The sequence below is a fragment of the Dermacentor variabilis genome, chromosome 6 (assembly GCF_050947875.1).
Source record: "Dermacentor variabilis isolate Ectoservices chromosome 6, ASM5094787v1, whole genome shotgun sequence".
Classification (NCBI taxonomy): Eukaryota; Metazoa; Arthropoda; class Arachnida; order Ixodida; family Ixodidae; genus Dermacentor; species Dermacentor variabilis.
This window is the reverse complement of record NC_134573.1, coordinates 147,472,840-147,544,928: the sequence shown is the minus strand read 5'-3', so window position 1 is coordinate 147,544,928 and position 72,089 is coordinate 147,472,840. Positions and strand designations below refer to the sequence as shown.

General features: G+C 47.9%; 1 protein-coding gene, 1 non-coding gene and 1 pseudogene across 2 annotated transcripts; all 3 read left to right on the top strand.

Annotated features, from left to right (window-relative positions):
* Positions 1-1,628: 1,628 nt before the first annotated feature.
* LOC142585428 (ubiquitin-conjugating enzyme E2 J2 pseudogene) lies at positions 1,629-4,079 on the top strand (annotated as a pseudogene).
* A 16,543-nt stretch (positions 4,080-20,622) lies between these two features.
* Positions 20,623-39,242, top strand: LOC142586318 (uncharacterized). Its single transcript, XM_075697564.1, has 6 exons — positions 20,623-21,025; positions 22,137-22,263; positions 24,621-24,838; positions 25,682-25,833; positions 27,219-27,456; positions 36,750-39,242. Exons 1-6 carry the CDS (start codon positions 20,623-20,625, stop codon positions 39,140-39,142), a joined length of 3,531 nt encoding a protein of 1,176 aa, XP_075553679.1. The 3' UTR covers positions 39,143-39,242.
* Positions 39,243-56,045: 16,803 nt separating this feature from the next.
* Positions 56,046-56,120, top strand: TRNAP-GGG (transfer RNA proline (anticodon GGG)). Its single transcript has one exon. It is a non-coding gene; the product is annotated as a tRNA-Pro (tRNA).
* The last annotated feature ends 15,969 nt before the right edge of the window (positions 56,121-72,089 follow it).

Below are 72,089 nucleotides of genomic sequence, written 5' to 3'. Positions count from 1 at the left end.
TCGGGCGAAACTGCGACTTTTTTATCCCCCTACTCTTTCCCCCCATGCAGGGTAGCCAACCGGAACTATCTCTGGTTAACCTCCCTGCCTTTCTATGCATCCCTTCTCTCTCTTTCTCTTTCTCAGCACTGTCGATCAGCTTTCGCCGTTTTCCCAAGGGCAGCTCGCACTGGCTTGCCAAAGAGACCGAAATATAGCCCCCATCCGAAACGCCACGCACGAGCAGTGGAAGACGATGCTGACCAGCTTTATGATCAGAGTTTGAGCATATAGTCTCTACATATAATCAAATGTCGATCTTCATCAACAACAGAGAAAATTGAGTGTGATGCGCTATGTGCCCTCGCCGACACATTACTTAACTATAATATACTACAAAAATACAAACCTTTATACAGAAACTTAATTAGACGGAATTGTCAGCATAGAACTGAAAGTGCAACTGTATATCTGAATAGATGGTCACTTAATTATGTTACGGACTCCTGTGAAAGATGCCAAACGAGACCACAGATCGCGTGAAAGAAGGCATATTAATTAGTAAGGCTTTATACATCAGCGTTACTTATGATTTTACGTGCTTTGTGCTTTTCGAACAAAATTATTGTCTTCAGTTCAAATGGAGATGTTCTTTTTTTAAAATATTTCATTCATATACGTTAGAAAGAAAGCAGTGAATCCCTCACATTTTGTTGTGTTTGGATATCATTCGTTAATCCTCAAAGCAGCTTTGTTTATACTACTTGATTAATTTAAATTAACCTAAATGCTCGTTTGACAGTACATATGTGTAAGAAGACCATATGGATTAATAACTAAATGAGACACAGCGCATATAAAAAGATGTACACGTATGAACTTATCGTATAAGCTGTTCGTCCGCAATAATACTGAAAAAAAAATTCACGCATATTAGTTTAATTGTGATGTCCTTGTCAACCCTACAGCCTCAAGTGTCTATATTCGGGACAAATATTCCACTCTGGGAATAGGCCACCTGAACTCGGAAAACGGAAGAAAAAAAAATGAAAAAAGGAAGGGAAAGAAGCAGTATTATGCGGCGTCTATGCCAGTCTGACTGCTCTCAATTTCTATTCTCTCTCTCTCTCTCTCTCTCTCTCTCTCTCTCTCTAAGTCTCACGAATATAAACGTAACTCAAATTTAATTTTCTCACGACTTCAGATTCTTGACCAATATAGCAGACAGTGGGTATATGCGCCACTGGTATTAAGCATCATCGTCATCATTGTATCTAACCTTACCATTCACACATTTACTACAAAGGAAGTGCCGACATTCAACAGAGTTGATAAACAATATAAAGGCGGAAAAAAAGGCATCGGATTTCTATGACACACATACATATACACTAAAGCTTTCAGAACATAATATAGCGTGCTTTTCTTTTGTCAGCTCACTCTTACATACGATCCTACAGAATGCACGATAAATATCCTGTACGATTGTTTCTTTTTTTTTTTCGGTGTTAAGTATGGAACATAGCAGCCTAAATCGAATTACTACTTACAAACGACGCGCAGACACCGGTCTGCTTTAATTTAACTGAAACACCAAACAGTCACGCGCGAGCGCGAGCCCGCTTGTCTCGACGGAAGATGAAAAAGAAAGACGACGGCGGAGCATCCTCCGAAGGGGCCGCGCTGTGAGCACGTAACGCAGAGCTCTGCGTAAATACGAAGCATCCCCGGCTGATCGTGCATGGTAAGAAACCTTCTTCGTAACTTCTCTCTTAGTTGCGATGGCAGGGCTTTCTCTCGTTTTGTGGCGCCTCGAATATGAGGCTTATTGAATTCCCGACACGACGCTTCGCAGGCAGACACGTATGCACGCCGTCGGCGCTAACGGCCGTCGCCAGAGGGCTCCCTCCTCGAATTAAGCGACGACGCGTTAACGTGGCTGCGTATTAAACGCTCGGTTTAAACGTTCTTTCCCTATCGTCACTACCAAGTCGTACGAATTAAGGGCTCGTTCACGGACGCTTCCCCATTAGAACTTGAGTTGTGCGTATAAATGCATCGGGGGGGTCGATACTAAAGTTTGACAAAGGCGACGCAAATCGCGAAGTTCTTAAACGAGCTACATCTTACTTACACTCTTTTTTCCAGACCGTTATGGCACGGTACACGATTAAGGAGGCGCTCTTCCGCGAAGTACGTGCTTAACTTCCAGCGCAGCTCCAGGAGGGAGGGAGGACGTCCACCTGAAATAAGTGGAATCTGTGAGTCTGTTTATTCACTTGCCGTTGTCCCGTCGCGTAACATTCGCACTTCTGCGCGATTTTTTTTTCTCTTACAAAGGATACAGTATGGTCGGGCATGCGGGGTGTTCCAGCCCACGTTCAGGAACGATGGCTGAGGAATCTGTTCGATTTTAGAAATTGCAATCAACGATGATTACCAAAACAATGAAAAAGGTGTTAATGAACTTCGCTATATCATTTTAAATGGCTATATTTCATTTAAATATATCCTATTACTATCCTATATTATATTAATATATTCTATATTATAGTAATATCTAAAGCTCTTAGGTTGCGAATATATCCTGTGCACTTTGTCATTGAGAGCAGAACTTTGTGATCAGATAAATATTAGTGCCAGGTTTGGTCCGCCTCTGCAAAACGTTAATACAAGTCACATCTTGAGACTAGTTGCGATAGCAGGCGACGCGAAGCGCCATTAATACATATTTGGCTGTATTGAGTCTTCCATATGCCGACGCCAACGGCTGAAGCGATCACGTCTGCAAGCCAGTAAGCGACGTGAAACTGACCAGTGACCACGAAACTATTGTCCATTATGTCCATTTTTCTAAGAAGCTGGCTCCAGACAGATTCTCACATATGGCACAGCCAGGCCCAATGTTTTGCATCCGCCCTGTCACGGCGCTGTCCGGTTTCACTTCGACTGGCCTGCTGGCCTGACGCAGGTCAGCCAGTCATGTCAATGGAAGGCCCTGTATTACACAGCCAAATGCTCAAAACTCATGGCTTTCAAGCGTCAAATGACGTCTAACCTTTCGCCCCGCCTCTTCCGTGTTTTAGACGCAGGCGCGAAACAAAGGCGTGCAGTGCAGACCCGAGCCCGACGGCACATCCACCATGAGTCGAGGCAGCCGTACGGCTACGCAGCGCCTGCGACTCGAGTACTCCAAGCTGCTCCGCGAGCCGGTGCCGTACGTGTCGGCCCACCCGCTGCCGGCCGACATCCTCGAATGGCACTTCGCCGTCAAGGGGCCCGAGAAGACGCCGCTAGAGGGCGGCGTCTACCACGGCAAGCTGCGCTTCCCCGTCGACTTCCCCTTCTCGCCGCCCTCCATCTACCTGATCACGCCCAACGGGCGCTTCCAATGCAACACCCGCCTGTGCCTCAGCATATCCGACTACCACCCGGAGTCCTGGAACCCGTCGTGGTCCATGTCCTCTATCCTGACCGGGCTGCTCAGCTTCATGGTGGACGAGACGCCCACGCTCGGAAGCCTGGACACCACGGTCGAGCAGAAGCAGAAGCTGGCCCGCGAGAGCCTGCGCTTCAACCTGGAGGACAACGTGTTCTGCGAGCTCTTCCCCGAAGTCGTCAAGGAAACGCGCGCCGTCCTGGCCGCCGATGCGGCCGTCAAGGGGGACTGCCCGCAGGTTCCCTGAGGGCGCCGCCGCGTCAACTGCATGGGCTCCCGCACCGCCACGCGCTCCTAACCTCCTCTTTCTAAGTCCACATAGCGTTACAGGCTACAAAGCTAGTCTCCTTGAACTGAGGTCTTCGTTAGACGTGGGCCGAAGCTTCAAGATGCTCCACGAAGAAAGGAGTGTTCGCGAACAATGATGTGCGAGTTCGTAACACGTTGACGCATGCAAGAAGAAAGCCGTCGGCCTTTCCCTTACTTCACACCGCACGTCGCTCAATGAGTTCGTCGCAGTGTGCGGATGCATCGTTTGTCAAACGAAGCGACTGCTGCGTAGGTCCTCGCGTCGCAAATCCCCGTGCGCGGTGCACTGAACACGACTTCGCTTCGAAACTTTTCAGGAGGTTAAGGAAATTGTGCAATAAAACCTACCAAGTGCGGGAAAGTATGCGCTCTTTATTTTCAGATGAACGAGTTCAGCGTGTTAGCGTCTTACATCGCCAAGTGAAAAACATCCAACCGGTAGGCAGGCTAAACATACCTTTATAGATTTAGCATATCAAAACATTTCACTCTGTATAGTCGCTCGGAGAGAGCTTCCCAATCCCGCGACATTCCCTTCATGCGCCTATCTTGGTCATTGAAATTTTTGTTTAACACCCAGTTTCTGGCATCTTGAGAATAAAACGTGCAGCTGCAGAGCGAGTTAAGAATCTTAAATTGTTCGGTGAGTTTTTTGAAGTATATACAGAATGTGGATTCCATGCGAGGACCTTTACAGGAACTAGAATAAGAACATCAACTCTTTAATGTCGAGTGTGCTCGGAAAGCAGCTATCCAGCCATTTGAAAAAAAAAAAAAATACCCGATGAAAAACGTAAGCGGCTGTGAACTACGTGAACCCACCACATGACGACGTTGACACCGAGAGTGAACACTTGTCGTCGACCTTCCAACTCGTTCTGTATATAAAAAAAAAAAGAAAAAAGAAAAAAACTCTTCACATATTAAAACTTGCAGTTTGAATATGTTGCCAGTGGATGTTAATGCCCGCTGGTACGTACTGGTTGGCTAAATAAAGTAAATCAAAGAATACGTTAAGTGTAATTCATCTTTCCATTAAGCGATCGGTGTGCTTTAGACATGCCTGTGAGCCGATATTATGATTTTCAGACTTTATGTAGGAAGTTAGTTTTTTTTTTTGTTACGCAGGACAGATGCGAGCGTACCTCGTCAACATACAAGCTTTGCAATATAAGCCCATTTGCTGGTACTTTCATTCGGCGTCTTATTAGTAGCTAGTGACACTCAATTACTCAATGTCCCAAGCTGGCACTAAACGGCCAGAAACTGACAAACCGCAAAATTTGGAGAAGAACTAAAGAAAGTTATTGCTTTAAGATTTGGTTTTGTTCGGTGCTTATGGATGGCTTTTGCATGCTGAAAACTATCCTTTTCTTCTTCTTACTCGGCGATACTTTGATGCATTTCCGTCATTTTCTTTTCTCACTCACCATATTCACCTTACTACTAGAGTTTCTCACTATAGTGCGAAACTCTATGCCTTACTATATCGCCACCTCGAACCATTGCCAACCACACCAAAAGAGGTGCAGAGGGCGCTGGTAGCGACCACCTTTTTCTATATTTCTATGTAGGCGTTTTCCTTTGCGTATGTTTGAAGGAATCAACATAATAAATTCACTGCTGCCGGATTAAGCTCTGGCAGACAATGAACGTTGGCACTATCCTGCCATGGCAGGCCTTCCCGACTTGCCTGCTTCTTGAACTCTCAACGCCATCGTTAAACAAAATATGAATACATCTTTTCAGATTTCATTTCATTCATACCACTTCGTTTCGTGTCCCTCTTTCAGTATGGTTGACCCCTCGAGATTGTTGCTCGCTGGCATACGCTGTAGCTCGCAGCATGCATTACGTAATTTCCGTTGAGGCCCTTTCTTTTCTCTTTCCTCTCTTTGCTTCTCTCTCTCTCTCTCTTGCACACACACTCAGGACCAGCGTACGCCTAATAAGCAATATTGTTTGTTCAGAAGCGCAACACTACAGAAAGGTGATCCTTAGCTATGGTTACAGAGCAAGGCTTCGCGTGGCACTGGAACAGAGACCGTTCTTTCTTTCGTCTCTTCTTTCGCCTCTTCTGAAACCCACGTGAAGCTTTTAGCTGTACGCATAGTTAAGGCATAGCCTAGGCACTATGGTTAAATGATTACTGACCAACTAGCCCGAACATTTACATTGCTAAAAAACGCGATGTCAGATTTGCGCAATTTTCCGTCGCACGTTGCGCGGTATATATACGTGAAATGCAGTAAAACGCCACTCAAAGTTGTGAGAGCGATGAAGAGAGAGACAGCGACAGCGATAAAATTATTTATTCACACGGCGCAGCCCCTGCACTCGAGGAGTCCCAGCATTACACTTTCTTGATAGCTAGAAGGAGTTGTGCTTTATGAAACGTTATTTCACCGAGAGAACGCATACTTCACGACCTTGACAGTATACGGGCAGCAGAGTGTGAACAGTTTGGAAATACGTGCCCACCGTGCTGCACCAAGTCGGCCGCAGAGGAAGCCAGAGGCCCAGAGCGGAAGTGTGCAAACCGCGAAGAGACGCCCCGGCGCGGCGCGGCGCGGAAACGGTCGTCATGCCAGTCGGCTGGCGTTAACTGTGTCGAGGACACCGCAGCTGCTGCCGCTTGTCTTCTTTCTCAGTGCGCACTGTCACCATTCGGGATCGACGAAGTATATTCACTGCTAAAGCACTGAGCGCGTGCCCTGCGTGGTTCTCATTCTGTCTCGTATTACGCGAAAGTATGCAGTTTTTTGGAAGTGGGCGTACCTACAGTCATCAGGGCCAGCTCAAGCTTGAGGGAAATGCGCTCGAGGACCTTCAAAGAACAACAGTAACAAGAGCCGAATTTCCAAAGCTTTATTACGAGGGCGGGCCATGGACGCTGTAACGTAAAACTGTTCTAATCTGTCTGTTCCATTTCTGCCACTAGTCCTCCGCGATTGGCGAAAAAGAAATTTTGGGTCATCCCTCCCCGTTCGCCTGCCTGTCACGCGACGTCACGAAAACCGCGAGAACTCCCCATATGATGTGAAGTGTACAGACTGATTATGCGTGATTATGCTGCACAAAAGGAAAAAGAGATATTTGCCATTACACGCCTCTTTCACCACAAGACCTACGCTATTGCTCAAAGCTTACCGGGTTTGCCTTCATTAATTACTTGGTCTGTCTGTCACGCGACGTTACAAAGCCACGAAAACTAACCACATCAAAGTGACGCGTACGCATTAAAAATGTAATAATATGCCGAACGAAACTGATTTTTTTTTTTGGAACGAGCCGGGGACTGTACCGTTCTGAAAGGAATAAAAGTTGGCGGCCCAGATATATGCTATCGCTCGGGCACTGGCTAGTCAGAGTTGGCGGTGAGAACGAATTTCTCTGCGCATAATAATAAATAAATGGGCGGCATTATAACGTTCTCGTGCCCTTCCAGCACGTATGCGACACCACTCTGCCAACTCTTTCTCGCTGAATGTCCGTTTTAACGGTATTTTTAACCTTCGGTTACACGCCGCCGCGATTTTCGACCAGCCACCGCAAGCTAAGCAAGGGAAAGCGGATTAATCGCATACGGAGACACCGCCCTCCTCACCCAGTTATCTATTTTCCCTGCGTAAACTAGGACCAGCGCCTCCTAAATATCAGGCCTATGCACTCTTCGTTATGACGTCATGGTCCTCGGACCAAAATTTCCACTGTCAAGCCAGGCGTGACGACAGCTGATGACGTCAAAATCACAGCGGCTTACTAGGGAGCATCCCCACTAGATTCTATGGCAGTCGGGCAAGGTAGCATGACGTCATGGATCAAAGTGCACAGGCCTTATGCTATCTAGGAGGCGTTGGCTTGGACCCACCAAAACCCTCTCCACTTGTGCGCACTACTCGTCTATTGTCACCAAATTGGATAAAAGAAACCTGTCGAGGTATGTGCAATGCTGTTTGCTTTCAAAGCAAAGAGAAGTGACCTTCTATAAACGAGGAGAGCGTGTGGTTGGGCTTTGCAAACAATGCTGCGAGTCACCGGCCGATGCTTGCGTCGGCGGTTACGTAAATTTGACGTCAGCAGATTGGAATAAAGTCAGAATTTAAAGTTTTTACGTTATACGTCCCCATCTCTCTCTCTCTCTCTCTTTCAAACACACACAAACACACACACACACACACACACACACACACACACACACACACACACACACACACACACACACACACACACACACACACACACACACACACACACACACACACACACACACACACACACACACACACACACACACACACACACACACACACGACAGGACTTGTTTTGTATCTATAGCTGCATCGCATAGCAGAGACGAAAAGAAATAATTTTAGTGAAACAGTTCTTACCATTATGCAAGGAAGAGTGTGTTGGAATTTGGATGATTCCGGCAACGAAGGCTGGCACCGCTGTTCTGTGTCGTGACCTATTGTAGCTGACTTATGCCGGGTGCTCTGCATGGTCAGCCTTGCAAGCGCGATCGCTCGAGCAGCCTGCCCTCATTCTCAAAAAAGAAAAAAAAAGTCTAAAAGGACGATGAACACATCGTTCTGATGCATCGATGGCGTGGTTGGTGTACTACACGCATGCGCAGCGGAAACAAAAGGAATGTAAGCTTACGCAGATAGCCGACGCGCAACATCGAATCAGGAAACACGTGGGCTCCCCCTCCTTGGTCGCGTCCTACTGTCGAAGCCAGCAACGCGTGAATCTTCCTTACAGGCCATGCGCATCGTACGAGAACGTGGTTTGCTGGGACGCTGGCGATCTTGTTTTGTCATGTTCTTCAACCGTTCGGTTCAGTGGCTGCAGCGGCGGTACACACGTTCGCGCCTGGCGGTGTTTTGACTCGCACGCTGGTTGCAGCCATACGATATATAGGCGTGCTTTCACGTAGTACCGCACGACGATACGTACAAGCACTGTTCTCTGAGAGGTGCGTGACTATACCGATGGCAATGCGAGGCGTGACTTATACTGTGCGGGGGTATCTTCGGACGTGCGTGAGACGACGGAAAACTTAGTTTCCGCGGTGTGGCTATAGCGGGTCGCGAAGCGGAAAAGAGTTCAAACTAGTGTTCTTGTTTATTCGTTTACAGTTGAGTCCCATGTGTGCTAACGCGTACGTGCCTGCGAAACAAGTTGATAAATATAGCAAAGCTGGAACATCATCTGAGATAGCTGAATTTCGTCACACTCTATAAACACTCTTAAACACCCTTGCATGGGTGAATAAAGGGTTATTGTTTTCTACGATGGCCAACGCCCAAGATCGAATCATTCGTGGGGACGAATAATTTTTTTTTGGACTTCGTGCCGCAAGTAAACATGATCATAGCTGCTTCAGATGAGACAATAACTGCCTGAAATAAAGTTCAATAGCTATCGCTGTTACATTCATGAGTCAGGTGTTTCAGTGTGCACCAGGTTGTCATAATTATGACAGTTTTCAACTACGGCTTCTCTCATCGCAAGTGTAGTTAGAGCTCGCTGTCGTGCGCTATAAATTTCTTTAATGCGTAAGCATTTCTATGCCCACCCAACGAGAAATTTGTCCGCCACGCAAGACAGTAAATGGATCATACCTCCTTAAGCAATGGCTCATGTATACCCCCGTAAGCAACCAAAAGAATGCACTGGCTCATACCCACATAAGGTGGAGGATACAAGCGCTCAGCAAAGTGAAGCTAACAGTGCATACATTCATTGGAACCACCCGTGCAACACACCATAACAGCATATGGTTTAATAAAGAACAAGCTCAAAACAGGCATCCGAACTAACAATAAAACATTGCATACCCCTCTCAGCAAATATAGTGGTGGTTCTGGAACAGCTTCGATAAATTAACCTTAATTCACTTTAGCTCCCACCAAAGATCGAGTGCTCGAGTGCCTAATTAACTATGGCTAATTAACTTCACCTTAGTTAACACTAATGGTCATGGGTTTGAGTGTCTTAATGAAGTATATTTTAATGAAATCTGCGTTATCATGTTCGCTATCGCAAATGATAAGCGAACGACCGATAAGGGTTAATAAGAGCTTTTACTGGACCAAGTTCCGTAACATTGATAATTACACAGGGCTCTTTGGAGATGAGCAAGTTGCACAATGCTTTCCGCAGATCTTTTTTTTTTACCTGCAATACAATGATTGCCTCGTTGATATGACATCGTGTATTTTGCGGCTGACTTGGGAAATTCGCACAGTAAAGCCTTATAGGTTGTAAAGCCTTATCAGGTTTAGCAGACGGCAGATTAGAACGGCCAGCTCATGTCCCCAGCTGAGAACATTAGCAGCATGTGTCAGTCGCGCCTTTTGGGTGTTTTTCCAAATACGTTCTAATCATGATGAATTCTCGATCACCCGACAAACTGATAATAGCTGGAAAAACTGCGAGAGAAGTACGCTTCGCCTAGATATCCTACAGTTTACCGCGCCAAACACAAGAGCAAGGTCAATGGTTTCTTGATAGTCGAGCGCAGGCTCAGATTCTCGACTTTCGTTTGAAGCGCATGCCACAGATTGACTCTGAGAACCGAGCAAAAGAAGCAGTACGTCTGCACCCACCAATGCACAAATTCACGAAAAGTCTCAATCATTACGTATACGTGTGAAAGCGACTCTCGAGAAGAGCACTAACACACGTCGAGCCACTGAACAAGACGACGAGTTGCAACGCATTGCCACGCGTCAGACATCGCTCCTAGTCCCCTCTGCAGTGAAACGTCGGTTCAGATTCTTGATTTTTCGTTCGGAGTGCACCACATATTATCCGCACGGAACGCCGTGCGTGGGTGGTTCAGTGGCTGCACTAACCCTGTTCCCACGGACGAAGCCAGGAGGTGTCGGGCGACCGCACAGACGGGAGCGCATGCAAGGTCGTGTCTTCCCGTGCTCGCCATCGGTGGCGGTTCCTCTCGGTTGGTTGCACTCCCCCTTCTGAAGGCATCGACAAGCCGTTAGGAGGCGCCCGCGACGTCCCCCTAGCTAATGCCTTACCGCCAGCAAGCGCCGTTCCCAGTCCTGCATGCGAACGAAATGAAGCACGGACCGAGCGACACTTGCAGAGTCTGTGGGAACTCGACACCGCGGAAGAACGCGAACTCGGAGGGACAGAAGGCTGACGGAAAATCCGTAGTGCCAAATATATATGCGAGAAAAACTTAATTGCGCGTGCTATGTTCACCGCTTTGTTAGAAGAGCAACCACAATTGTGGAGAAACAGTACGACACACACACACACACACACGAAAATATTTAAGCTTACTTTTCATGTTGAGTGTGAACTGAACAATTGTCCATACATTAAAGAAATGTAGGAAAAGGCCCACTTCTGCCGAAAATTCCGTTTAATGACAAGATGGCACCACTTTTGTCGTACCATGCAGCATCCACAAGAAGTTTAATAGTGGGTGTTTGTTCGCAGACGCATTCAGCGCGAGTAATGCTTGCTTGCAGCGGCACAAAGCTTAAGGTTACGTCCTGCCATGACTGGAACAAATACGTGAACGTTGCAGTAGAACGTGTTCCCACAACCCCAAAGGCGCTTACGCTTGTCATTGTATGCTCGGTCATTTCATTTAATGCTGGAAATAAACAAGGACACATGAAGCTCAGCTCCGCAGAGCGTCAAAACGGTATGAAGAAGTTCACGCAGCAGGCTGGGGCTACGTATGCCGAACATGCATAATAAAACACGGGGAAGGCGAGAGATGGAAATTCAAGACGTTGAGCGAAACAAGAACAAGGTGAAAGCAGGAGCCAACGTTTCGACAAGTGGACTTGTTTTGTTCAAGGCGAAGAAGAAGACAAGTCCACTTGTCGCAACGTTGGCTCCTGCTTTCACCTTGTTGTCTTGTTCAAGGCGGAGAAGAAGACAACTTTTACTTCGCCTTGAACAAGACAAGTCCACTTGTCGAAACGTTGGCTCCTGCTTTCACCTTGTTCGCGTTTCGCTCATCGAACATGCATAGTATATTTCATACATAAAGGTACCGCCAATAAACCTTTCTCGTGTCAGGGCATTGCGCATACAACAAATGAGATTGTTTTAAGAATTCTTTAAATAGTTAGAGTTCTCTGCTGTAATACCTACTTCGGGTGACTATTGCCGAGACCACGGTCTTGTAATACATGCATCATCTGCAGCTGGTACTAGGTGCACCTGCTACATGCGATGTTTGGTTCAGAGCGCACACTGTTAACATAATGGATGAAAAATTCGTCAGAAATATTGCTTTATTTGATAAAATATTTGCAGGGATAGTTTTATTTGCATACACTCGATGTTCGAAATTTCCTGTGATAACACGTACATTGCTCTGAGCGATGGCTAGAGGTTTGAAATATAGACAACTGCTCGCCTATGTAAGGTGTACAATTTTTTTCTGCATTAATTTTTCCCTTCCATCTTTGCACTTCCTTTCTTTCGGTGCAAGGTGTAGCAAAGTGGTATGCAAGTAAGCGCCGCTGATAACTTCCCCATTCTTGATGTTCCGGAGTGCACTCCACAGTTCATTCGAAGAGGCGTCAGCAACCATTGTTAAAAATGAGCACCGTTCCTTTCTACAGCGAAGTTGTCTATGGCTAAGATCCCGGGATTTCTTCGCGGCTTAAAGTCGACAGAAAACTATCATCGTCTATGGCTCATAATCCCAAATGCCTCGGCTCATACCCCCGTGAGGCAGAAGCTACAAACACTCAGCAAAGTGAAGCGAACAGTGGATACACTCCTTGGAATCACGCATACAACATACAGAACAAGGTACGTTTCAATAAAGAACAAGCTCAAAATAATAATCCGAACCACACAATTGATGATAAGGCGCCTATACTCAATGCGAAGCACGTAGCGCTCCCCGCATCCGTTTCCCGGCAAACATTACTGTTGCACAAGCCACCACGGCGACGGCAGCTTGACTGTAGCATAGGAAGCAGAGAGTGACGTAATTACATTTTCGTACGTAAAAGAAGAACCCGCCTAGCAACTTATTTGTGTTGTGACAGTGCCATAGGAAGTCACGTATAGTGAGGACTCCTAAAGAGCAGCGTCCAAACCACGCGCGGCGGATTTCTTTTCTCTCCGGTCCACTCTTTGTAAGTGCACGAAGTAGCGGCGCAAGCCAAGTAGCAGGCAGTCAGGCTGAAAATTAGGTAAAGTAAATGCGAATGTGACCACGTGAGTAATTTCAACACATGTCGCAATGGGTAATCGTTCCAGTTGTCTTTTACCGCTTCGCTGTCCAAACGCCTTCACAGCGTGGATTGGAGACGGTTTTTTTTTTTTTTGCACCCCTATATCCTCCGTGCGTTGAAAGTCGGGAATACACCGCATCGTCCCGAGCCCGCCCGCTCTGCCTGTCACGGTGTGGTGAGCGCAGGAAGAAGGCTTCTCGTTTCCTTCTCTCTTCAAGGAGAAAGGGAAAACGAGCCTCCTCTCAGAGACAGTGGCATGTTACGTTCCCGCCTCAGAGGACGACGGTGTGCGATCTTCCAAGGTCTTCAAGTGAGCATGGTGGAAGGCTTGCACCAGAACTTCGCCGCTGCCGCCCCGACCGCCCGCTCGGCAGGTCTTCGCCGCTGATACTACCAGCTGCAGCGTCGCGCGGTGGGCGATGCGGAGGCACCGCCGCCATGGATCGTCTCTCAGTGAGGATACTGCTGCCGATGTTGATCGCCGATGTCCTTTGCGGTACTCTGGTAAGCTCTACCGCTTCGCCAGCTTCATGCAAGATCGTGATTTAACACTTCGAGATGCGTACGTATCATTGTTTCCAAAAAGAAAAAAAAGGAAAAATGAACTAGAATGCAGCACGATGAAAAGGGACGACGACCACCTACCAAAGTTATAAATAATGAAGATATATACGTATGCTGGATAATTTGGTGTTCTTTATTTTTGTCTAGTGCGCAATCTTGGACAACGCTTCGTTGCGGTTGCGGAAGCGTCCAGGTATATAAAAGAAATAAAGCAAACTTGGACGGCGTCCTTATCCTTTTCTATCATGGTTCTTCTAGACTAAAAAATATGTCATCAGTCCCTTGATAAAAAGAAAAGAAAAACAGTACCCCGTGGCTTGAATGAGAGTTATTCCGTGTGTGCGGAACGTATAGCGGGAACTGATCTCATCTGGCACTGAACGAACTCTTTACGCCCTATCCTAACTTGATAAGTTGGAATTAGGACAGCATTAGTAAACGGTGTACGAAGAACGGGGCTTATTTTTATGCGCAAGATGGCGGCGCATGGCTATACTAAATTTTGCAAAGAAACGTTAGCTAGCTGCCGAAGACTAAACGGCGTTCTGCGCAGAAGTCCGAACTTGTGCAGAGGAAGATGTGCATCCTTTACGTGTGCGCTTGCGATCACTTTGTCGTGTAAAAGTGCGCTTTTCGCAAGATCCTATGCACTCGAAAATGCAACATTATGGTTCGGCAATACAGTTCAGTTCTGCTCATACCTACCGCTTTTCAAAACGGTGATTTCTGTTTGACCAGTAAGCAAACATCTCTAGGAAGCGTCACCGTTGTTAAGGATTATTCTGGCGATTAAATCATCGTAGTTGCCTTAGTTTACGTGGGGTACGGTTTCCGTACTTCGCATTGATGGGACGATCAGGAGAGGCCAACGTTTTTTTCTTCTTCTTTTTTGTTATAACGAGGGTAACTTTCTCAAAGACCTTGTTGTCAAGTACGTAATCGTAAAAGACTCTGACTCAAGTTCTGAGTACCACGTGGTCTCCGTCTCCAGTCCATAGGTATAATACGTCGGCATACCAGCTTAATCAGTATCGACGGTTATACTTTTCGAATATGTCTAACTAGTATGGGTATATCTGAGGTGTTATGTTTCAGTACTACCTCGACAGAATTTTGCGCAGAGCTTGCGTTGTTACATTGTTAACAATGTGTATTTGACACACGAGCACATCTTTCAACGTTTCTGGTTTCCTATTGCCGTTTTTGCGACCCTCTGTAAGGCAGTGTACAGCGGCTATTACAGCTTCTGATTGTGTTCTTAACGTTTTTTAACAGGAAGCGAGTGACAGAAATAAAATATTTCATTTTAGGCACTTATTTTTGCGCTAATAAAGTTCTGGTAAGGGTCCCTGTGCTTCGGGAAGGCAGCAAATGATGGTTATAAGTTTGTGAGGCGGGCTAGTTCTCCCAACGATTAAGTGACAGGTGAGAATGAGGCGCTGCTGGCGGTATTAGTCATGTTTATGTATTAGCAGTTATAGTAGTCTGTACTGTAGGAATGTTCATGCTTTAGAAGCGTCCCACATCGGCCGGTATTCCCTTGTGATGGTAATACGCATATGCTAAGACAGGCTTTCCTAGTTATATTAGGTCACGAGTAGCAGACCTCTTGTATACCGCCACTGAGTGCAGATCAGATGAGGTACCCACGCAGGGTAACCGCGTAACGTAGTGTTTCGTGTTGAGCTTGTTAGTTGTTCACTGTTACAGGGGAGCAGCTTATAAAAATTCGACGAAGGTGGAGACACAAACAGCGCAGTATTTCTTTCTTTGGGGAAAATGTTTCATTTTTTTTCGGCTAACAGATTTTTTTATTCTGATAACCGGAACAAATCAAGAAAACCACAGCTACGAATTGCCTCTCATGTCGCAATCGCTCACTGATGGCGGTTCGTGAAAACGTCGGCTCTTTTTCGGACAAGGTTGCAGAAGTGCAGCTTACGCAACTTTCACCCGCGGGCGCTGTTTGAGCAAGCAGCCTCGATATTTTCTCCGGCAAGCGCTATATTTGTTTCTAGAAAGAATACAACGTAACTGGAATCCTAAAGATAATCCTATACAATACGAGGAGCTTCGCGACTGCAAGACCGTCCTCTACGATCTCTACAAATCAAGATAACGGGAGCAAGAGGCACGGTGCCAACAGAAAACACAGTTCCAAGCAGCACATGGGCGCGAAGAAAAGGAGAACGGAAATTACGGCACCAACGCTCTTGAATAAGTGGCCGCGGTAAAAGAGCGAGGCAGCGTGGGAAGGCGAAGACCAGGCGGAGAAGTCCCGTCACACTGGCACAAAACCTTTCGGACACGCACCGCCAGCGAAAACTGTCACGGCTGCTTGCATTCCCCGGGCAGATAAAAACGGCTCTCCTGTCGCCCTCAGAGTCTTTGGGCAACAAAACCCATTTTTCGCGCATGGCCGACGCTGGTGGCCCTTGGACCGCCGAAGGGGACGCCGCGCACTTTACCGGGACGCGGTCGAGAAGTGAGGGGAAAGTGTAGTACGGCCCGCAGGCGAACGGGCGGCTCCAGCATGCACTGCGAAAGGGGTGTTGGCTTTCGCACTGCATGCTGGCAGTAAGAGTGAAAGTAGACCAATTCAGGCTGGTGTTTGCAAACAAATAAGCAGCTTTAGAACAGGGAGATGAAGATGACATAGATGTAATGAGTGAAACCGTGACTAGGCTGGCTTCAGAAGCAGCAATTGAAGTGGGGGGTAAGGTGCCAAGGCCACTAAGTAGGTAAGCTCTCGCAAGTAACAAAGGACCGAATAAAAAAACTACAAAGCATGAAGGTGTCCAACTCAAGAGATCAGATAGAATTCGCGGAAATGTCAAAACTGATCAACAAGGAGAAAGTAAGGGATACTCGAAATTATAGCGTGAGAAAGACTGATGAAGCAGTAAGAAATGGACGCATGGAATCACAGAAAACTTGGCTAGGACAAGCCAAGATGTATGCACTGATAGATAAGCAGGGTGATATCATCAGCAATTTCGAATATATAATAAAAGCAGCGGAAGAATTGTGTACTGACCTGTACTGTAACCAAAGCAGCCATGCTAGCTTCGTTCTTCATTCAACCTTCATTCGGTGTAGTGATGAGCAGGATACAGAGGCTCCTTCTCTATCTAGCGATCTAGGTAGAAGGGCCTTGCAGGACATGAACCGGGGAAAAGTGACAGAAAAAAATGGAATAACAGACGATTTAAACAAAGATGGAGGAGACATAATGCTTAAAAAACTAGCTGCCCTTTATACGAACTGTCTATCGACTTCAAAAGTCCCAGACAAATGGAAGAATGACCACATTATACTAATCCACAAAAAGGGAGACGTTAAAGAATTGAAAGTCATAGGCCTATTAGCTTACTTTCACTATTGTATAAAATATTCACCAAGATAAGATCTAATAGAATAAGGGCAACACTTGACTTCAGTTAACCAAGGGAACGGGCTGGCTTCACAAGGGATATTCTACAATGGATCACACCCCATGTCATTGATCAGGAAATCGAGAAATCCGCTGAGTAGAATCAGCCTCTCTATGTGGCTTTCATATATTATTGAAATGCATTTGATTCAATAGAGATACCAGCAGTCCTAGAGGCATTACGTAATCAAGGAGTACAGGAGGCATAGGTGAATATCTTGGGAAAACTCTACAAAGATTACACAGCTACCTTGGTTCTCCACAAGAAAAGTAGAAAGATACCCATAAAGAAAGAGGTCAGACAAGGAGACACAATCTCTCCAATGCTATTCACTGCGTGCTTGGAACAAGTATTCAAGCTATTAAACAAGAAAAGCTTAGGAGTGGGGATCAACGTCGAATATCTCAGCAATCTCAGCAATCTTCAGCTTGCAGACGACATTGTCCTGTTCAGCAACACTGGGGACGAATTACAACAAATGATTGAGGACTTTAATATAGAGAGGGCAAGATTGGGGTAGAAGATTAATATGCAGGAGACAAAGATAATGCTGAATAGCCTGGAAAGGGAACAAGAATACTAGATCGCCAGACAGCCTCTAGAGTCTGTGAAGGAGTACGTTTACCTAGCTCCATTACTCACGGGGGACCCTGATCATGAGAAGGAGATGTACAGATGAATAAAAATGGGCTGTAGTGCATACGGCAGGCACTGCCAGATCCTGACTGGAAGCTTAACATTGTCATTAAAAAGAAAGGTGTACAATCAATGCATTCTACTGGTGCTGACATATTCGGCAGAAACTTCGAGAGTGACAAAGTAGCTCGAGAACAAGTTAAGTACTGCGTAAAGAGCGATGGAACGAAGAATGTTAGGCGTAACATTAAGAGACAGGAAGAGAGTGGTGTAGATCAGAGAACAAACGGGGATAGCCGATATTTTAACTGACATTAAGAGAAAAGAAATGGAGCTGGACAGGCCATGTAATGCGTAGGATGAATAACCGGGGAACTATTGCAGTTACAGAATGGGCGCCAAGAGTAGGGAAGCGCAGTCGAGGACGGCAGAGAACTAGGTGAGGTGGTGAAATCAGGAAATTCGCAGGCGCAAGTTGGAATCAGCTGGCGCACTACAGAAGATCGCAGGGAGAGGCCTCCGTCCTGCAGTAGACGTAAAATAGGCATATGCAGGTAGCTAGATGGTTTTCAATGAAAACTGGAGAAATTAGCGTAGCGGCACGCCCGTGTCATGGTACTCCAGATGAATAAGACATATACACCAGCACTGGGCACGCAACACTCGCACAACATATGCATTCGGACGCGTGCCATCGGGCGGATGACAGTTTTTTTCCCTTTCATGCATCTTCATTAGCATTGTGGGTCTTTGTAAAACTGATTTGGTGTACTAAAGTACCTCGGTGAGACCAGTGTCTTGCCGGCAGGTTGTAAGAGTCTTCGTAGCGCAGGGATGCGCAGGAGGAACTTGTGCACGTCCTGAGTACCTGTTGAAGCTTAGGGCGTGATGGGGGCCCAGTCGTATGTTCAGATCGGACGTTAGGGTGATCCTTTTGAACAGCATATTAAATTAGGAGAACATTAAATGAATTTGAAGAGCGTATTAAGTGAGGTATGTCCCCTTGTATACATAACACGTAAATCACTGTGCGGCAGTGCTATCCTCCTAAACTTCGTTGTATAGCAGTGATGCCCGAAATGCTTAGCAGCCAGAAGCTCTACTGATCGCCTCTCCATCTTCGCGCCCTGGCGGAATTTCACTTTCGATACATTTTCGGAGCTGCAAGCACTCTCCGCTGTAGTGCTTTGAAGAACGCGTGTCATTCGAAGTGACAAAGCTGCCGAAGAGGCCGTTACGATGAGTAACCCCGGATTTAACATCGTCGTGCTGACATTTCGGGGAAGAGAACCTGACGTACATGACATACAGACGTTGTTCAAGTAATGACTGAGAGGTCTCCAGTTGACTCTCCAATTTAAAGAGGGGAGATAAGCTTGTAGTGGGGGGTGGGGTGGGGGGTGAGCACTTCATGGGTGCCTGAGAAAAAAAAAAGTCAGTCCTCCGTATCATTCAAGTGAATATTCGTTAATTCAACAAAATTTGTCAATTTGGCGAAATATTGAAAGCGATAGCAAGGTTTAGAGTTGTTCTGAAATTGTCTGAGAACGCTGGCGGGATGAGAAGCCGCGAATACCTGCCAACTTACCCGAATTTTTCGTAACGTTTAAAAATCAACGCCCATTCTACGATTTTACAAATGTTGCGTTAAGTTATACGAAAAGTAAATTAAGCTCGTGAATAAAAATAATTAAAAAAGGCTCTGAAAGGGTGATAGTATGGGCGGTGTAATGTTGCATAAGTAATGCGCACAAGAAAAAAAGAATACAATCGTACCTATGCCGCCCTTTCTCGGCAGCGCAAGGCGCCTTATACCAGAAGGGTACTTGCTTCGAGCAAGTTTATATACAGACAAGCTTCTGAAGCACTCGAAGTAGGCAGCAGCAAAGTCGCTGAAGATGAATGTGGTCTAACAACAACCTGCTGGGTCAGGTTTGTTGCTTCTAGTGTGCGGCGCCTAACGGTTAATAAAATGCATATGTAGCTACAACAAAAAGGTGTGGGCCCATGGCAAAAGCGTGACGGTGCTTGCACTTGAGTTCACCGCTCTTAATTGGAGCCAAACGCACTTCGCGTCTCTGGATCCATTCCAATCCTCCAAGCGCGTGTACAGCGCATGCATCGCCGGTAGTAGGACAGCACGCAAACGGCGACGGCACAAGTGAGCCTCGAGCGTAGGTGCGAGCATTGTTTAACTGCGCAAACAAACGAACCACAAAGACAGCGAGGGACAAGGACGGGCGCAGTCTTGCAACTAAAGTTTATTCCACAACGTACACATATAAGTACACACCTGACATACACCACTGCGCGTGCGCAAAAAAAAGGCAAGGTAAAAGAAAAGTAAAACCTTGTATAAGCGAAACGCGACCTACATACGCTCGTCAATAAACCTCATCTCACTGTTATGTAAATAAACTGAGGTGTCACTGACACATTCTTGTCCCTTCTTTCTGTCCCGTCCTTGTCCCTCGCTGTCTTTGTGGTTCGTTTGTTTGCGCAGTTAAACAATGCTCGCTAATATCTACCAACTCGCCCAACAACAAGTTCTTCTAAATCGAGCGTAGGTGTTGTTGCTATCGGAATAAGAACAGAAGCGAACCGCACGAAGTGAAGTCGGACGATAAAGAAGTGGCACGTATACGACAAGAAATGCGTTAGTCTTCGTCAAATGTGCTACCTTCTTCGGCGTACCCATTCGCCTTCACGAAGTTAACTTCATTTTTGCAGAGCAGAGGGCTTGTGGGACCAGAAGCCACCCCTGAAAAAGTCATTTTATCCACTAAATGTCGGAACAATACTCGTTGCACTGACGCGACCTGCATTTGTGAGTAACCATAGTTCCAAGGTTGTCAAGTCAGTGCCGGCAGAATCGGTAAATCCGCCGATTTTAAGAGCGTGAAAGTGGGTTTCCGTCGGCTTCATCGGCTGTTTTCATTCAAAAGAAAAGACAAATCTTACCAGTGTTTCTCGTGTTGCTAGCCGAGATATATATTTCTAGAGGGCACGTCTCGCAAGCATGATGCCCTCTGTGCAGGCTGCGCTAGCAAGTACTCCCATCGTACCGTCAACGCTGCCGCCTTTTGCGAGGGGCGTGAAGTCGCCGGTGAACGGCACCACGTTGACGGAAGCAGCATCACGGCCGCAGAAAGGCGCCACAACGTCGGTCAACGTCGTCAACGTCACGTCGTCTGACGCCAACACGACGTCGATACCAGAGGAGAGCGAACGCGTTCTCAAGCACCTGATGCATCTGATGGACACGCTAAATCACGTGCCGTACCTGGAGGCGCTCTCTCGCGGTCCTTCTCACGGCAAGGACAGGATACCGGTCATCAAGGAGGCCGTCAAAGAGCTCAGAGTGGGAGAGCACGACAACGCCACGTTGAGCGTCACGCTGTACGAGTCGCCGCAGGAGGGCGGTAAGAGCGAACTCATCATCATCATCATCATCATCATCATCATCATCATCATCATCATCATCATTATTATTATTATTATTATTATTATTATTATTATTATTATTATTATTATTTACTCTCTTATGCAAATTTGTCACTGTGGTTTCGGTATATTCGACGTGCGGAGTAACTCTTTCTGAAACGTGACTAGGCTTTGCTATTCCGGGCAGTCCGATTACACCATACCTTTAACTTCGCCATTTTCGCCATCAGTTCTTTAGACAGAGCGATCGCGCTCTCTCTGAAGAGCTGACAAGATGTCACATGTTTGCGTTTCTGAAAAGCTGAAGACGCAAGCGTGGCGGAATTCGACAACATGGTGGAATTGGAGAGTGTGAACAATAACAGCCTTTCCATAAATGCAATGAAGATCCTAGAGCACACACCTTTGATAAAAAAACGATTTATGAAAATAAAACAAGAAATAAAATATTTGAAGAAAGAATATGAGGTTTATATATGCATATAGGCACAATACAAATCGGAGCTGTTGACCAGAGGAGCATACCTTTGGCCTGCTACTCCAGAATTTCCGTAGAATAATTCCCATCTGATGGCTATTTGTTCTTGCACACGAGTGTAAAAGGGGTGCTACTGGCTACCGTACATAAAGAAGTACGCAGTTTCTGCCAAAAAAGAAAGTCGCCGCAGCTTGGCGGTGAAAGCCCACGGACTGTTTTTCTTTTACTTGGGCTTATTACTAGCTTATTACTAGCACCAGCATTACTCTTCGTCTGAGCAAGTCTTTCTAAAGCGCAAGCCTTGCTCGTTTCATTCGATAAAGCAGTTACTGACGCACGCTTTTCTGTGTTCCGATTAGAGTAAATGAGAGCAATGAATGGGGGTTCGAATTCCCAAAGCTTTCGGCTAGTAATTTCTGCTTGCCACTGACCGAACACCTTCTCTAACTACATGTCCAAAATCATGACTGCCTGACATTTGCTTTTACGAACAGTCCTCGCGTAAGAACAATGTTGTGAATACGGGCCCAGATTCATCGAAGAGTATTTCTTCGCTTGCAGTCTAGACAAACAGGTGACGTTCTTGAATATCCATTCACTTTTTCTTGAAGGGGAGGCTCTGCCAACAATGCAGAAGGAATTCATATTTGTGCATCCACCGACCAACGCGTCTCAAGATTTGGCTCCGGCAGCGGGAAGCCTGCACGGACACGTATCACCACACAGTGCGCAACACAGGTAAGGTTGCTTCCCGGTGCTACACCTATTATACCATGTGTACCAGCTAAAGTTAGCTAAGCTCCACAACGAAAAAAAAAAATGTTAGAAAAAGATGCCGCAAGATACAATTTTAAAACCTACGGGGTGTTTGATCCTCAAGGGTGTGACGACCGAACAGCGTATAGGTCTTCAGATCGTATCCTGCCCCGTGTTTTTAAATCTTTTGTTTCGTTGAACAGCTTGGCTAACGTTAGCCGGGATACCCTATATATCACATGCCATACACGATGCTGCTTCGTGGCGAAAATGTTTCACAACATTCAAGACACGACAAATGTATGAGCTGGCAATGTGGGAAAACATTTCGAACTCTGTTACCGACTTTCATCTCTGCTATGCGTCTACCCCGCAGCTGTGGCTTGCAGAAGCGGTCGCAAAGCTGGAATTGAAATGTAAAACCGCTCGCGTACTTAGAATTAGACTGCCCGCTAAAGGACCCAAACCAAGCCCTATGACAAATCTCGGCTATGCACCGGAAGCTGTAGGGCGCCGTCTATGGAGCGTCTTAAAGCAAGAATTTTTCATATTGGCTGGTTATTAGAGTAGACAGGAGAAATTGAGATGTCACATTGGCATGCTGCCGGGAGGCGAACTTCACTGCCCAAGTGCACTTTTACATCGAAGCCGTATGTGGCTAGGGCATGTCCGTTGTCCGCGAACAACCCGCGAACTAACGCGTTGGCGCCCCTCGACGCAACAGCGCGAACACGCTCGTGCCCCTGCTCACGCGTTCGTCGTCGTCTCCTTCCACAGCGTGCTCCGTTGCCTCTCATCATTCTGGCGTAGAATTTCACTTTTCTGACGTCGTAATGGGAAGGCCACGTTTACGGTGGTGTGAGCCATTCATTGGCAAGAGGAAACTATAATCATCATCATCATAGTTGTCGTCGTCTACTGTCATCCTCAGCAATGGCTCGAGCTCGAGCATTGTCGTCTTCTTCCACAGCTGGCTCGTTTGCGGCCCTCGGCGCAACCGCTGGACCACGCTCTCGCCTATGCTCGCGCGTTCATCGTAGTCGTCTTCCTCCACAGCTAGTTCCGTTACGCCGCGGTTGTCTCCACTCCGTATGGAGAGGCGGGCGAGGAGGGCATCGAGGCCTCCTATAGCAGCCGTCGGAGAACGCCGTTCATCCCTCGCCTGACAAATAGAGGATTCTTCTTTCTTCCTGATTTGGGAGAGGGAAAATACGCTCAGTTCTGCAGCCCATATGGGAGCACGGCGCAGCGTAATGGGGAATGGTGGCGGGGAAAGAAAGATGAGAGGATAGAGGGGGAAAGGGAAGTATGTTGGCCTGAGTTTCCTGCCTCGCGCGCCACAGGAGAGGGCACGCATCTGGGCTGCGTACCACGCTCGAGCACGCGAGATGGAACCGCATTCGCCGGCTCAGCCTCACACGCTTTCACTCATACTGAACCTCACGGCGATGTTCGTATCTGTGTTCAAAACGCTATCCTCTGTGTCGTGTGATAAACAGTTTCGATGACCATCCACCTTCACAGAGGGGAATGGCTGATGAATCTTTTATTTCTGTTGGAGTCAATGAGACTTTTCTTCCTTGCCTTTATTCCATAGCGGAGCAGAGGAACCGCGTCACGTCTACGTTGTGGCATTTTGTGGTATTTTTTTCTCTGCCTCTTTTTGATGCCTGGCACACTCTCAGTGACCGCATTGTTCATTCTACATTGAACAATTAATTTAGCGAATCCCGTACCATAATCGGTGATGTTTGATGCAGTGCGCATTACGTAGAGGCATTTGTGCGTGTGACTTCTGGCTGTACGGGGATTCATCGAGAGGCCGTTCTCGCACCGTGCAGCCACTTGACATTTTTAAGACACGATTGCCACCACGTGCTCTGCGTGCCGCACTTCCCTGTTTACAATGCCCAAACCTGGCGAGGGACATATTTTAGAGAATTCGAAGTGGTACAATTTAACTGCGAGCTACTGCACAACGCCGCACTTTCTAGGTCACAACACCACAGCAGAGTGACGCAAAAGCTGAACGACAGTTCGTATTACTTATTAACCCTTCACTTGGAGTAGCATGCCAGGCATGAGGATAGACAGATGCAGCTCTGGTGTGTCAGTATCTACCCTCCATCGCGCCTTGTATTAACAAAGACCGCGCGCTAACCGTATACGCAATCAAGAGAAAGCATTGCAACAGCAAAGCTGTCTTCCCTCCGTCCCTATTTTGACACTATACATTTCAAAATTAATCTGCAGACCTCCACCACGGCGTGTCTCACAGCCCGTACGTTGCATCTTAACGTCAAGCTTCATCGATGAACTATTTGCACGCTTGAACGCAGCGCGGGAGGCCTCGAGAGCCAGGGCTACCGTTACGGCCAGTGGGCCACCGGTGGCCAGAGCCAGCAGCACGAGCAGCACGGTCGCCAGCGCGAGGACGGCGCACACCGCCACCTGGAGGATGCCCGGGCCAGGGTGCACAAGGAGCGAGGCCACGACAAGGGCGGTCAGGCCGAGCGCAAGTACAGGGTCCGAACCGAGATCGAGTACTTCGAGAGGGGTGAGGAGCCCTTGCCTCGTCCCGACTTGCTGGGAAACACCCTTTTTGCCATGCCGACCTCGTAATGTTAATCGCAGGAGAGGGCAACGAAGGCACTGCTACAGTGCTTAAGTACAGCACAATTGACTATTCTTATGGACAACACAAGCCTTAATTGGTGTTCGTTATGTTCCACATGATCATATGCTGTGTTAATTCATGTAAGGTGATCGTGGACGCCTGCCATCGTGTGTCTGAGCGGTCACTCTTTCTGTACTTTCTTCTTATATTTACACCTCTCCCTTCCCGCCTTTCTCCTTTCCCTTGTTTTTCTCTCTATCTCTGGGTGTGCCTATATGAGGTCAACATGACAGATAACGGCGGATTTGCGGTCGACACCGCCTAGTGTCGCCTCCTTCTGCCGGTAAATCAAAAGCGTACCACGGGACTTATTCTGCGACATAACGGCTACTCAGCAAGCATCAGCAAGTGAGGCTCCAAATCACACATCTGCTATCGTTGTTCGAACACCGGTTAATTTCATATCGGACCCATTTGTACGTAGTTATCGTTTTGTAAAATGAAGAAGAGGGCGACCAATTCTGATGGCGACGACATCTGTTGAAAGTACCTGTCACTTTAGGGATGATGTGATTTTTCTCAAAGAAAAACTGGGATATGAGATGCTATACACGTGGGTGAGCAAAAGCCACAGAGGGGTGAGTAAAATGAGGGCACGATGGCCAGTACTCCTGCCGATAAGACACTCGCTTGCTGTCTGCGCATTACGTTCTCATGGTTTCATCTACTGTTAACCTTCTTCTGTGGCACGTTTGCGTGCGATATGACCTCGTTGTTACGCAGAGAAATTCAAGGACGACGAGCACCACAAGCTGAAGGCGGCCCACCGGAGCAAAACGAGCACCGACGCCATCAAGGGCGCCGACAGGTTCGCATCGCAAGGGCACCAGAGCCATCAGAGGCATCTCGGTGGTGGCTACGCACAGGGAACCCACGTAGGTTTTCATGCGAGGGGAACGGCCTGAAAGAGCACGTGAATTATGCGATGCCACAGACGATATGAAAAATAGGCAAGTGCGCTTCGCCGCGAGTATAGTTTGACCTAAACAAAATGGGGGATATCAGGCTACAGTGCTGAAGTAAGGCGCCAGCGGACTGGCTGGTGCTACCATCTTTGACGCTCTCCGTACTTCGCGCCATCTGAGGTTTCAAAACGCCTCTCTCACTGCCGACCGAATTTCGCAAGCGGGCTTTCACATGCACATGACTTGAAGTTCCTTACTTTCCTTTCCTTCATTTTAAGGGCAACAAAACAACCACTAATCATTATTAATTCAACGTGCTACTAGTGGGAGCTCAGTCACGTTGATCAGGGAAGTAGTGTGCGTGGGAAAGCCTGCTTGCGTAATTTCACGTATCATCTATAAAAGTTTTAGCTTACCGCGATGCGGCCATCCGCCACAGCTATCCGCGCTGGCAGTACGCCATCTACGCATGTGAACCAACTTTGACGTACACATGTGTGACCCTTCGTGGTCGTCGTAGCGGGTGGTGCATCACGCTACAGTAAAAACACTTTGTTTCGCTAAAGGTTCATGACTAGATGAAACGCGTGTGTGTCCGGCAATTACGTTGTTATTACAGTTCTTTTCTCGCTTTATTTACTAAGATGGCTGACCGCCGCGATCTGTGGGTTAAGTTCACACTTTCTTTCGCGTTGATAGTGAGCTACACATAGCACGCGACTTAGAAACGAGGATTGGTCTTTTCTGTAGTACTACTATGTTGCGTGGAGAAGAGTGCAGAAGGCGCGATACTGCTCGTAAGCAACAAGAACCTGCCCTTGATGTCCCCGTGAATACCAGCAAACTACTTCTCCCGCTCTTATTTTCAGAATAATTGAGGAACACAGGGTTTAAGCCTTCCGGAGTGATGCCACTCTCCCCTGAAAGCGACATTTGTGCTAAAGTGCTGCTTCTTAAGTGACCTCATCTGTGCTGTCTTGATTCAGTTTATTTTGCCTTCTTGTTTTGACGTTTTCACGATATGCGTCGTTCTTCATGATGCGTTGTTCTCGTGCCTGGCACGTTCGTTGTTTCCCGTTTCTTGCTTTAATTAGTACGTACTGCCAGCGTAGAGTAGGAGGTCAGAGGCACTTCAGTCAGGCTACCTCTTTACCTTTCTGTCATTAAAATTCGTCATTTGTTGCGTCCCTTTCTTATTCAAATCCTGACCTCACCTTCTCCTCATAGGAGCAGCCACGTTGCACTTGTTTAGAGGTTTCTGCGATTAGGAAAAGCAGCGTGACGTTCCCGCCAGAGTATGCTTCTCTTTTACCCAAACCCACGTTTCATCAAATAATTCTTTCGTCACTCCGCAGCACGCCGTGGGCGCTGGGTACGCACCCGTATACGTTCACGGTGCACCGGCTACTGGCGGCAGCAAGGGAATAGACGGTGGCAGCAGGGGGTTCTCCCAGAAGGACGCGCAGAACCACGAGGAGTACCACCACGAGGCTGGATCGCAGGGTTTCACTGACAAGGACAAAGGACACCAGCGTGCCGGATGGAGGGAGCGTGGCTACCGCATCATCGCGGAGAAAGAGTACGTCGACAAAGGTGAGGCGAGTCTGCCCTCGAGGATCGAATATGAAAAAAACAATGCGGATTCGACGCAGTGTTGAAATCCAAATCACACGAAGCTTGTCCGAGTTAGTGAGGTAGCAGCGGTCACGGAAGACACTCGCATGGTGTCGTTGCCTATGGCCATTCGGCGTTCACGTGATGCTTGTGGAGAAAGTAATGGCAGTGAGAGGTGTATGCGCAGGAAAGTGCGAAGCGCACCTAAGTACATCCTGCTTGTTTGAAAACGTTTTTAGTACCTTTTTTCTAGAGGGCACTTTCACTTTGGACTATCTTTCCTCCGCCGAAAGGGAATGGAAATGGCGGGGGGTGCTGTCAAGGTAAGGTAAAGCTAGGTGGTAGGAAGGTGACACAGGAGTTTGGCCCCTCTGCTCTTGCCATGAAGGTGATGGGGCAATCTTCTCCGCTAAAATCCCAGAAGTATACACCCTCACACGGGAATCCGGAACCAGGATTCAGCTTAGGAGGGATGGTCACGTCATCATGAGCTTTTGGGGCGCTTTCACCCAATCACAGTAGGTTTCCGGTCGATACTCCACCGTTGTTGTCGCAAACACGCTCCGTCGTTGTTGGTCTAGAATGGCGCATTCCCTTCCCAAATTAGGTGTTCTGCAATTCGCGGTGTTGAAAAAAGAACCTTGAATGTCGCAAAAAGGGTCTATACCCGTTGTGTCACGGCGGCGCAAATCCATTCAGAGGGAGTGACCTAAGAATGGGCTGTCTCACATACCCGGTGGCCTATGTTGTTGTTTATTCGGCGAGAAACGTGCCTATACGTACCTACGTCAAATACCGAATATTTAGGCAAAGGAAGCTTCACTGTACTATCGACTAGCGATTTGCGGTCCACTACGGCTGCTGCTAGCATTCCACATTCCATGATGTCAGCTTCGTAGCAAGAAGAGTGTAGGGGATCCCAAACAACGAACATCACTGCTCTGGCTAGGCTGTTGAGCGCGGCTGGTATGGTATGGTATGAAGAACTTTATTTAGGTCCTGAGGGATCAGTCTGGGACTGATGCGGGCCGCTCCCACGTCGGTACAGAGAGGCCGAGCCCCTCTGCCATCACACGGGCCCTCTGGACAGCCCTGAGTTGGTCCGCCAGCACTTCACTGTGCAGCATTCGCTGCCACCACTGTTCACCTCGAGAACCATCACCGGCCAACGCCAAGCAGCGCCACAGCATGTGTTGTAAATCGAGCAAACCCCCACACTTACTACAATAGACTGAAACCCCGCAGGCCGGATTAATTTTATTCATGATGACCGGGTTAGGGTACGTCCGTGTCTGCAGAAGCCTTAATGTAACCGCCTGCGGCCTACTTAATTTAGGATGTGCCAACGGGAATGCCCTGCGCCCTAGGTAATAGTGCTTGGTGATTTCGTTGTATGTTAACAGCTGGTCCCTGTACTCAGGAGCGGGACATCCAGCCCCTTCAGGGAGTACACGGCACACTAATCCTCGTGCCTCTCTGTGCGCCACCTCGTTGAGGTTACGCGGGGCTCCCTCCACTGTCCCCATGTGCGCCGGGAACCAAGTAACGGTATGCGAAGTGATATCCCGACCCTGCAGCAGTCTGTTAGCCGGTTCCGCAACAAGTCCTCTCGAGAAGGCTGTAATCGCAGATCGCGAGTCGCTAAACACCAAAACTCTTCTAGAATCAATTAGTGCTAGAGCAATAGCCACCTGTTCAGCAACCCCCGGGTCTTTGGTATAAATGGAAGCAGCATTTCTAACGCTCCCTTTGCCATCTACTACCACCACCGAATAAGCATTTTTACCATTAATCCATGCGGCGTCAACAAACGCAGACTCCTCCTCCTGATCCTTTGCCTCTCGCAACAAAGCCCTAGCTCTCGCGACCCGCCTCCCTACATTGTGCACGGGGTGCACATTCCGCGGAAATGGACGAACCATGATATTTGCCCTAAGGTTCACGTTCAACTCGTGTATAGGGCGCCCTATCGTGCGACACAGCCACCGATTCTTCAATTGACTGTAATATATACCTACCCGCTGGTGTACCTAGCAACCGCTCCCTCTGTGCGATACATATATACCATTTTAGAAAATCAGTTCTAACGGGAGCCTGCAAGCTCGAGGAAAGTTCACTAAAGGAAAAAAAAAGAAATTGTCATCCACCCGGCTGTATACCACGAAGCTACAAAGAAAATCTATACGTAGAAAGAAAGCGCCCCAGTTGAAGGAAGCCTCCCAGTCAGGTGGATGACAATTTTCCCTCTCATAGATCTTTATAATAAATGAAAAGCGAACAGGTTGGCTGAAGGAGCATTGTCATTGACCTGCTACCCCGCATCGGTCAACGTCGGTAGGAAGGGGAAAAGGAATGAGGGCAAAGGAAGACAATGGGCTGGTAAGAGACCCGAAAGTGCACTGCGAGCTCAGTGTTTCGACCGACTGCTTAACCTAGAGGCACAGATCAAAACCCCTGAGATGCAAGCAAGGCCCTGGACGGCCATTAAATTGTGTTCTCTTTCACTTTTGTGACGTTCGCGCTTATAAATAAATAAATAAATAAATAAATAAATAAATAAATAAAAATAGATAGATAGATAGATAGATAGATAGATAGATAGATAGATAGATAGATAGATAGATAGATAGATAGATAGATAGATAGATAGATAGATAGATAGATAGATAGATAGATAGATAGATAGATAGATAGATAGAGCAACGGCAGGGAAGTTAACAATTGAGCCCGCTTTTTACCCTATAGCTACTGGGAGACGGGAAATGGGATTATAGAGCAGAAAACAGGATAGCGTTAAGGCACGTTAGAGATGCATACGAACTGGATGGAGTGTTCGTCAACCACGGAGAACTTCAAGATCTGCAGAGGTAATGGTCTACAGTGACACCCGAGTTTCCGAAGTTAACGCTTGCAGTTTGGAAACGTACGTTAACATATGACATACGTTAACATATATAATGTATAATGTTAACTAATGTTAATATGTTAATGTTAATATAATGTTAATGTTAATATAATGTAATATATAATGTTAACATATGACATACATACGTTAACATATATATGCGCCATGAACTATCTCAGGTTAATAGCAGCATGTCGCATACACGTCCTTCTCGCGCCTAGCGACTACAGCCAGTGGTCGGCGCGGTCGGGCGACAGAAGCTAGAATGGATAGCTGAAAAATTAATGCTGAATTTTAGTTCAGCATAAGTACAATTTTTTGCACCACATTTTAAACAACAATAAGTTAGCTGCGATTGTTTGCGAGGTCATTATTAAATCATTCCATAAAACCTGCACTCTCCTAAGAATTTTGCTGAAAATCCTGGTTTCCTGCTGGATTTGCTATAATGTCAACAGGCAACAGCTTTTTTACCATGACAGGCCGTCGAGGCGTTGGTGTTAATAATGTACAAGCTTTCCTTGTGCTTTGCTCGTACAGACGCATGGTACATCAGTATTCAAAGGAAACATTGAGGACACAGAAAATAAACTTTGCAAGCGCTTAATCAAAACCATTCAACGCAATTTAAGCAGTAAAATTCGCAGCAGAAGTCTCGGTGTCTTCCCCCTGGTGCAGGAGGCTTTCGAACCAAATTGCTCTGCGCCATTTTGTGGCATTTTCGCTAACAAACGACAATAACAGTCACGTTGTGTATCGGGCGTTACTTCATCGTGAGGGTGGGGGTCATCCCATCTTGCTTCCACTTCTTTCTACTGCTGGTGCTGGTCCACGTTCGCTTGGCTACGAGAGAGCCACTTGACGAGCCATCAGAAACGACCGACGGAACAGAACTTCGGGCTCACTGAGCTAGCTGATGAATGACCGATTACAAAAGGATGGGATTCTGTGCCGAACTTCGCGGTTGCAGACACTTCAGGCGAGGTGCCCCGTGCCTCTCTATGAAGGGTCGTAATTTCGTGCTTCTTCCGCCGCTGCTGCGAAAGCACTGCTGCAGCGTTGAACATGCGTTTCAACAACAGGTCGCGGACGTAGTACGACGGGTATAGTACGACATGCTGGCGGACGTAGTAGGACGTGACCCTGCCGCCGCGCTTCTCATGGTGCTTGCTTCCTCCTCCGCCGCTGCTGCTGGAGGAGCGGCTGCTCTTTGACCGGTGCTGACGGTTTGCAGCCCCTGCGATTGGCTTTGGGGACAAACTTAATGGCTCCTTCCGGCGCGCTGTGGGAGCGTTGCTGTGCGGTTGCCTGACGATGAAAGGAGTGTTGACGTCACCCTGCGGCCACGGGGTATCTTCGGATTGTCTAATCCTCCGCAAAATCGTGGAGGTGATGTCCGGGGGCGCTGCCGGCTTCACTGACCTCGCCTTCGTAGCGTTCGAGTGGGCGACGTCTTTAGAGGTTACCGCACGGGTCCGCCTTGCGGAGCAAGCCTCGTGCGCAGATCTTGCCCCACCGTCGTCCACGTACTTTACAGGTGGTGGTGCATCTGTGGGAGTCTTGGTGGTTGTGTCCCTCGGCGTCGCCGACTTGATGACCTCGTCCTAGTAGCGTTCGAGTCAGCGACGTCTTTGCAGGTTGCCGCATGGGTCCGCCTTGAGGAGGAAGCCTCGTGCGCAGATGTATTGTCACCGCCGTCCACGTACTTTGTGAGTGGCGGTTCATCTGAGGTCTTTCTCACCTTGCGCGAACTCGTGGCGGTTGTGTCCCTCGGCGTCGCCGACTTTGATGACCTCGTCCTTGTAGCGTCCGAGTCAGCGACGCCTTTGCAGGTTGTCGCATGGGTCCGCCTTGAGGAGGAAGCCTCGTGCGCAGATGTACTGTCACCGTCGGACACGTACTTTTTGGGTGGCGGTTTTTCTGAGATCCTTCTCACATTGCGCGAACTCGTGGCGGTTGTGTCCCTCGGCGTCGCCGACTTCGATGACTTCGCCCTGGTAGCTTTTGAGTCAGCGACGCCTTTAGATGTTGTCGCATGGCTCCGCCTTGCGGAGGAAGCCTCACGCGTAGATCTGGCGCCACCGTCGCCCATGTCACTCTTGGGAGGTAGGGCACCTGTAGCGTTTTCGATTCTTCGAGAAGTTGCGATGACGTTCCCGAGGGTCCCCTTCTCCGACCTCACCCTGGTTGCTATCGGTACGGTAGCGTGCGTCGATGATGTTGGACAAATCAACGTGGCGGAGGGTTTATCTTGCACAGGCGTTGCGGTTTCGCTGATAGCAACTAACAGCTGCTGAGTGCGTGTGCTACTCTTCGACTGATGGTCCTCCACGACGACCGGCGCTTGGTGTTCGGCCTTCCGCATTGTGGACGTGCAGGGTTCTTGGCTGTGTCGTCTAATACGGTATTGGCTGTTGCTTTCTCGTCGACTGAAAGGAGCGTTGAGGGACATGCGCCGGTAGTGGAATGCACTATGCAATGGCGGTGAGTCGAACGCTCCTGCACGGTGTGCGTGCGATGCTCGCACTATTTTCTCTTTTCTTCCTTTTCCGATTCGGAGACAAGCTGGTCAAAGCCGCGCCTCTAGGAAATATATTTTTAGACAAACGTAGCAAGAAAAACGAGAAGTCGGGAATAAAATAAAATAAATAATGTAAAAGAGAAGTATAATGTGGAAAAGAAAGAAGATATATTCCTAAGTGTTGATTTGGTTTTATGCTGCGTGAATAACTCAGTTGCCTTATATACTCAACTAAGGGCCGCACTCATGTAAGAGCCACATTCCAAACCTGGCCGTCCAAAATTTGAAGACAAAATAAGACGTCAAAAAAAAAAAAAGGCGTCTGGCGTGCACTTTCTTCAAAAATCGTCGTGAAAAGCTTTGGGGACATATGCATATATGATTCCACATGGGAGGCACTGAGCGCGACTGTATCCCTTAAGCCGTGATTCTGCTGCCGAACCGAGCATGAGCAGTAGCAACAGCTAGACAGCGATTATGAGGACTGGATGGCCCTCAAGTGAAACACATGTATTACGCAACGGACCTGAAATTTGGATTGGAATGGACTGCCCCGTGTAAGAGCCGCATCTGTCAAAATTGCGAAGCAAAAAGTGAAAAAGTTGCGGTTAATATACGAGTATATACGGTATTTTAATATCCTATAAGATTAGTTACGATTGTGTGATGAGCAGACGGAAAACATGGAAAGGAAGGCCCGGCATTGATGCTTGAAATGGATTGCATATAGCAACGAACACATCTACTGAAGTAGCCCTGCGGCTCTTAACGATGTCGACAAGTGGCAACGGCGCAACATTGAGAAACGCGAAAGAACATGGAAGAATTAGTTCATTGGTTCTGGAACTATGCGCAAAGAGCGCAATGAAAAGAAGAGTTCAAACTTGGGCTTGTTGTCGCATCATTACCGAAAGAAAACGGCACGCAAACAACGGAGTCCATGGTAAAGAGGACAGAAACCACAGCACTAAACTTAGCTCATCGCTGTAGTGCCGTCTCTGCCTTGATTCACGTTCTTTGTGCGCTATACGCTCTCCACAGTGAACAATTCTACAGATGCATGTGCGGAGGTGAGAACTGTGCCCGATCAGACGACAGTGGAGCTGTATATAACGTCTGTCAAAGGCAGCGTATCAGACTGCTTCGTGTCAGACCAAACACAGGATTGTGCAGGCAAAATAATGTTCACGAACTTGGAAAAAAAGCCTTCAAGACTGTGGTATAGTCATAAAGAGACATATTTAGCAGCGATAGGAGGAAGAATGTTGAATTCAACCACAGCTAATGCCGATGAAGCGAGCAAGACTGCGCATTTCAAATCAAAAGGACAATGCTCGCTTGCGTGAGAACGTTCGCTTGTTTTCACCGCCACAGGTAACACTGCGCAAGCAGTTTGTGTTTGTGGGGCGAACGTAAAGTGCTGACGGAGTACTTTATGCGTGTGTCCTGCAAGGCTGCGTAATGGTTTAAGAATTTTCTCGCAATATTTGTTGTCATTTTATACTCAGAAATTTGGCGCAATCGATTTATCTTGCCCACTGCACCACCACACGACGCGCAATCACCGCAGATTGACGAATAAAGAGGGAGTCTGGCGACCAATTTTGTCGCAAGACTCTCTCTTTATTCGTTTATTCGAATTTATTTATGAATGCTGCGGTCTTGAATACGAGGCAGCTGCGGACACACACACACACACACACACACACACACACACACACACACACACACACACACACACACACACACACACACACACACACACACACACACACACACACACACACACACACACACACACACACACACACACACACACACACACACACACACACACACACACACACACACACACACACACACACACACACACACACACACACACACACACACACACACACACACACACACACACACACACACACACACACACACACACACACACGCACGCACGCACGCACGCACGCACGCACGCACGCGCACACACACACACACACACACACACACACACACACACACACACACAAACACACACACACACACACACACACACTCAAATGATTGTATATGCGCCTCAAACAATGACAACGAAATCTGTGTTACTACATTATCGGCAAGGCTGTTTCAGTCGGTTATAGCTTTAGGAAAATACGAATATTTGTAATAGTTAACTCTTGTTAACAATGGTTTACCACTAGAATAACTAATTATTTGCAATGTGTCAATATTGCAATGCCTATTTATTAACTGGAAGAAAGGTTATCGGAGATCGAGAGGCCAAGATACTTGCAGCCTGTCACTTCAGAAAGCACGTAATTAGTAACACCATACTGGTACTGGGAAGGTTTTTTTTTAGTGTTGTTCTCATATATGCAATTTCATCAAAATTGATTACAACTTATCACAAGTCACATCAACATTTTACCTCTTGAAGGTCGTTATGTAGCCTCATTTTATCCTCAGTAGAATTAAATTTTTTTTCTAGAGGACGCAGTCATCAGCATATAACATAAACACGGACTGAAAGATAACGGGCAATATCATTTATAAATGTAAGAAACAAAAGTGGTCCACGAACAGATCTGTAGGGGACTCCAGACTCAACCGGAACACTCTGAGAGTGGGCATTGTTCCAAGAAACAAATTGAGGCCGGTTTGACAAGTAAGCCTCGATCCAGGCTATAAGCTTGTCATATTTTATTAAGAAACTTAATTTATGAATCAGCTTTCTGTGCGAAACCGTGCGAAACCGTGCGAAAGTCCAGAAATATCGCATCAGTTTGTTTGCCTTCGTTAAGTGTTTGTGAAAAATAAGGAATTGTCTCTACCATCTGTGTAGATGTCGAGTATCTCCTTCTGAAGCCATTTTGAACTTTTTGATATTACGTTGTGTTCTTCTAGAAAGTCAGATAAATCTTTGGGAATAGTATGTTCAAGTAGCTGGCATGCTGTATATGTAAGCGAGATCGGCTAATAATTTTGTATACATTCTTTCTTTCACCAAATTTATATAAAGGTTTAATTCTGGCATCTCTGCAGTCATTTGGTAAAGCACCTTCCTCAAGCGATATATTGAATATCACACATAAATACTTGGAAGATCATTCCGTGTAATGCTTTAGAAATTCATTTGGAATATCATCTGGGCCGGGGTGTAATACCAGAGTTATTACAATAATAACATCATATCCTAAGAAGCCAACAAACACTGACACCAAGGACACCAATAGCATCAGAGTGTAAATACAAGCAAGATGGTGGGAAATGACTATTGTCGGCAGTGAAAGCACTTTTGAAGAGGTATTGAAGGCAGCAAAAGCTGTATTTTCATCTCGTACACAAATGCCACTTATTAAAAACATTTGGTACCTCAACAGTAACGCGGTCTTTTGCTATAGTAGCAGCGTCTGCATGCAGCCAACGGCATCTAGAGGCGCCAATCGCTCCCGTCAACAATTTTCGTTTCTTCTTGAGGAAAGCCGTAAGTAGGAACGCTATGACAGTTTAGTAATGTACTTTAGGCAAAGTTCGTCACCTACGATTGAGCATTGATGCTTTAGAAAAGAACATGAGGCAAATAACCAGTTTTCTTCTTAATACTCTATCATATGGGTGGTATAGCTGAATCACACAGGTTGGGTGATTATTGCTACCAAAGAATGGCGTCGGCCGATTTGCAAGCCTGGCCGAACCTAACAGTTGAAACCGATTGCAGTCACGACACTTGGATTTCAGTCGCTTGGGATGCACGAGCGCTGTGATTTACACTAAATAAGAAATGGCGGTGGTGGGGGGGGAGGAAAAAAAAGTGCAACATAGTAATAACGTTTCCGCCTCATCTTTCAGACAAACATCACGACAAGGCCTACGGTGTCGACAACCAGGAGCAAGGACATCGACTCAAGTCCCAAGGGCAGCATGGTCACAAGCAAGGACACGACGACATAAAGAAGGCAAAGGAACACTACAGTCGTGGCGTGCACGACTCAGCGCACCACGAAAAGGCTAAGAACAGCAGGGGTCCCTACGGAAAGGCTTACCAAATAGATGGCTCCACAGTGCACCCCGCGGGCCCACGTGACCACCTCTCAAGTTCCACAGACAAAGTAGCCGAACTCGAACCTGGAAATGCAACAAATTCTCCCGACGATGAAACTAGACGAAAGAAAATAATTCGAATTCGAGTTCTAAGCAAGACGCCTGGCGTCGCTTCGGTCAGGATCGGGGGACAAGCCGCGAACGTGGCACCTGAAACCGCAGGTAAATATAACGGTCCAGAAGGCGACGTCGTAGAGCCGGCGGGGCAGGTCTCGCCGCCCAGAGGCTTTTCCGAAATAGACAACTCTGGTCGTAGCGCTCAGAGTGTCGCAGGCGGCATGTCCACAGATTCAGAACAAACGCCAAAGAAGCATTTCGTTCCCATGGAAGTGCTGGCAAGCCTCTACACGAACGTGCGAGGTGCCAAACCATTAGCCGGCACAAGAGAGGAGGCGAACGTGAACAACCAGCATTACGTCGGTGAAGTTCATCACCCGGCTGTACATAATCCGGCTTCCGTCAACAGCCGTGCGCTGTACAATGAAAAGTCTTTCCAGGCCGTAGCCGCAAATCCTGGGTTACGAGATGAAAACGGGGATCACAGGAATTCACATTATGGAACAGAAACGTACCACCCTCCTTCGAACGCTTACATTGCCGGACCTCCGACACATCGTCCACCAACTGCTGAAACAGGAGGGCGAACTCATTACGCGCATCAAGAATACATTCCCGGACCACCATCTAGATTGACGGCCCCAAATCAAGGAAATTACCAAGCTCAAAGAAACGTTGGCACGGTCGAAGGGACGGATGGGCGACACTTCGAGCCTAACTCAGAAATAGCGGTCAATGCAGGATCGCCTCACACTGCAACTTCTGTAGGTCAGGATGGCAAGGGCTTGCCGCTTAACGAGGGCGACGACCCGACGAATGTTTACAGGAACGCAGGCGTGCTAAGCGTAGACCAGGTTCCCGCTGCACTTGCGGTTCTCACTCCGTCTCAACATACCCGTGCGGCCGGATACCACCAACATCCAGGTAACGCTCCGGCCCCTTTCGCGCTCCAGCAGCAGCCTCCTGTGCCGCTTGTGAGAGCTCACGATCATAGATTTGCTGGCCAAGTCGCCTCGCGTCCAAACATTCCTTACGCCAATCCCTACAGCGCCGACACAGCTGTTGTCGTTCCAAGTCGAGATGTTGGAGCAGTCCCAGACGTTCAGGTATCCGCTTACCCAGTGTACGTCGAAGGGGCGGCTATCCAGCCAGAAATTTACAGAACACCGTTAGAAAAGCCTGGAGTTCAAGGCAGCTACTCGCCTGGTGTGGCCACTGGCGTAAGCGGTTATCACGGGGTGTATAACCCCGATGTGGATCATTATGTCCAAGTCTACCCGGGCGTGCAGGAGGCTTCACAGATAGTACCGGTGGGGCAAGAGAAAGACGGGAAATCAAAGAGACTTTTTAAGACGTTCGAGGACAAAAATATAAACGATTCACCTACATCGCTGACATCAGCAAACGGTGAAAATGGCAGCGACAGGCAACTTAACGACGCCGGTGCGAAGAATGTGGAGGAAATAGACGTCGCCGGCAGGCTGTCAACCTGTCAAGAAGAAAACTGCACACTACCCATAGAAAAATCTCGTTTGAACCAGTTAGCCCTCGCGAAGGCGAGGGATGTCATCAGGCACTTCGACAAAATGAAGAACCCGTTCAGAGACTGCGAAAATGGAGCTTGTAGTCAGAGTCGAAAATGCAGGGGCAAAGAGATGGCAAGCGGCATGTGTTCGTCGAAGAAGGAAAGCTCGATGGCTTCGCCTGTGAACGGGTTCGGCAATACCGGGAAGGAGAGCAGGGATTACGGACGTTCGAAAGGCAGTTCCGACGAGGAGTTGAGTTCTGAGGCGATGGAGGAAAGTGGCGAGCGTATGGAAGGTCAAAACAACGCGGTATCAAAGCCGAGTACCATGGAAGAGCAAGCGATGATGACTGCCGACGCTCAACTAGAGGCTGCTCGGCCGACTCTTGAAGGCATGGGGTACATACTGGACGTAGACACACAGGCCAAGAAAACCGTGTATCCCAACAAGATGATCAAGATCGTCAAGAAAAATTACTTTAGCCAACCGCTGCGTCTGAGTTCCGGGCGAAATGTTCAAGACGATGGCCTGTGGCATGCCAAGACATCGGCGAGTTGACAACCAGCAGGTTGGAATGGGTTTAAACTATGCCTGCCTGACTGAAGTGGTCTACGCAGAGGCTTAGAGTGGTGTAAATATCTCGTCCCTGATGCAGTTACGCTTATAAAAAATACAATATTGACTTCGACGTCACTGACTGTTCGAAACAGCACTAGAAAAAAAAGCAAATAAGGAAAACTAAAGGACCTACTTTGCGGATCAAATGATATTACGCAGGTACATCTCATGTTTACTGGCGTCCACAATGGTGCACCGGTTTACTGCGTTTTGACAACTACAAACGTACGTACGTATTTTGACTGGTTCATGCCGGTATTGCTGGGTGTCACGCTTAATGTGCTCGTTCTCGTCAGATCAACGAAGCTAAGCAGCATTATACGTATAGAAAACCACTTGGGAGCGCTGAGTACTCATAGCTGTCCTTCTGCCATGGAAGAGTTAACGTGTAGCTGTGCGCCTAGATCGAGACATAAAACGGTGTCAATGGCAAGCGAGTTCCTCACACCTCAGCAACATCTTACGTTGGGCTTGTTCATACACGCGGACATGGAAGGAAGCAAGGAGATGCGCCAAGATCAGAGAAGGGCTTTGGGTAAGCTGGTGCTACTTACTGGTACTTTACTGATTAGCCCAGCCACCTTCCTGTCACTTTGTCTATGTCTGCTTCTCGATTTTTTCTACTTTCAAGTTTGCTGGTATTCTCCTAGTATAACCATGTACCAACTAGCCCAACAAGCCACTCTCATGAACTTTTTCCATGCTTGATGAGTGACGGTCAATTTCAAGTGTCAGCTGCCTGGCCGTGCTGTGCAAGAACTGACGAATGTATGTGCGCGTGTATCCATGTTACATCCTCATTAAATAGGACACGCGCACTCCATATCCTTAATCCCGTATCATAATATGGGATCGCAAATAAAAGCTCCCGTGTCCCCAGATAAACCTATATAATCATTCGAGGTTATGGTTTTTTTGGAGCATAACGCGTTTTTTATAGGGATAACTGTAGATGAACGCTGCCACTCAAGGTGTTGCAGTTTGTACCACCTGAGTACCTTTTGGTTGCAGTGAATCGTGCCATGGTTTTCACTGGTATTAAAAAGAATGTCCTGTGAAGAAAAAGAAGAAGAAGAAGCAGAAACTTACAGAACAAGAGAGGCTGGGCATGTCCTGCGTTTACACACCTCGAACGCTCCTCGTACAAAGAGCTCTGACGCACTACACACACAATACGTGTGGGAGCCCGAACATTGGACACCACTGGACGTAGTGGCACCGAAGTGGGCCCCGCAGACGACCCCTACTTCAAACTTATTGTGCACAAAACGAGTAAGTAATGCCAACAGACATATCATTAAACAAAACTGACCGCGAAATGCTACCTCTCCGTCAAATATAAGCGTGGGCGACGTAAAAGTTTAGCGTGAAAAGCCATGTATACCTAGCGCTCCTATTAATGTAACACTCAGTAGAAGCAACAAGGCATAGAAGAAAAATAGAGAATTGACGGCACCAACGAATCCACTAAATGCACTTAGAAAAACACTGAAGCAGCTGCCACAGGCTTGGTTAAAAACGTAGAAGAGAGCGAGACGCGAAAACTTATTTGAAAAAGCTCGAAAGGTCGGTCTGAGGTAAAAGTCATCAAGCCAGAATACGCTAATCCGTCTTTATCTCGTGCTATTGAGATAGCACTATCCGGCATATGTGCAAATATTGAAGTCGGTCACTCGCACTTGTTTATATCTATAGTTCTGCCATAATACACAGTGTATATATATTACGGGCAATGATGCTGAATTTATGAAATGTGACCTGTGTTCATGTTACTCATTCAACGAATAGTGTCGCGCCGAGGTAGGTAACTACAGTTTCGAACGTGGCCACATTCTTTTTTAGTTCTGTTAACTAGAATTATCAGTTTGAAGAGCAACTGCTTCCGATTCGCATTACCACCGACAAGAAACAATTAGCGACATGTATTTCTACGAGTATGCATCGGAATTTTGTTCACACTGCGTTAGCTATTGTTAATCTTGCCACAAGCAAATATCTTTATTCCTAAAGCTTATCGCTTACAAAATTGTATCCGAAGTTGCCCAAGATAGTGGCGGTCTAGCTTCGTTATCGCAATGCTTTTTATCCTGACTGGTAGCCACTTAAAAGCCTGCCAATCAGAAAACGCTCTTATCTACGAGAAATTTAACGGATACTGGACGAAAATTTTATGGCGTCACATTAATCAATGCTATACAACAAAAGAAATACTAAAGGTGTTTATTAAGCGTCAAGCTCTCCCAAACCTTCTTACGTTCCCTTGGCGTTGCCCAAGTTTCCTTCATCGAGTTTAAGCCCGGCACGTCAGGCCACTAAAATCCTCTTTCCTTTCACTTCTCTCGTAAAACTTTATCTCTGCCTTATATACGTTTCGTCAAAATAAAGACAGAACAGTATGGCTCCACTATTCCGAGTAAATGGGATCATTGCACAGCTTTTGTCGGCGCGCTAGAGCTTTACGTTATATAGCTGCCTGACTTCGCTTAACGGGGTGATTGACCTTGCGACATGTAATTGCTGTTAGAGTAAGCCCTAACCGCGCTGCATTCCCCGCCGCTATGCGAGGCCAGCTCATGCGAGTGGAATGCACGTCGGGAAAAAGCGGCGCCTCCGAAACCCCCGCCGTGGCCTCCCGGGTAATCCTTCCGAACAACATTTTCTCCCGCTGACAGCGGCAGATGTGACGGTCGCCGCGCGCGCGTGCGCAAGGCGTCGCTCTAAAATCCGCGGCTTTAAAGACGCCCAGCCTTTCTCGAGCTACGAAAGATAAATTGCATACCCCGCCACGCCCCCCAGGCCCGGTCTCGCTAAACCCCAGGGAACGCAAAGAAAGCGCAAGAAATCCGTGCTACGGTCTTGTTCTTGGCGGAGCCTCGCGGGCGCCGGCGCGCGTTATTATGAAGCTCGCGTGGCGCAATATGTAGTTTTTGCATGGGGCAACAGGCACGAGGCCCAGCTAGAGGTATATGCCTTCGCACGAGTTGGCAGGCTACTTGGTTGAGCTCTATATGAACTGAAGCTTATTTGGGTTGCAGCACAGAGGAGACTAGAACACAGGAACGCAGAAACACACTTCACGGCCGCGAACTTATACGTTGGGATGAGGCTATATGTAATAATGTATGCATTGTGCGCTGATATCAAAGCGACAGTGAAGGACAGTCAAGTTTGCCGGCTGCATACTGATTACAGCGATGCTTGCGGAACCACACCTACTGAGTCATGATGGCTTATTGTCATACTAGAAGACAGGCTAATCTGAACTTGCTCTATTTCATATACTGCACTCTTTGTCGCGAACAATGTCAGCCCGTCCCATGACGAGAAGGAAAAGGTAAGCCGTGATATGGTGCGAGCAAGACCCGCGCCGAGATCTGGGGAAGACTTGTTTGTGGAGAACACCGGGCAGGCTGCATAACACATATTTCAGGAGGGGGGGGGGGGTGTTGGAGTGTAGGGAAGATATGCCTGATCCGCCTGCATCCCCAATTTTTGTGTTAGTATGGGACCCTGGCTATGCCGTTGCCACTGTGGTGGCTTTCGCCAGAGGAAGGAATAAACCATCCCAGGCTGTCTGCCTTGCCTGCAACGCAAAATCATGCGCCAGATCTGACATGGTGGCTTGCGCTTGGATCACCTTTAGGGACGCCAGAGCCAGATGCATGGGCCAGCGACCATCCGTCAATTTTTATCTCTTTACGTAATAACCTACTGAACAAACTGCGTCGCAAAATGCGACGCGCTGGGGAACAAGTGCGTTCTGATGACCGGATTTCATCGCTGAACTCCAGCAACCTTATGTCTACGTTGCCGTCTGTTCTGGCCGACTGTACAATTTGTGCGATGGTTAACGAAGACCAGACAACACCGGGCATACAGTTCCTGAAACTTCGGGTGGAGCGTCGCCAAGCCGAGCTTCGCGCTAGTCGTATTCCTATGGATAGCAGTGCTCGCATATTGGCGAATCTTGGAACAGCATAATCGCGATGCTATAAATTCAACTCTCACGACGCCGCTGGCATATCTGGTGTGAGGGTCTTGACTCCGGCACACGAAACAATGACTTGTGCCGCATCTTCCAGGCCATGGAACGTAGTGGCGGTCAAGTTGACTCTTCCGCAGGTATTCTCCTTGCACTGAAACTCACTCCAGCAGCGTTCGCCAGGAAAGCTGCTGAATGTCTTCCGGAACATCAATAGCCTCCGGCTGCTCCACGCCCGACAGTGGTGACGGACTCTTCTGGCCTCATCAATCCATTTACGAAGGCTGAGCTCATCGCAGTGATTGAAGGAACGAGCAGATAGATACTCGGCTCCCCGGAGGTGACAGTATTCCTTACGAGCTGTTTAAGAGCATGGAGGCGACCGCAATGGACGACCTACTGTAAACAATAAATGAGGTGTTGGTCGAAGGTGCCATTCCAGCTGAGTGGAAACAAGCGGTTGTGATAACGATTCCCAAAGCAGGCAAACCACCTACAGACGTTCAGTCCCTGCGACTTTACGCTGACGTCTACGGTCTATAAGCTATTCGAGAGGATGCCATGGCTGCTAGATTATCATGGCGGCTTTACTACATCATCGAAATGTCACCACTGTTTGGATCGCACCGCTGGTACGATCTGTTGGGAACTCGGCGCTGACGCCCGTGGTTGTACCTGGGTCGCAAGCCCCAAGGGTAGCGTTGGCCTGGCGGCCTGGGGTACAACTGGAAGCATCCGAAGGTCCCGGCAAAGCATGAGTCGACTGGTAACAACAAAACAACTTGTTTATTTTAACATCGCAAAGAGTTGGCGGTCAGGTTTGACCGAAGTAGAGAGACGGGAGAGCACTTCACTCAACAGAAGAAATCGGAGCCCTCCTTTTGGCGTCCGGGGGCAGCTGTTTTTATACTCTCGCAGTTGAGGGCAAGAAGGAACCCCTCAAAAGACGAGCACGTGAATGTACAATGGGCTAATGGTGACGCACACTGTCGTAGCGATGCCGTAGCACCATGTCGAGCACGATCTCGTAGCACCCTGTCATAGCGCTGCCGTAGCACCATGTCGAGCACGATCTCGTAGCACCCTGTTGTAGCGCTGCCGTAGCACCATGTCGAGCACGATCTCGTAGCACCCTGTTGTAGCGCTGCCGGTCGGGCACAATGACTGTAATGAGGGGATGATCCCTGCTTTCGCATCGCCTGGTTCTGGCACAATGACTGGAATGCGAGGGTGATCCTTTGCGGTCGCATCGCCGCAATCGCGCCTGGAAACACCTGCCGATGAGCGTTGCGGCGACGACGATCGGGCCAGAATGTCTGCCGCCCCGCCGCAGTCGCGCCGGCAAAACCACGTGTCGCAGGCGAAACGCAACAGACCGCCCCGCCGGGGGAAGGAGATCCCGATGGACAGGGGACTGCATCCGCTGTCCGGAGGGATGTCGCTCGATGATGCTCATAACCGAAGTCGGGCGTCCCTCGACGTTTCTTGAGCGCAGCGCACAGAGAAGGCCTCGTTCTCTCGTTCAGGTTCGCACGGGACACTGCAAAGTGACTTCGGGAGAGTTCACATTTTTGTTCTCGTTCCCGGCAAGCGTTAGAACTACGCTGAAACTCAACCGCTCAGTCAGCAAGCACGCCACAACCCTCACTAAGCCCTGCCAGGCTCTTTCCCCTTTTTATACCACTGCCTAGTTCCTTACAGTAGTCTAGCATCACTCAGAACGCGTCCACAAATTGAAAAATTGCACTAGAAAGCATATCATCACTTTGAAACACTAAACAAAAGCAATATGTTAAAAAAAAAATCCTGCCTCAGGAAGAAAAACATCAGTAACAAACAATTTTGAGGCTGATTCCTACGTTAGGGGCTTCGACTTAAGCCATCGGCGTTACCGTTGAGACTCCCCTTTTTGTAACGCACCTCAAAGGAATATTGTTGTAAAGCGAGGCTCCAGCGCAGGAGGCGGCCATTTTTGGGAGAGATGGTCTGCAGCCATTGGAGAGGGCAGTGATCCGTCTCAATGATAAACCTCGAGCCGGCTAGATAGCATGACAATTTCTGAACGGCCCACACGAGACACGCACACTCTTTCTCGGTGGCGCTATACGCCTGCTCACGACTGGTCAGCTTACGACTAGCATACAGGACGGGGTGTTCTACTTCTCCATTTTCCCGTTGGCACAGTACAACGCCCATGCCTCGCTCACTAACTGAACAATGAACCCTTTTGTATAGTCTGGCGATCGTAGCACAGGCTGGCTTGTTAGGGCACTCTTTAGGGCGCTAAAAGCTCTTTCCTTTGTCTCGTCCCAGACGACTGTTTGAGGCTCTGTCTTTCTTAGAGCATCCGTCAGGGGAGCCGCGATATCAGAGTACCTAGGGATGTACCTCTGATAGTAGCCGGCGACACCCAAGAACGACCGAATATCGGTCTTGGTGCGCGGTTGCGGAAAGTCTCGCACAGCGGCCACTTTTATTTCAGAGGGGCGGCGACGACCCTGACCAATCACGTGACCGAGGTAGACAACCTCGGCCTGTGCTAACTGGCACTTAGGAGCCTTGACTGTCAAGCCCGCTTCGCGCAGGCGGGTTAGCACTGCCCGCAAGTGTGCCATATGCTCAGACCAGGATGCGGAGAATATCGCTACGTCGTCTAGATACGGTAAAGCGAATTCTTGCTGTCCCCGCAACACTTTATCCATGAGGCTTGAAAAACAGTATGGCGCGTTCTTCAAACCAAAACTCAACACTTTAGGACGGAATGTTCCCATTGGTGAAATGAACGCCGCATACCTACTAGCCTCTTCTGTAAGTGGAACCTGCCAATAACCCCTGACAAGATCTAGGGTGGAAATAAACTGAGCGCTACTAACTTTCTCAAGGCGCTCCTCGATGTTAGGGATCGGATAAATTTGATCCTTAGTGATGGAATTAAGCCTGCGGTAGTCGACGCAAGGACGAGGTTCCTTGCCCGGTACCTCAACTAAAATCAAAGGGGAGGTATAATCACTCTCACCTGCCTCAATAACACCGAGCTGTACCATTTTCTTTACCTCAGCCTCCATAATATCGCTCTGGCGGGGTGACACCCGATACGCCTTGGATCGTACTGGCTCTGTGGAGGTAAGTTCTATATCATGAGTAAGTACAGAAGTCCTACCAGGCCTCTCAGAGAACAGACCTTGAAACTCTTGTAATAGCTGGTGTAGTTCGGTTTTCTGCTCGGGCGACAGCGGTGCTTTACTGATAAGGTCACTAATGACTTGACCGGTGTCTTCCCTGTTCGTCACTGAGCCTAGTCCTGGAAGCTCGACCGGAAGCTCTTCAGGAACGTTTACCATCATGCACACCACTGCTTCCCTTTGTCTATAAGGTTTGAGCAGATTACAGTGGTAAACTTGCTGTGCTTTCCGCTTTCCTGGCAGACTTACCACGTAGTTAACGTCCGACAGTTTCTGAACAATTCGTGCTGGGCCCTCCCACTGCACGTCTAGTTTGTTGTTTAGCGATGTGCGCAATATCATGACCTCATCGCCAACCTCAAAACGACGGGCCCTGGCTGTCCGATCATAATAAACCTTGGCCCTCTGCTGGGCCTTTGTCATTGCTTCACCTGACAACTCCTGTGCCCTTCTTAAGCGTTCGAGGAGCTTAAGCACGTACTCCACCACGACTGGGTCGTCGCCCCTACCTTCCCACGATTCTCGAAGCATGCGAAGCGGAGATCGAAGCGAGCGACCGTACACCAGTTCAGCTGGCGAAAACCCCGTAGCCGCATGCGGCGCGGTCCTTAAAGCAAACATCACCCCAGGCAGACACAGCTCCCAGTCAGTTTGATGTTCAAAACACAAGGCTCTCAACACGCGTTTCATGACGGAGTGGAGCTTCTCAACGGAATTCGACTGTGGGTGGTACACTGAGCTGTGTAACAGCTTTACCCCACACCTTTCGAGAAAAGTTGTCGTCAAAGCGCTAGTAAACACTGTGCCCTGATCTGATTGGATTTCCGCAGGGAAACTAACTCGCGCAAATATGGACAGTAGTGCATTAACTATCTCAACTGAGCTGAGTTCTTTAAGCGGCACTGCTTCAGGGAACTTTGTCGCTGGGCAGATCACAGTCAAAATGTGTCTGTACCCCGTGGCTGTTACCGGCAGAGGTCCCACAGTATCAATAACGAGCCGTCTAAAAGGCTCCGTAATGATAGGTACCAATTTCAACGGCGCCCTCGATTTGTCCCCTGGTTTGCCCACCCGCTGACAAGTGTCACATGTCCTCACGAAATGGTCTGCGTCCCGAAAACACCCTGGCCAATAGTACTCTTGCAAGAGACGGTCCTTAGTTTTCTTAACTCCTAGGTGTCCGGACCACGAACCCCCGTGTGACAAGCGCAACAGATCCTGACGATAGCATTGAGGCACGATCAGCTGATCGAACTCCACTCCTCTGCGGTCTAGATACTTCCGGTACAGGACTCCACCTCTTTCCACAAAACGCGCAGTTTTCCTGGCGATACCTTCTTTGACATTGCAGCGCACGTTTTCCAGGCTGCCATCCTTTTTTTGCTCGGCTATCAAAGCCGTCCGGCTGACTTTTAGCAACCTATCAAGTCCGTCTGACGTAGGCGCGATGAGCAAATCAGTAGATAGCTCTTCTAACTTTCCCGCGTCGGGCGTTTCCTCTCCAGTATCTGGCGCCTTTAACGTTACAGACTCAAGTTTATTCAGTTCGGGCGTGCTCGGAATATCAGCTTGCTGCGCCTCTGACCCTTTTTCGTTGTTTGATAACGTCGGCCCCGCAACTACCGCCTTTGCAGCGAGCTCCCGAACCTTCGATCTGGTTAAGGCCTGAACACTAGCTTCACCAAACAAAAGCCCCTTCTGGCGCAGGAGGTGATCGGACCTGTTTGAAAATAGGTACGGGTACTGGGGTGGCAGCATAGATGACACTGCCGCCTCTGTCTCAAGCGCTCCGAAAGGTCCTTCAATAAGCACCTTTGCTACTGGCAGACACACGCTATGAGCTTCCACGGCTTGCTTGATCCACGCGCACTCGCCCGTGAACATATGGGGTTCTACGTAAGACGGGTGAACTACATCCATCGTAGCTGCGGAATCGCGAAGCACTCGGCACTCTTTCCCGTTCACGAGGAGGTCTCGCATGTAAGGCTCGAGAAGCTTCATGTTCTCGTCAGTGCTGCCTAATGAAAAAAACACAACTTTTGGTGTTGTTTCCGGACACTGCGCCGAAAAGTGACCCGGCTTCTGGCACGTATAACACAAGCGCGCTCGCCTCATCTCGAACCGCTTTCTGCGTTTGGCTGCCGCCGTCTCTTTACGTTTGGTCGGACTGCTTTCGCTCGCATCCGCACTACGCGTGTCCCCCTTTAATCTCATGGGCGTGAACCTCGGCCTCTCAAACATCGAGCCAAATTCACCCTTTTGACCGTCCTTAGCTCCGCGAGCCCGACGCGTCACAAACTCCTCGGCTAGCTCAGCGGCTTTAGCCACCGTACAAACGTCTGGCCTATCCAAGACCCAGTATCGCACGTTCTCCGGTAACCGACTATAAAACTGTTCTAGCCCGAAACACTGCAGAACTTTATCGTGGTCACCAAACGCTTTCTCTTCTTTGAGCCACTCCTGCATGTTCGACATAAGCCTATACGCAAACTCTGTATATGACTCACTTCTGCCTTTCTCATTTTCCCGAAACTTCCGACGGAACGCCTCCGCAGACAGCCGGTACTTTTTTAGAAGACTCGATTTCACTGTGTCGAAATCCTCTGCCTCCTCTCTATCCAAGCGAGCGACTACGTCGGCCGCCTCGCCGGGTAACAAAGTGAGCAAGCGCTGTGGCCACGTTTCCCGAGAGAACCCCTGCTTCTCGCACGTTCGCTCAAAGTTAACCAGGAACAAACCAATGTCCTCTCCAAGCTTAAACGGCCGCATCAGGTCAGTCATTTTGAACAATACGCGTTCTCCTGCACCGTATGCCTGACTTCCATTACGAGCGCGTTCCATCTCTACCTCAAGACGCTTCATTTCCAAAGCGTGTTGACGGTCACGCTCTTGTTGCTCTCGCTCTTTCTGTTCTTTACGTTCACGCTCTTCTTTTTCTTTTTGTTCTTTACGTTCACGCTCTTCTTTTTCTTTCTGTTCTTTAAGTTCGCGCTCTTCTTTTTCTTTTTGCTCTTTAAGTTCGCGCTCCTGTCTTTTTGCAGTCTCCCTCTCTTCAATGGTCTCAAGGCATTCCGACAGCTCGTCATCCTCAGCCTCTAACTCAAGAATAGCCTTTAGCAGTTCTGGTTTTCTGAGTTTGTCTGAGACATCCAGACCCAACTCTCTTGCAAGCTCCAACAATTTCGGTTTGCGCAACGACTTCAAATCCATGGCTGCTCTGAATGCTGCTTTCTCTACTGCTTACTATTGTCTTGCCGCAAACTAACCCGGCAGCAACGACAACCACAATTACCAGCTCTGTTTCTGACACTAACAAAAAGCCTGGCAAAGCTCAGAAGAAGAAAGTCCCGCACTCACCAAACCTCGCAGGCAGGAATTCCGCGCAGTCGTTCCGCTGCAGGCAACCAGTCGTCACACAGGGCTCGTTGCACTGCTCCCGGATCGTCGTTGAGCTGCTCAGCATACAGTCAACTGCATCTCTTTGCTGCTGGCCTCCGTTGTCGCGATCTCACCGCTGGCAGACAGTTGTTTGAAGTCGGAGGCGATCCCACCGCTGCCAACCAGATGTTTTGATCGCACCGCTGGTACGATCTGTTGGGAACTCGGCGCTGACGCCCGTGGTTGTACCTGGGTCGCAAGCCCCAAGGGTAGCGTTGGCCTGGCGGCCTGGGGTACAACTGGAAGCATCCGAAGGTCCCGGCAAAGCATGAGTCGACTGGTAACAACAAAACAACTTGTTTATTTTAACATCGCAAAGAGTTGGCGGTCAGGTTTGACCGAAGTAGAGAGACGGGAGAGCACTTCACTCAACAGAAGAAATCGGAGCCCTCCTTTTGGCGTCCGGGGGCAGCTGTTTTTATACTCTCGCAGTTGAGGGCAAGAAGGAACCCCTCAAAAGACGAGCACGTGAATGTACAATGGGCTAATGGTGACGCACACTGTCGTAGCGATGCCGTAGCACCATGTCGAGCACGATCTCGTAGCACCCTGTCATAGCGCTGCCGTAGCACCATGTCGAGCACGATCTCGTAGCACCCTGTTGTAGCGCTGCCGTAGCACCATGTCGAGCACGATCTCGTAGCACCCTGTTGTAGCGCTGCCGGTCGGGCACAATGACTGTAATGAGGGGATGATCCCTGCTTTCGCATCGCCTGGTTCTGGCACAATGACTGGAATGCGAGGGTGATCCTTTGCGGTCGCATCGCCGCAATCGCGCCTGGAAACACCTGCCGATGAGCGTTGCGGCGACGACGATCGGGCCAGAATGTCTGCCGCCCCGCCGCAGTCGCGCCGGCAAAACCACGTGTCGCAGGCGAAACGCAACACCACACTCAGGTCGAATTCAGGCCAAACTTGGGCACGGAGGACGGCATGGCTATCTTAGCGGATGAGGTTTTGCAAATTCTGCCTCCCAACCAAATTGGTGATAGCTGTAGTTGCTACTGATATCACAAAAGAACATGACAGCATCGAACTTGACACTATTCCGGAATATGGAAAGTATCGGCATTCCTGGCAGTGTGAAAAAATTGGTTAACCCATTTTTTTTTGTCTTCGCGGACATCTTCAGTACGTGTTGATGGAAAACCGGTAGGATCGTTCACATCGAATTGTGGAGTGCCTCAAGGCTCCGTGCTTGCGTCTTTGCTTTTTAACATCGCCTTCCGGCCCTTGGCGTGGAAACTGCATGACGTACAAGACATCAGATTTACCATCTACGCGAGTGTTGTCACACTGTGGTCTAAACATAGGGACTTGACTACGCCGTGACGGTACCTATAGGAAACCCTAGACGTCCTTCATACGTATGCTCAAGCTACCGGCCTCGGAATTTCAGTCCAGAAGTCGTGCCATAAGGACGTTGCTAATAAGGCTGAATAAAAAGCAAGTCTCTCGAAGTGCCTTTACACTCAAGGGTGGTCCAGCAGATACACCGGAGACCAAAAAGATGCGCACGCTTGGGCTCTGCATTCATCAGTCTGGCACCGGCACGTCTTGGCTTCGCAAGATACGCCGGACGCCGCAGCTGCAACGTTGCACATAGTGCGCAGGATCGCGCCGACGAGTAGCCGTGCACGCTACGAGGTGGCTCACGGCACTGTGCCCTCAGTTCTCCAGCCACGTATTGTCTATCAGGCGCATTTCCACAGGCTCATTGCACAGCAGTTGACCAGGGTGGAGATCGTGAATAGTGACGCCGCGAGAGCGATCACAGCGCCGTCTCGTCCTTACACCAATTCCCGTTCTGCAAGAACACGCTGGACGTGACACCATTTCAAAGCTGCATCAAAAGAAGCCAACAAACACTGACACCAAGGACAACACAGGGGAAATTACTTGCGCTGAATAAATGAAATGAAGGAACGATAAATTAATGGAAATGAAATTGGATGAAAAAACAACTTGCCGCAGTTGGGGACCGAACCCACAACCTTCGCATTTCGCGTGTGATGCTCTACCAATTGAGCTACCGCGGCGCTGTTTCCCCATCCACTTTCTTGGCATAATGAACTCTTCGGGCATCATCAATCCATTTACAAAGGCTGAGTTCCTTCCGGCAGAAAGGGACTTTCATGTCCGCCGCCAAGGTATGGGAGTGGTGGCGCTGGCTAACACTCCCAGGGTTCTATACTAGCAAACATAAATGCCCAGGAAAGTGGATGAGGAAACGGCGCTGCAGTAGCTCAATTGGTAGAGCATCGCACGCGAAATGCGAAGGTTATGGGTTCGGTCGCCCCCCTGCGTCAAGTTGTTTTTTCATCCAATTTAATTCCCATTAATTTATCGTTTCTTTATTTCATTTATTAAGCAAAAGTAATTTCCCTATGTTGTCCTTGGTGTCAGTGTTTGTTGGCTTCTTATGATATGACTAATAATTTTTTTTCTCGTTCTCGTTCATCTCTCATTCATCTCAAAGCTGGTGACACAACGTGAATGAGGCAGGGCAATAAAGGAATGCCACAATACTGCGGTAGCGGCACTTCATTTTCATGTCTCGGGACGGCCTCCTCAGATTACGCCGAAAGACGACCCTCCCCCTTGGATTTATACATTGGTCACACACACACACACACACACACACACACACACACACACACACACACACACACACACACACACACACACACACACACACACACACACACACACACACACACACACACACACACACACACACACACACACACACACACACACACACACACACACACACACACACACACACACACACGCACGCACGCACGCACGCACGCACGCACGCACGCACGCACGCACGCACGCACGCACGCACGCACACACACACACACACACACACACACAACAGGAAAGAATGACGAGGCTCCACCGACATGACCATCGAGTTAGTTACGCGCAGTGGGACTACAATACCTGTGGATCACCGTGGCATGTATGCAACGGCTTCTTCGGAGAGGACGAGTTGCCTTCGTGAGCCAGTTTAATCCCGTAGTTCGGTCTTCCCTCACGCACGAGACAGAAACGCCCGACCCGTTACTACTTGGAGTGCAAGCCATCCACGATGCCAGCAAGACAGTTAATAGTGAACCCACCATCAGGAAAGAGAAGATTTACACTCACTCGCTTAGCGCAATGAAACGCCTTAATCAAGTAACAAGAAGCCTACAGATATGTCAAGAGATCGACAGACTCCACAAATCCTCACACCTTAGCATTAGGCGCAATGGGATCCTTTCAGCAACATGCCAGACCAACTAGCGCCGGATCCCTTCCGCCGGATCCCGCCACTCTCCACCAAGAACTGAAATACGTCATCCGACGGGACACACGCGCCTTTATCCCCCTTGTGTGGCTACTTTCTTCCCCGCGACTTTACTCGGGCGCAGGAAGTATCTCTTCGGAGGCTTCTGGCTGGAGTGGCCCCCACACCATCGGTCACCTGCGCTTGGTGATCGACAAAAGACGACCAAGGAACGTGCCTCAATTGTTCCGCTCCTGTGACAACGTCAGAAGCTCGACACCTGTTTTGGTCGTGTCCTGTAAAGTATGGGGTTTTACGTGCTGAAAACCACGATACGATATTGAGGCACGCCGTAGTGGGGGGACTCGGGAAATTTGAACAACCTGAGGTTCTTTAAGGTGTACTTAAATCCAAGTACACGGGTGCTTTCGCATTTTGTCCTCATCGGAAGGATGTGTCCTGTAACGCGGGCGTAGCTGTAACTCCCGATGCAGCTTTCTGTGGCACAATACGTGCTAGAAAAAGTTTTTTTTTCCTAGCATGAAAGAAGCCCGCACATACACGCGAAATTGCCGCGCAACTGGCAGCTCGAGGCACTTTGTGTGTAGTCGCGGGCTTCTTTCATGTTCGGAAAAACACTTTTGTGGAGCCCGTATTCAGCAACAGAAAGCTGCATCGGGAGTTTTTCATGTTGTTGTACAAATTCCTAGTTGTCACTTTTCCTTTAATTATAATATTTGAGAAGCTCATTAATTATTTAGCCTAATTATGTTTTTAGATGGAATGCAAAAATAAATCTGAGTACCTCCAAGCAACGGCAAACAGCATTACCTCTACCTTGGTTCTGCCCAGCTAGGTGGCATTTGCATATTTACTTTTAAATCTTGATGCATGATAGTTGGGACACCCTGTATACTCATATCACTATTTTGGCACATAAAGCTACCGGATTGAGTCACCGTCTGTGATCCGAACTGAGTGACCGAATGATATCCCCAGTGGACTTTCTTTTCTTTTGATCTTTCCGTCCCCTTTTCCCTTTCCCCAGTGTAGGGTAGCCAACTGGGCTCAGTCCTGGTTAACCTCCCTACATTTCGTTTATTATTTGCTCTCTCTCTCTCTTGACACATAAAGCCTTAGAATAAATTTTTTAAAATTTGCCAGCGATGGTACACTTGTAATTCATAAATGACTAATGCACTATGTGTATACCAATGCGGTGTACAACATAGGCAGCTGTAATATACTCCGAGTAGAGGTGAAAAACTCGACAACTCGTCAATTTTTCATCGCGTATCAGCACACCGGAAGTTGGCATTAAAAAAAAAGAAGAAACGCCGTTCACAACCAATAAAATGATTAGTAACAACCGTGTTCAGACCCAACCGCGACATATCGATAAACATTCACAAAGTAAAAGCTATAGAAACACGTTCGTGGAGGGGTGGGCTAAATGTGGCTCTCGTGATGTTTGCAAATGTCGCCGAAAAAAAAAATAATGTGGCAAATTGCAACACCGCACCAACGAGCACGCCCTGATGAGCCCTCTTCGGTAGAATGCGAAATGTACTCTGCGTATCAAGCCGGCTGCTACTTTCAACTCGTGTTTCCGAGATAACGGAAATGGGAGGGAAAAAGAAAGATCGTAATTAGGCGTTGAGTAATTAGTCGGGTCGTTTGAGCAGATCCCATGTCGCGTTGACATCGCACAAGCGCCCCGCGCGGACACTCTTCGCATTCGCAATGAAGGCGCTGACAAGTTTAGCGCTTGTTTCGAAACTACGATGCTGCTGCTCGAACTAATTCGCTACAAATGAGCTTAATTGCAGGGGAATGAGAAACCATCAGCCGCGAAGGAAAAAAAAAAAAAAACGAGCGACTCGACGTAAATTCGACTAGTCTGTTGCCGTTTCTGTCAATAAACTAAAGGCACAACGAGTTCAACTTTTGGCATTGTTTTTTTTTGTCGCTTATCCCTCCAACAAGTCTTGTTTCTTTGGAGCTGCAGTCTTTTTCGAACCCTCGCATCCACATTAGCATGCGTCAGCGCGCGCAGATTGGCTCAAGAGCGAATAATTAAGAGAGATGATATCGTCATGTCGATTTCGATATTTTGCGTGTGTGTATATACGTGCGTGTGCGGCCTCGCTGCTCATTTACACGTGTATATGCTTAAGTCAGGGGCTAACAGTACACGGAACAAACAAACAAACAAACAAACAAACAAACAAACAAACAAACAAACAAACAAACAAACAAACCATTAGGCAGTTTTCTGTGAGGGTAAAATGTTGCGAGCAGGAGATGCACACTCATCACAGTTTGTGACAGATGCGGATCTCTGTTTTCGCTTTCTTTTGCAGCGCGTTTATCGGCGTGACACATGTTGGTGGCTGAGAACAAGAATGCTGTGTAGCGACAGACAGCTGGCGCACAGGACAGATAATTAGCGTTCTGTACCGTAATACTCGTCGCTGACCATCTTTAACAGCGGCATAATTACTAGAAAGTGCGACAGTTGCAATTAAACGTCAAACTTGAAACGAAAAGCATAACGTACAAAAAAAAACGTGGTCTTTACGACATCAATTTTTTCGTCAAGTATAACTTCCCTCCGCTTTTGTGAAGATAAGCTCCATTAGAATATACTGTAGTACTAAAGAGAAAATCAGACATCCACCCGTTTGTAGCAATTGCTACAACGAAACCCATACGGGTTCCTCGAAAGAAAAGCCTCAAAGTTGAAGAAAAATTCGTCCTGGTCCGCGACTCGAACCCGGGACCACCGCCTTTCCGGGGCAGCAGCTCTACCATCTGAGCTAACCAGGCGGCTAGCAGATGGCAGGGCGAAGTCGAATTTGTCGACAACACGAAGCACAGGCAAGTGTTTGACGTAGTAGTTCTGGGGAAACCCGCAAGGTGGAGACAAGTAATTCGACTTCGCCCTGCCATCTGCTAGCTGCCTGGTTAGCTCAGATGGTAGAGCGGCTGCCCCGGGAAGGCTGTGGTCCCGGGTTCGAGTCCCGGACCAGGACGAATTTTTCTTCAACTTTGAGGCTTCTCTTTCGAGGAAACCGTAGGGGTTTCCTTGTAGCAATTGCTACGAACGGGTGGATGGGCGTCTGATATTCCCTTTAGTAATTACTTCTCTCCACCTTGTGGGTTTCCGCAGAACTACTACGACATACTATGCTACTATACGAGGTGTCCCATGTAACTTAGCCAAACTTTCAAGATATGCTAATGCCACTTAGCTGGACCGAACCGAAGTAACGTTGCTTGACCTCTCTTGGAGATACTCAGCTTATTTCTTGCATTCCACCCAATTACATAATTAGTCTAAATAATTAATAAACTTCGCAAATACTGTAAAAAAATTATGGGGTATTACGTGCCAAAACCACGATCTGATTATGAGGCACGCCGTAGTGGGGGACTCGGGAAATTTAGACTACCTGAGGTTCTTTAACCTGCACCTAAAGCTAAGTACACAGCTGTTTTCGCATTTCGCCCCCATCGAAATGCGGCCGCCATGGCCGGGATTCGATCTCGCAACCTAGTGCTTAACAGCCCAACACCATAGCCACTAAGCAACCGCGACGGGTACTTCGCAAATATTGTGATTAGATGATAAGTGTCAATGACGAAATTGTAGAGCAACATGAAATACTCCCCATACAGCTCTGTGCTGCTCAATACGTGATACCAGTGGCGTAGCAAAGGGGGAGGAGGTGGCCATGGGCCCCGGATGCAAGGGGCCAGGGGTGTGGGGGTTGTCATATACGTCTGAATACACCCGGAAATTGTTGATATCCTCGTCTTCCTCGACTACATCCGGAGGGGGGGGGGGGGGTGATGACGGAAGACCTATGGGCCCCGGGTGCCAGACGACCTAGCTACGCCACTGCGTGGCACACAAGAGTGTCTTTCCAAGCATGGGAGAGACTGTTTCGTTCCACCCGCACTGTTGGCCATTTCGATGAGGAACGGATAAGCATTCGTACTAATACGAACAGCGCGGATACTACTCAGCTACCCAAATAGCCCAGCTATAAACACAATTAAGCATTCGTAAATGCGACGCCTAACCGCACGAGACACAATGGGAGCCAATATGGCGCAGGGTAGCCAACATGGCGCAGCCTTCTTTAACCGACCGAGCGAAAAAGAAGGAAAGACTGCGGTCTTTCCTTCTTTTTCGTTCATTCTAACAGCGGTTCTTCCCTTTCTTTCTTTCTTTCTTTCTTTCTTTCTTTCTTTCTTTCTTTCTTTCTTTCTTTTGCTTCTAGCTTGCTATCAAGCTCGTACAACTCCCATGACTTTGCACTCGCGCAGTGCTTTCTGTAAGAAAAAAATATTGTGTGTCGTTGTCTCTCTAGCTACGTTTATGAACCCGATAAAGTCGGGTCGAGTCAGCTTGCAGGACGAGAAAACCGGTCGTCCGGTTCATATGTTTAAACTATAGCGGGTCGGACCAAGCGAGCGTTGGGGCGTGTCGTGTGAACCAGTCTGCAAGAAGTGGTTTGACTCGCGCAATCCGCTTGACAAGTTGCAGGTAAACATGGTCGAGTCGGGCTGGGTCAACTCGGCATCTGAACCGACCCGTACCGCTCGCGTCGACATGGAGCTTCTCTGTCTATATCTGCTTCGAATTGGCAGCCTTTCTGTTATGCACTACTTGCCCGTTGAGCTGTACTATACCTGACAGTATATAATGATGAACTCGTACACGGCTAGCCTTTTCAACCCTTATTCTGACATTTCTCGAAGAACGATAACGAGTTACTCTAATTAACGTAATGAAAGAAAGTGACTCTATTATGGTTTTATCGCCACGCCTGCAGACTTTACAGCGCTCTTTTAAAACTACCAAAAACAAAAGCCAGCGTATACAGGAAAGCGCGTTTAGGATGCGTATTGCTCTTTCATATCATTAATAGAAACAAAGAAAGAATGAAAGAAGGAAAGAAAGAAAAGAAAAGGAAGAAGCTGTCGAGCTAAAGCTGCGGTGAAGGGCACCTACGAGAAAATGGCAGTAAGAGAGGAACACTCGTGCTAAGGAAAAAAGGAGCGAGAGATCGCCTTTTGCTCAAATCGCCTCATTTTCGACTTGACGAAACTGCGACGACGTTATTAGAGCGACAAGAGAACGGGCGCGCTGAAAAAAAGAAGAAAAAAAGGTTAAAACGACGGGAAACTTGAACGATAGAGCGGTTAAATGAGGGAAAAGCGACGCCCGCTTGTGCCGTAATTGAACGCGAATCATGACGAAGGGCTGTCGCTTCTTAAGCTGACGACAAAGGAAAACCAAAAAGAGAGGAGGAAAGAAGCGCCGAGAAACGTTAAGGCGAAAAGAAAAACGAAGAAGAGAGAATCGAAAGCGTAAAGTTGAGGCGATAGGCCCGAGAACATACGGGACGGTATAATAAAGGATTCATCCTCCGAGTGCGAAGCTCACCGGACCTGGCGACCGTAATAAGCCGAAGAACTGAGTGACCCCGGTGTTGGCCGTTCTCTATATTCATGAGGCTTTATAACGCGAGGGCAGCGGTGGAAGCGAGCGAGGGACAGCCTCCGGTAACCATACGCGAGGTCACGTGATAGCGGGCCACTGAAGTGCGTCGCACGGTTACAGCTCCTCGAAGAAAATTATGCCGCTCTAAGAAGGACAGCCTAGCACAGGTACAGAGCATAATTCGCCGCGTCGCTCCATTTGCATAACGCAGTGGGCTCCCTCACATATGCAAGCCGCGCGCAGCTCTCCCATTAGGAAGCACTTATCCGCTCATAACCTAAGGGTCCAGTGTTCTAAGGAGAGGCAAATAGGCAATGAGCTACTGCTTGCAAGTTCGGCATTTTATATATCGCGCCTGCAGAGGTTACCTCTGCGTTAAACGGGCAATAAAAAAGATACAAGGTATAGGTATGATATTATCAATTTACGAGCGCAGTTATGGTGGCACCGCCTGCATAGGAAGCGAAAGACAGTAGGCAGTGCCGCCTTAAACTTATAGCGCCAGACCTGAGTTTGAGGTTTTTGATCACCGCAATGACATTACTTGGGAGAAGCGCACTTCCGAAAATATAATGAGATTTCCCGAGATTGGGATTCCTTTATTTCACCATATTGGTACAGCAGCACATAACAAAAATGCACCTAAATAATGAGGATAGCGGGGGAGGGGGGGTGCTGCATTTTGGCAGCTTGACTAGCCCCGCCACCCCCTGATTACAAAGGCAGCAGCGGAAACAAACTCACGCAGAACAATTCAAAACGATTTTCACGTGTCAAAGTGCAAAAACGCTCCTGATATCTTAGCTAAAAAAGCATTTCTCGATAACGTGCGTAAGCGTTCACCTGTTTGTTCAAGCTTTAATGTGCTCGAAAGTCAATACTGTAATAGTTGCAGGCCATAATTTGTTCGCGGCCGGGGGATATACAAAGTGGTTGGCATGTTTTGTTAAGCGTGAGGAAGGATTAAGAGTTAAATTTGTTGAAGTGCGAATATGTCGGCCTCCTTGAATTATTTCGGGCCTTAAAGATGTAGGAACGGTCATATTCGTATAGGGTTTTAACCTTTTAAACGTTAAATTTGGCAAATAATTCTGACATACGCGCACTGTACGATAAACCTGCAATGTAATGCAAGGCTTTTTTTCATTTTTTCGCAGAATGATTAAGTCGTGCAACAATTTATTGGTGCCAGTACGCAGCCCAGACTAGATGACAGTAACGCAGATGAGGAGAGAAGAGAGCGTTACATAACATAAGCTTTTGCAGCTCCGGCGGTATGCGCTGACATTTTCACAGGATGCCTGCAGTTTTTCCCATTTCTTATATAATCTCCGTGGTGTTCCCAGGATGTGTCCGGATGAAGCGCAGCACCTAGTGCCTTTGCAGACGACGAAATTTCTATTCTAATATTATTTAAACATGGGGAATGAAGCATCTTGCAGGATGTAAATTTGGTTCGGAAAAGAACAGCCTTTGTTTTAGCACAGTAAATAGACATTGAATTCTTTGCTGTTCAAGTGTGTAGTCTTTTTACTGTGTCAATTGCAGATGCTCTAATGGTGTCAGCATTCGTTCAGAAAAAAAGAAAGCTAGTGTCGTCTGCATAAATTGCGTATTGTGCTGAGGTGTCTATACATACGATATCAGATACGAAAACAGTGAACAGAAGTGGACCGAGTATGCTACCCTGATGTACGCCATATTTATTTTATTTTTTTAGCGCCGACAGTTGGTTTCCATATGGACACATTTTGGCATCGATCGGTAAAACCGCTTTCAATTAATTTTAGGACAACACCCCGAATTCTATAGCAATTTTTGTGATAACGTTGCATGATTTATGGTAGCGAAGGCCTTGGAAAAAATCTACGTAAATTACTGAAGCTATTCTTTTTGTCTGCATATTGTTTAGGATGAGTTATTTTTGATAAAGCAGCGCGCTTTGTGTTGAAAGACCAAGTCTTAAACCGTATTGTGATGGCGTTATAATCGAGTGTTCGTAAAAAAAATATTGGCAATCTAGTGAATAACATTTTCTGCAGTCCCTTTGAGAATATTGGCAATATTGAAATTGGCCTATAGTTACTCGAAATATTTTTCTCACTTCCCTTGTATATTACCGTTATCTTGGCAGTCTTCATACGCTGTAGAAAGGTGCCGGTACTTAAGGAAAGAATATATACGCGTGTTAAGTATGGATTAAGCATGTCGATAACAAGAATATGCTGTAATTTTAAACCATCTATGTCCTCACTCTTGCCTGCTTTAAAGCATCTAAACATATTTATTACCTCATATTTATTCGGTGGCATAGCAAATAGGGAATTCTGTAATTCGGCAGGTAGCTGAGAACGTCCTCATAATTTGTGTTCTCAACTAATGCATAGAAGTGCTGATTGAATTTACCTTTGTACACTTCGTTGCATATTACGAGTTCATCAATACTGTTTGCTGGTTGCCTTGCAGATATTACAGCATTAAGCTTGTTTTACATCTCTTTCTAGTTTATCGCACCATCAAAGATTGTGAAATAATAATTATGTTGGTCGTGCATCTGAATTTGTTCAAATTATTTCGAAACTTCTTGGAAGAATCGAGGGCAACTGAGTTGCGCCCTCTGTTGCGTTTCGCCTACGACGCGCGGTTTGGCCGGCGCGATTGCAACAGGGCGGCAGACATTTTGGCCCGTTCGGCGTCGCCGCTACGCTCCCCGCCAGGCGTTTCCAGGCGTTTCCAGGCGTTTCCAGGCATGTTCCGATGCCACGTGTCTTCATGTGCGTGTGTGAGTGTATGTGCCATTGTGCCCGACCGGCGGCGATGCGACAGCAGGGGGTCACCTTCTCCTCTCAGTCATTGTGCCTGACCAGAGGCGCTACGAGAGCCGAGGTTACCTTCTCCTCTCAGTCATTGTGCCTGACCAGAGGCGCTACGAGAGCCGAGGTTACCTTCTCCTTCCAGTCATTGTGCCCGACCAGAGGCGCTACGAGAGCAGAAGTTACCTTCTCCTCCCAGTCTTTGTGCCCGACCAGCGGCGCTACGACAGTGTGCGTCACCTTAGCCCATTGTACAATCACGTGCTCGTCTATTGAGGGGTTCCTTCTTGCCCTCAACTGCGAGAGTATAAAAACAGCTGCCCCCGGACGCCAAAAGGAGGGGCTCCGATTTCTTCTGTTGAGTAAAGTGCTCTCCCGTCTCTCTACTTCGGTCAACCTGACCGCCAACTCTTTGCGATGTTAAAATAAACAAGTTGTTTTGTTGTTACCAGTCGACTCATGCTTTGCCGGGACCTTCGGATGCTTCCAGTTGTACCCCAGGCCGCCAGGCCAACGCTACCCTTGGGGCTTGCGACCCAGGTACAACCACGGGCGTCAGCGCAGAGTTCCCAACAAATCGTACCAGCGGGTACGACCACAACAACTCGTACCAGCGGTGCGATTCAAACACCTCTAAGAAAGACATCAATATAAAGCCTGTTTTTCTCCTTTATCATATCGAGTATGGAAGCAATCCATCCATGGTTACGGGCACGCCTAGGTTTTTTCAGAGTTTTATAAGGAAAGTGTTTCTGATATGCTGAACGCACGATCTCTATAAAACGGTTGTATGCTAGATAAGGATAAGGATAAGGAAAATACATCCTCCCAATTTATTGAGCTAATTTCTTCTCAAAAAGATAAAAGTAAATGTGAATTAATTCGTAGAAATTTGATCTCTGGCGAAGCTTCCTCCTTTTGTTTGAGATGCCTAGCCAAAACAAGGTATATAGGAGGGTGATCACTGATTGTCCTGTCAAGAACACCAGAACGCATCTCGTCGGGCGGAGCGTTTGTTAAAAACAAATCTTTGAGTGTCTCACTTGTCGGCGTACGTAATTCTGGTCAGGGCCGAAATCACATTAGAAAGGAAATTCGAAGCTGAAAGTACAGATAACTCGAAGCGCTTATTTGCATTCTCTAGCACATCGACACTTAGGTCACCGCCCGTGACTGATGTGTACTCTAGCTCGTTAATAAATGAGAAGTAGTTTTTCTTTTAGAAATCTTAAGAAACTGTGTATATTTCCGTCCGGTGGCCTGTATACTACAGCGAACACAAATTGCCCGCACCTTACGGAAAGTATTTTGATGTCCGTTGAACAGAGTGACCAATCAGCGATACACTCGCAACTGATCCCGTTCTTAACTCACAGGCAGACGCCACCGCCTCTTCTTTTCTCCCTGTTGACATTAATGAAATCATATTCCTCAATCTGTACTACTCCTGCATCAGTACGGTACCTAGTTTCCGTTAGAGTAATAAATGACAACTCGAAACTAAATTTTTCAACAAGAGCAAGCAGGTCTTCTTCCTTCGAGCAGGCTGACTGCACGATTATGTGGAGAAACATTAAAGGCTGATTGCACTGCTTTGCTACAAGTGAATATAGTGTGGTCGGGCTAACATGCATCGCACTCATATTAGGTAGGTTTTGCATATGTGCAAAACAGAATTCTCTGAGCAAAAATGTGTTAACCTTAACCAGTACAAGCACCACCTTAAAGACTACATACATATAGAGAGCAGGCATGCAGCACTTATGAATGAAGCAGCACAGTATGCACATACAAGCAAAATATCATCCAACCTTCAAACAAAATAGTAAACACGCGAACAGGGCTTAACAGCCCATCGCGAACCGTAAAAACGAAAAAAAGAAGAAAGAAAATCAGCAAACACAAAAGAACGTAAAGAACAGTCAGTAAACACAAGAACAACACATTAAATCACAATGCACGCAGCAGTTGTTCTTAAGCATGCGTTCCTTCCAAAGTGTGTTGAAAACAAAATTTGCGGGTGTGCTGTTTTTATTCTTATATTTATAGAAAAACGAAAATACAGCAATAAAAGAAATTGATATTTTAACCGCTTTATAACCCTAAATAATTTCCTCCAGGTCCGCACTGCAAGTGAGGTGTATAGGACAGGAGATTTTGTTTTCCTTATTAGAATTTTACCCTGCGACACCCACACGAATTTCCCTTTTTTTTTTCATGCACCATGCCTGCCGGGCTTTGCTCAGGAGTACTTTATTTTCAAGACAAAAGGTGTTCGTTCCCGTACACTGGCTCATCTCCACTGAAACCTAGTTGATCTGTGCTTAACTTTGCTTTCTTTGCTGTCGCGAGCCACTTGTAACGGGCATTCAGCGTGAGAAATTTCACTATTATATTTGGCTTCTTTTTGATTTTCGTTGGCACGCAATGTGCGACAGCGATGCCATTGGCATTGACGTCAACGCCAAAGCAGCCAAAAGTACCTTCTGCTGTTTTCTTTAGGTCTTCATTTTGGACTTGTGACAGTCCCTGTATATCGATGTTCATGTTTCCGGAGTACTGTTTAAGCTGCACAATTTCTTTCTTGGACTCTTTCAGTTCTCTACACAGCTGTTCATACGGTTCAGCAAGCCTATGGAAGTATCGCTGGTGGCGCTATGTCTGTTTTCTTCTTTAAATCAAAATTAAAAATATAAGGTGACCCTCTAATCACCCTAGAGCGGCGACTACTCGTCCGTGCTTGTCCGTGACAGATAATATAACAAGTAAAAGAAATAATAAGCGTAAAAGAGGTAGAAGAAATAAAGGAGAATACGAATCTTGCTTGATCTGTGCAAGAAACAGGCGTTACGAAACATCACCTGATATTATTTGCTGTACGTGCAGCACCATGTATAGCGTTGAGTTCAGTCACCACTGATGTTCCGAAGAATAATGTTACGGCCGCAAAGCTGAACTCATTCTATATAGCATTCCACCCCCCCCCCCCCAAAGTTTCAGCAGAACGCTAATATAGTCCATAGTACATTGTTCTCCTCTCCTTAATGTCTTTGTCAGTCGATACAACCGATGGTGAAATGACACATGCAGACCCTGTGGTATGTACACCAAACGGCTCACGAGTTTTCTGAGCGTGGGTATATCGCGTACATGGCTGCGCGGCGATACCCGGTTGGGTCGAAGTAAGGGTCGCACTGCAGGGCACGATGGATCGCCAAATCAGTGCCGATCTTCGCTCCAAGTTTGTTAGCATGCTGACGTATAGCGCAGACGAGCCGTTTGTATAAACGAGCGTTTGCGTGATCGAGGTTGCATTAACCGACGAAGAAATTACCCATATACGCAGCGGACTGATTCACCGTCCTAGACAGGGTAGGACGCGTGCGCGTGTTTTATTCCCGTCTCCCGGTATGTGCATATATTTGTGCTCTCAAAAATAAACGCTAATGTTCCCAGTCACCAAATGTCCTGTCTTTCTTCCTGGTCCTGCTTCTTATTTTTTTTTTCGCCCTGCTTTGCCGTTATGAAGCCACACCGACAAGCTCAAGTTCAAACCATTTTAAAGCTGACAGGTCCTCGTACTACAAAACGTAAGTGCGCGACTTGGGACGAGGGCATGAACAGAAGAGCAGACATGTCGCGCTGGCAATGCGATACCACTATCACAATCGGCGCCACAACACCTTTAATTACACTGCCTCCGAGATCGGCCTGCGTTACAAAACACATTAAATCTTTTGGAAGCACACATATCGCGTGCGCCACAGGTACAAGGCCCGGCCCACTCACACCTTCAAATAACATCGACCAGCCAATTAACTACAACGAATCAAACAGTGGATCGCAATGGATCCAGATCCTTGAATCAGCGCGTGCTACAAACGGCATTAAATACCGCTGCGAGGAGATATATCGTGCGCTGGCATCGGGATCGGCCCAAGTACCCGCGGCGTCGATTACAGCGCCTCCGAAATCGTCCCGCTTTATTACATCGCGCCGACACCGAAACTCGGTGAATATCCTGCGTGTCGTTATCGCGTTCAACGAAATTTCACGCCAAACGAAAATTTTCGCCCTCGCGTCCTCGAGTCGTGCCACCGAAGTGGGGCTGCGCCACGCTTAGCGGGGTGCAATCTGCGCCGCATCCGCTGGCGGGCCTCGTCTCTCCTTGCCGCTGTCGAAATGAGACGTGACGGGCCATCAGGCGAAGATCGAGTTGCCTCGAACGAGCGACCAAGCGTTGCCGCGCGTTCCCGGAAAGCGCGCCATCACCGTGCAAGGCGATGCGAGCCGAGGCCGTGCGAGAAGCGAGAGCGTTAAAGCAACGCGGTACGAAGGCGCCGTCGTGTAGACGACGAAATACGAAGCGACGCAACACTCCTCCTTCGATCGCCGAGCAGATGCTTGAGGAGACCGGAGGAAGGGGATCTGTATAGCTGTTAGGTGAATGGCGCGTCAACGGCCGGGAGGAGGAATCTGGGGGCGGGGGGGGGGAAGGTCTATGGAGGGGGATATGGGGGAGGAAGCGACGAAAGCCTCGCTGTGAAGACCTTGTACTGGATTGACCGCATGACAGTTGAGAAAGTTGAAGATGAGGTACGCATAATGGCTTTGGGTGCAGCATATTGGTGTAACGCGAGTCTTTCGAAAAAAAAAAGTATATATATTCGCTGCTTAAATACAGTTCGCCAACCTATCGGCCACTTCACTTGATGTGTTGTGATCGTTAAGTTCAGCATGTCGTTTAGTGAGCCGAGTATAATAAATTTTAACACGAAAGCACTAATTTTTCTTATTTCCCAAGCGTACCCAGCTTTCCTTTCACACACACACACACACACACACACACACACACACACACACACACACACACACACACACACACACACACACACACACACACACACACACACACACACACACACACACACACACACACACACACACACACACACACACACACACACACACACACACACACAAACACGCGCGCGCGCGCGCGCACACACACACACACACACACACACACACACACACACACACACACACACACACACACACGCGCACACACACACACACACACACACACACACACACACACACACACACACACACACACACACATGTACACACACGTGTGTGTGTGTCATTAAACTTTTGAACACGCTGTGGCATATTCCCAAACTGATTTTTTCCCTTTTCTTCTTTAACCTCACTAAAACAGTTTCTATAGGATTGCCGTCCTTTGCAAACGCACAAAGGAACGCAAGAAGCGAATCGCAACTGTTTCCAACTTATTCCATCAAAGCCCCCGCAGTTCAGCATTGCGTTCGCCACCACACACACCCGCCAGCGTGAAGCCTTGGGAGGGAGCCTGCCTCTCCTTTCACTAAAACACACCTCGCGACTCGCTTGATCCCTCATCTTCCGGAGGAGGTCCGGCGATATTATGCAGCGCTCGAACAGCGAGAACACCCAGACCTCGCACACACGCCTTGTTAAGCGCCTTCCTCTTCCCATTTCCCTCGCCACTTCTCTCTCACACTGCGAAAGAGTCTTTCCTTCTCTCTCTCGCGTACACAACGCACGCCCGCGAGCCTCGCGAGCCAGGACTCAAGCGGCATCTATGTCCGGTCACCAGAAGACACCCCCGGATTCTCGCTCCCCACTCTCTCCTCTTCTTTTGTCCACGCAGAGGCAAGAGGAATGTCCGCGGCAGCCACCGCAAGCTGGCCGCCATAGATTCGAATTATGGCCGCTGCTTCACTACATCTAGATTTATATGGTCACCTCCCCCCCTCCCCCATCCCACCTCGTCTTCTTAACTCCATTCCTCCTGTATCCCTCCCAATGCATCCTACTTTTCTTCTTTCTGCTGACGTATACGCCTCCTCTCTCCCTTTATGTTTCTCCCCGCTCAATTTCCTCGCATTCTCTTCGCTTCGCATTTGGATTCCCGCTGTTCCGCCACCCCGCACGTCGTTGCTTTCCCCTCTCCCTCCTGTAGCCCGTTGTCGCCATATTTCTTAACCTTTTCCCTTTCCCATTTTATTTTCCTCAAAATTCTGCCCATATTGCAGGTCTTCCAAGCTACGAAGAAAAGAAGCCTTATGTTTTTCATGATCTCGATAGCGCGTCATCTCTATACTTTTCTCTGCCCCCCTCCCCCCTTCCTTACCATCTCTGTCTTTGTCGTTAAGAAGTATACATATCTCATGGACAACCATATTTTACTCCGAGCTTGTGCCATGGGTTGCGCTGGGATCATGGTCATTTTCCGTTTTTTTCCCACTCATTCTTTTTTTCAACTCCTCGCTTCCCCTTCCCCCCCTTTTCTACCCCTCTGGCCCTCGAAAGTGTATCTATGAATGTTCTTTTGTCGAGAGTTTGTGCAATATGGGGATCGCGATTGCTTCTTTCTAACCCTGCCTCACCAACACTCCTGCGCCCGGTTGTTCTGGGCAGTAGAGATCGTCTCTCCACGGCCGTTGAGTGCGTGCGTGCGAGTGTGTGAGAAGTCGGTACGCGGTGCTTCCTTCTTCGTCCGTGCAGGCTTGCGGCGACGGCCACCGCGGCATAATCTGAGATCTGAGCGACCCACTAGCTGCCACCGCAGCAGCGGAGACTGCACTTCCCAAAAAATAAAAAAAAAAGAACTCTCTTGACACTGGGCATTACAGGATGAAAAATGACGGCGGCTGGGGTCACGTCTAACACGCTGCTGCGCGACCGTCTACGTGACACCGCAGTGGCAACGAGCACGCTTGGATAAAAGAAAAAAAAAGGAAAAAAGAAGGAAAAGTGAAACAAAAAAACAATAATATGCATGAAAATTAAACAAAAGGAAACAACTGCATGATCCTCACCTCAAGAGAGTGTGGCGGTAGTTTCAACGCTTTCGTAATCCCTGCCTATGTTTTCTTTACGTCGTCGAAAGTTTGGAGTATATCGTAGCTACCAGGTTCGTCCGGTAACTATACCCCATACGAATGATGGTGCGGACGCGACTGGAAAAGTAAGAATAGGTGGACACACGAAAGCGATACGTCAATATGGTGATTTGAGATACATCGACGACAGATAAAAAAAAGAAGAAAAGAAAATGTCTGTTCCCCCTTTTTTTTTTTTCTGGGAAGACGAGCTTCCAAAAATCCCTGCTTCAGGATGCGGTGCATCACAGATCGTATAAGACTGAAGGTGCAAGTATGTAGTCATCCACTCAGAAAAAGAAAGAGAGATGAAAGGGGATGGAGAGAGTGATGACCGTGAAATTCTAGTGAAAGTTTAGAACTTGACCACATGAAGATTGATCCTGATGACGCCGCACAGCTTGTTCTTGCAACTAGTATGCCACCGGAGATTCTCCTTAAAGATTTTTTCTCAAGTTTGAAAGCTGATGATGACGTTGGGAATAGCATGGCCAACATAGCATCCCACTTTGGGAGCAGCTTGACGATGCGGCAGCGCATGTACTTTATAAGGTAGTGACCACATATCCTAAATCCTAAGCAGCTGGATGAAAAAAAAAGTGTGTTGGCTGTTTTCACGCGACAACTAATGGCTTCGAATCACGTCTGCATTAACGACGAAATACTTACAAGAAAGATCATCGGTATTTAGGAGTCGTCGTTGATCTGGGCGTTACCTGGAGAACACGTCGCTCGCTTGACGAAGGAAGGAGCTGACCTTTATTGTCTAGCTTTTTAGTTTCACCGATGAAAGTATAAAACAGGGACAATTAAGCGCACTCCATAGTACAGCTGTACAGAGCGCTTTTCACATATCTTCTACGCTACAGCATTTTCATGCTCTTTAACATCAACAAACCAAATTTTCGAGTACTTCAGAGCATCCAAGCAGAGGCGCTTCTAACTTGCATTGATTTTCCGCGATGCGCTTCTCCGGCTCGACGCCAGCTGGACACCTGTCTGTGCTGTGCACATTAAGAATCGCTAATTTCACAAGCGACCTTGGGGCCAAATTTCACCAAGCTTTTCTTTCATTCCAACTGTCCGAACAAGAGGCACCGTGGTCAGTGCCTTCTTGCGCATTCCAACGTAACGGAAATATTTCGCAAACCCGGGACCTCAACCGCCATGTGTACACGTTAACTGTTGCCAAGACGCCCATAACCTAAATTATTTGGATGAATGCGTGTCGTTTAGTAGCGGCAAATCATTTGAGAAATGAGACAATTTGTGAAGATTTGTTGCTGCGCGCTAAAAGGCCTTCGAACCGCTTCCAATCAGGGTGGAGTCGATGCACTGGAAGCACGGGTCTGCACTGGCAACAACCCCCGCGCTTTGCGCGATACTACACGTAGCCAGAAGCCAAAGGCTCTGATTTCTTCCCGTTCATTTGTCACTTACAGAGACGGGAAGGTGGGCCATCGATGCTGATTACTTTCTCTCACGCCCGACTTCCGCAGCGTCTGTGGCAGACCGGTGCCTGCATGGTGCAACAGACGTACGCATAGTATACCTCCTGGGTGCCAGACGTAGGCGCGCGGCTGAGCTGTGATGTATGGACCGTCGCTGGTGCGGCACTGAGGGAGGAAATGCGCAGGAAGTCTATAGGTACTGGTGATGTATCAACGTGAACCAGATCAGGCTCACTTTCCTGTCGGTGATGACTAACGGAAGCACGAGCCACGGACATCAGATTGTGAGTGCCGTAGATGCGCCCACGCGATGCAAATGATCAAGCCACCTTATACCTCGCGGATCACAGCACCGGGCAGCTCTGCGCGTTAATAGACGGAGTGAGGGCGCTGCGTACGTCACTTTGTCTTCATGAACGTCTGCACTGGCGTACGTCAGTAAAGCAGATGTTCCAGTTCACTGGCAAGGGCATGTAACACGTTCAGAGGACGAAAACAAATCTTTATGACAAAATAAGGCTGTCGAGGCTAACGACATCCTTGATACTTCTATATGTCAGCAACATCTTTAGCTACAATGACGTCATTTGAATTGGCTTATACATGAGACGGTCAGAACTAAAAGGAAGCACAGAATACAAAAGAAAACGAAGGCCGAGAGCACCTGGATATATCTGGCTTCGGTGCAGTTCAAAGGACATGCTTGCACGCTTGCTCTTTGTGACATTGGCGTTTTCGCGAGTTCATATTGTAAACATAACTCTCAAATGTCAATGAACGTGAGCCGACAATTCCAGTGCGACCTCAGGATATGTTCATGATTAGTTCATGAGATTACGGGTGTGAGATGCAGCGATGGCGGTCAAGGCGGCTGGGTGCGGTGCGCGATTCCATCGTTTCAGCGACCTAACGTAGTTTGCTCACCGCTGCGCGTCAAAGCCGCCGACAATCACATTGAATAATGTCTGCGCACTGATGAATATTGTGGCAATCATCTGGATGCGCGATCATTGTACAGCAGCAGCGCTGCCCCTGTCACGGCACACAAGGAATGCGCGACGCGACAGGAAAGCGTGCTTAATACAAGCTGGCTGAGCTTGTGTAGCTGCAGGCACCGTATGCCACTCCACTCAGTAAGTGAGAGAGAGAGACCTTATTTTGATCGGTCTCGGGGACCTGTAGGAACCCCGTGCGCGATGGAACCCTCGGTTCAGGGCCCCAGCGGGGGTGGCAGCACTTTCTCAACTTTGGCGGTAAACTTTCTCTGGTCTTTTAATGCCGGTTGGGTCAGCATGGTCTCCCACTGCTCGTGCGTTGAGTTTGAGATAGGACGCTTCTTTAATCTCTTTGGCAGGCCCACGTATAGTGTTGTGTAACGTAGCTCGTTCTGTATACGCAAAGGACAAAGGAGTTGATAAAGAGAGGGGGGAGGGGTGTGTTGTATATTGCGTGGAAGAGCGTTAGGTGGAGGTAGTTGTCGGTATCAAGTTGGCCTTCAGGCCATATGGCTCGCGCTTTCGGGAGGGATGTGTGTGGTGGTGGCATCGTTATTCTCGAAAGGTGGTAGTGCTGCAGTATTTCATAGTAAGTGTGCAGTAGTTGTAGACTGGAGCCCTCTGTAGTCCGTTGCAGTGCCCGGTCGCAGTGTATTCCGGTTATCATCGCATGAGCACGATGTTTTCTGCTGATAAATTCGCTTCATTCTCACTTAATTCTCATTCATTCTCACGCTTCATTCTCACTTAATTATCTCTTTATTGTTTAATGCAATGCGAAGAGGAAACAAGAACGGCCTATTTGCTTTCTCTAATTGCATCATGACCCACATTTGTTATTGCACTTAACTGTTGGGCTAAAGTGTCTCCTTGAAAGGCGAGAGAGAGAGAGAGAGAGAGAGAGAGAGAGAAGATTTATAACAAAATGCAGATAATTCTACCGACGTGTGTGTAGCCGCCTTTACACAACGCTGCGAGGGGGAGCGGTTGGGGACAGAAGTACCCTTGAGGGTGAGGGCGGGGGAAGAAGTGAATGAAATACATAAGTGAGACAAAAGTAATGGGGTCGAATTAAATATGCTAGAGGTTCTCAATGTGTCGGTTAAGCCAATGTCATGAAAGGGTGAGAAGAGAAAACTTAAAAGCTTGACGACTTTGCTTTGAAGGAAAATGCACGGGGCCTACAGTATACGCTTGCTAGCTCTAGTGGCTCACGGCCAGAAGAGCACGTGCCACTGAAACTAGCCCTTTCGTCTGTGTAATTAAGCTGGTGAGTCTCAACCAAATACATTCCACATTAGC

Excerpts from the sequence above, each read along its gene's own strand:
- LOC142586318 (XM_075697564.1), top strand. The coding sequence starts at position 20,623 with ATGATGCCCTCTGTGCAGGCTGCGCTAGCAAGTACTCCCATCGTACCG. Across the intron at positions 24,839-25,681 it reads GATCGAGTACTTCGAGAGGG|AGAAATTCAAGGACGACGAG; the intron begins GTGAGGAGCCCT and ends GTTGTTACGCAG. Across the intron at positions 27,457-36,749 it reads GAAAGAGTACGTCGACAAAG|ACAAACATCACGACAAGGCC; the intron begins GTGAGGCGAGTC and ends CTCATCTTTCAG.